Genomic DNA, 65,383 nt, shown 5'->3' with positions numbered 1-65,383 from the left:
ATCAGGTTATATGGTACAATTCCGGTAATACCATGGAAATAAACAAGGCTTCATTTTACAGTACAGTTTCACTTTACTTACTGAGTAAATTGTCATGTTTTCCTTTGTAACGTTGCAGGACATACGAGGTAAAAAATTGTGACTATATGGAAAAGGGAATGATCAGATTATATGGTACAATTCCGGAAATACCATGGAAATAAAGAAGGCTTCATTTTACAGTACAGTTACACTTTACTTACTGAGTAAATTGTAAAAACATTTGCGAGAACATACCCAGTATTTAAGATGTGCCATGACATTAGGGAAAACTGTTCCTGCGGGGTAGTTGTCAAAATTACGTCAAGAAATAGGTCAAAAATGAAAATCAAATTGACGTCAAAGTGTTGATGTCAATTTGACCTCTGCTGATGTCATTTTGCCAAACAAAAAGGTGAAACGCATGGCCGTACACTTATTACCAGCTTCACTTAAAACTAATCAGATTTACTTTATTTAATTTCCGGTTTAAATAAATATAATATTTAAATAGTTTAAAATATATTAAACATATTTTAAAGGAGAACTCCGGTCAATTTTAACATTAAGCTCATTTTTTTTGTACATTTGGAGTGCTGTCAATACAGAGAACAACGACAAAAATCGGTGTTGCCTACACCGAGTTATTCTATTTTTAAAATTTGCACCCTATTGACTTCAATGGGGCAAGTAGTAAGCCTGCTTTTTAGCCTCTTAACATCCTTTAAGTGTCATTACAAGTGCACAGAAAATGTGAGTGATTCCTTCCGAGTGAACACGGGTGGATCTGACTGCAGTAGATGTTAGAGATATTAATAAAAATGTTAACTTTGGAAAATGGAAGGCCATAGTAATCGATTGACGAGTTCACGCGCATAGGTTTAGTACCTATGATCACGCGCGTGAACTCGACAATCGACTACTATGGACTTCGACCGAAAACAGGATGTAAACAAAGGTATGAGCGCTGGCTGAATTAACTTCATTTTTATTAATATCTCTAACATCTACTGCAGTCAGATCCACTCGTGTTCACTCGGAAGGAATCACTCACATTTTCTGTGCACTTGTAATGACACTTAAAGGATGTTAAGAGGCTAAAAAGCAGGTTTACTACTTGCCCCATTGAAGTCAATAGGGTGCAAATTTTAAAAATAGAATAACTCGGTGTAGGCAACACCGATTTTTGTCGTTGTTCTCTGTATTGACAGCACTCCAAATGTACAAAAAAATGAGCTCAATGTTAAAATTGACCGGAGTTCTCCTTTAAAGTCACCATGATGGTGGTTAGCGTTTTGCTTTAGTTGTGCTCTTGACCCTTGACTCTTTAATATAATTTTTTTCTGGCTGCTATAACTGTGTGTTTATAAAGCACAATTGTTGTAGCTAAAAAAGCCATCAGAAACTGAGATCAGGAGATGTTGGCTGTTTATTGATGAAATCATCATGTAATTGCCTGAATCCCTGATCATGTTCAGTGTCTAACGCTTTGATTATATGGGATTTGTGGTTTAAAAGCGGTTTTATTCATGACAGAAGTAATTTGATTCTACAGCATATCTAGCAGTTTTGTTTATCAAATAATGTACTTGTTTTTTAAAAACTATTTAGTGCACAAAACCCTGTCATCTATGGCATTACTTAGACGCACACAGACATCAAGAAACAGCGTATGTCTCAACAATGGTGACAATCAAACAAAATATCCAGATAATCAGATCAACTCCAGCTGCATAATTTATTAAAGCCGCAATGCATGCTGGGAGATATGGGTGAGTTTTGATTGGTGGTACCCAGCATGCACTGCAGCATGAAGCATTTCATTGATTGTCACCATTGTTGAGAGTCATACACTGATTCTTGATAGCTAAGTAATAATGTTAAGTTTAATGCATTAAATGTTTTTAAAATCCTTTATTAATTAAAAAAACATTATTATCATGCTGTTAAATTAAATGGCTTATATTATAATACAACATTAAAATCACAAGTCCTATGTAACCAAAGATTAGACACTGAATAAGATCAAAGATTCAGGCAATTACATGATGATATTGTCATCATCTTCAAAAAACCGCCAACATTTCCTGATCTCATGGCTTTTTTAGCTACAACAGTTGTGCTTTATAAACACACAGTTATAGCAGCCAGAGAAAATTTTATATTAAAGAGTCAAGGGTCAAGAGCACAACTAAAGCAAACGCTAACCACCATCATGGTGTCATCAAAATATGTTTAATATATTTTAAACTATTTAAATATTATATTTATTTAAACCGGAAATTAAATAAATTAAATCTGGTTAAAGTAAGTGAAGCTGGTAATAAGTGTACGGCCATGCGTTTCACCTTTTTGTTTGGCAAAATGACATCAGCAGAGGTCAAATCTTGACATCAAATTGACATCAACACTTTGACGTCAATTTGACTTTCATTTTTGACCTATTTCTTGACCTAATTTTGACATCAAGGTGCCCGCTGGGTGCTATCTATCTGACCCTAATCAAACACACCTGAACCAGCCAATCAGTGTCTTCAGGATTACTAGAAAGCTGCAGACAGGAGTTTATCAGGGTTGGAGCTAAACTCTGCAGAGCTGTGGCCCTCAGGACTGAGTTTGGAGACCCCTGATCTAGGGTATTAATCAGTATTTATCCTTCTACATATTAAAGGATTTGAATGACTTTTTCAGGCTTATGAGATTTACTTAGTTATAGAATCACGTCTGTTTACTGGAATGCGCTCTCCATGTTTTAAAGACAGAGAGACACCCAACACGTGTTAAAACATATATTTGATCTTCTAGCTGAAGACATCCGAGGTCACTGGGGTCACTTCAATCAGTCGCCTACGAGATCACTTCTTAGTTAAAGCATTTACTTTACTTTTCATCTTCAATCACTAGAGAATAATGATGAATATTGTCTGAACCTCTCACTGAGAGAAAGAACATCAGTATCATCATCATCATCATCATCATCAAAGCTTTATTAAGGACACACATGGTCTAAAAACACAAATAATAAAACAGACAAATACAGAAAAACAAACAGAGTCCACATATCACATATTTACATGTAAAACGCCAATGGTTCCTCATACTGGAGAAGAACCTGACTGAACTTAGTGCCGTGTTCGTCAGTGTTGAAATGATCCTGTTTGCAGAGTGATAACCTACACATACATCTGTACATGATATTGCGCACAGCAGATCAGGGGGGCACGTCAACACTGACACTGACACACATTTCAGAGAGACTCTCAGAGAGAGTTCGGAGCACAGGTTCGGAGCCACTGATGCGCGTTTGAAAGTTCGGAAAGGTAAGCAGATAAAAAAATGGTGTGCCTTGTCATTATAGACGTAGCCTTGCCTAATCAGTCTGTGTGCCGAGAGTAGCCTACAGACTCCAGCTATAGTTGCAAACGTTGTCTGACATGCGTTATGTGGGCTAGCTATTTGCTCAATAAAAATAGGCTCATGGAAATTACGTTTTGGCAAATCAGGCAAGTGGCATTTTAAAATTCCCCAAATGATCAAAGGTTGCCCAGATTGTGTTGAGTCTGCCACAGTAAAATGGATGCTGAGCGAACCTTTTCAGTTATTGGCCTAAACAAGACTGACTCCAGGAACAGACTGTCACTTGATGGCACCTGACAGGGAAGTTCGGATCATTTGTTCTACCTCTTTCATTAAAATGAACAAATCTTTTTTCGAGTCATTTCGTTCATTTAAGGGGCTTTAAATGTTATACTTTTAACAGCCAAATTCCCCGAACACATCCACCCACACAGTCTTTATCATATTCTGAATTAAGAAATCATTATAATGCAGTCAAAAATAATTTACAGGGAGCATAAATAATTACTTTACCTTCTGAGTCTTTCGTTCATTTGTCACGTGACAGACGCAATGAACGTTCATGACCGGATTGAACCCTGCTTCAGATACGAGCTCCTGCAGAGGTGGTGAAGCAGGCCGACACTGCCACTGTGGCACAGGCTACAACAGGCCTAATGTGGGGAACTTGTGTTGTGGTTTTCTGGGGAGGTGGAGTAACTATTATGTGTCCCTTTTGATTTGAGATTTCTTATTGGTTTGATGTTGTTGTTTTACATGTTTGTTATTTAATCACCTCTATCTTTATTTTTTTATCGTGCAATCAATTAATTGTACATTTTGAAAACACGTTTCCATTCTATTCGTTTTTTTTTTTTTTTTTTTATAAATCAGGGTTTATAAAGTAAACAAGGACTGACATTTTTAAAAGTAGGGTTAGGGTTGGCAAAACATTTCTCTGCGCGCGCACTGAAGTTTTACCGAGTCTCACTCCAGTCAAAGTCCCAAAGTTGGCAACCCTGGAAAGGTCATCAGTTAAATAATGTCTTAAGTGTTTATCCTCATCACATACTTTAAGGACAATATCAGACAGAGAGAAATCAGGAAATTAGTTTCATGTTTTCCCTACTCCTAACAATCATAATATTATCTTCTTTGCATTATATTTAATGTCAAAGTCTGAGCCACATTGTGAGCAAACCCTCAGTAACTGAAGAAGGACGGCACTATATGGACAAAACAAGTAGTGATTTACAGGTGAGGCTCATTGAGGTTGATGTCATCTTGTTCTTCAACAAGATGGCGCCGGGGATGGCTGCCTCGGTGTGGAGCCCTCCAGTCATTGTGTTGTTTTTGTTCGTTTGTTCTGCGTTTAGTCATTCTTTTCCTATCAGTTTCACCAAAGACGAACTTCTGGACATTAGGAAACACACACCAGACAAGTTTTTTACAGATTTTGATTACTCAGACGTTTTACTGGACATTCTTGTTGGAGGTGCAGCGGTGTTGTTAAAACGCGCGGTCAGACGCAAACGCGGGAAGCGCGCCGGCGCGCTGGTTAAACTCCGCGAGCGCGGCCTCCGCACTGCACTACCCAGTATTCATCTTGCGAATCTCCGATCTCTTCCTAACAAAATGGACAAACTTCTTCTCCTCACCCGCACTAACAAGGATTTTTTAAACACCGCTGCTCTGTGCTTCACTGAATCCTGGCTGAGTGAAGCCATACCGGACAACGCACTACATCTGCCGGGCTTCCAGCTGTTCCGAGCGGATCGCATCGCGGAACTAACGGGGAAAACGAGAGGTGGTGGATTGTGTTTCTAAATTAACGAAAGTTGGTGTTCAGATGTAACAACACTGAAGAAGATGTGCTCTCCTAATTTAGAGGCGCATTTCATAAACTGTAAACCTTTCTACTCGCCGCGGGAGTTTTCCTCATTCATTCTCGCGAATGTTTACATTCCTCCAGACGCGTGTGTGAGCGCGGCGCTACAACAGCTGGCTGAACATATAGCTGAAATGGAACAAAGGTACCCAGACTCTCTTTTAATCATTCTTGGGGATTTTAACAAAGCAAATCTCTCCCGTGAACTGCCAAAATACAGACAGCATGTTACATGTCCTACCAGAGACAGTAATATATTGGACCACTGTTACACCACGATAAAGAATGCGTATCACTCCGTCCCACGGGCAGCTTTGGGGCTCTCTGATCACTGTTTGGTTAATCTTATACCGACCTACAGGCAGAAACTGAAATCAGCTAAACCTGTATTAAGGACTGTAAAAAGATGGACCAACGAAGCAGAGCAGGATCTACAGGCCTGCTTCGATTGCACTGATTGGACTGTTTTTGAAGCTGCAGCCACCGATCTGGATGAGCTCACAGATACTATAACATCATATATCAGCTTCTGTGAGGATACATGCATTCCTACCAGGACATTCTTTTCATTCACTAATGATAAACCATGGTTTACTGGGAAACTCAAACAGCTTCGTCATGCCAAAGAGGATGCTTACAGAAGTGGGGATAAAATCTTGTATAACCCGGCCAGAAACAAACTGACAAAGGAGATCAGAGTTGCTAAAAGAAGCTACTCTGAAAAGCTGAAAAACCAGTTTTCATCCAACGACCCGGCATCAGTCTGGAGAGGCCTGAGGAACATCACCAACTACAAATCACCATCCCCCCCATCTGTGGAGAATCAACAACTGGCTGACACTCTCAATGCATTCTATTGCAGGTTTGAGAAGCCCAGACTCACACCTCAGACCCGCCCTGATGTGCACTTCACACATCCACCATCACCTCCTGCAACCCCTCTCCTCCCCCCTTCTGCCATCCAACCTGAGCTTAAGGTCTGTGTGGAGGACGTGAGCAGAGTCTTCAAAAAACAGAAGACTAGGAAAGCTTCAGGCCCAGACGGCATCTCATCTGCTTGTCTAAAAGCCTGTGCTGACCAACTGGCCCCAGTCTTCACGCAGATCTTCAACAGATCATTGGAGCAGTGTGAAGTTCCCTGCTGCTTCAAACGCTCCACTATCATTCCGGTTCCCAAAACAACTAAAATCACTGGACTTAATGACTACAGACCTGTCGCTCTCACGTCTGTGGTCATGAAGTCGTTTGAAAGACTGGTGTTGGCCTATCTGAAGGACATCACCGGACCCCTGATGGATCCCCTTCAGTTTGCTTACAGAGCAAACAGGTCTGTGGATGATGCAGTCAACATGGGACTGCACTATATCCTGCAACATCTTGACAGACCTGGGACTTATGCACGTGTAACCAGGTCTTAAAACGAAGTCTTGGCATAATAATCCCTTTCTTAAAGTTAGTCAAATCTTGAGATAAATGTTTTAAGTTAATTAATCAAAGTACATTTTCTATGTATTAAAAGAAAAAAACAGTTAAGTGATGACAACGAATAAATAAGTGTTTGTTTAAAAAGGTTGGAAAAAAACGCCATCTACAATAAGTGATCAAATGCATAAAAAGATAGAAAAAGAGCGATTTCCCCCTTGAAAAGCTGTTCACACTACAATTCCCATGCTCCTTTTTGTGAGGAGTTGACCAATCACTGAGCTCCAAAACTTCAGGCAATTTGAGCTCCGCCTTCACCGCCTGTTAGCTACTTCCTGACTGAAAGACTGCATGGCTGTTTTGTTTGCCTAGCTGAATCCCGAATCAATTACCATCCATAGGAGAAGCGCGATCGGCAGACGGCTGCCGCTGATCAGACAGCCAATTTAGAGAGACCCACTCATTGACCCATAGGTCAGGTTTTTTTTGCCAGATTCATTCCAGTGACGCACATGGATCGGAAGTCACGCCCGACTTGGAGTTGAAGCCTTCCGGTTGGATTGGGATTGGATGTTCACACCCTGAAACTCCGAAAGATTCCCAGCGTACGTTGGGTGGCGAGCCACAGACCCACGAGCATAAGTCTATGCGCAGTCTCACTTTCTCTCCTTCACGGATTGTGTGGTAGGATCCACGAGCACTGGCATACTGATACTGTCACGACACTGATTCAACCAAAAAAAAAAGGGCCCCAACGAGCAATAAGACTATTTTTGGAACTGGGTTTTATTTCTTTTGTTTTAAGGGAAACTTATGCCGGCTTTATTATTTTCTTATTTCTTCAGGTACATTCTCTGAACTAAATTGTTACACTGTTTGTTATTGTTCCTGTTGTTAAACAAAGAGTGATCACAATGACGCAAATTACTGTTTTCTGTCTTTATTGAGGTCAAACCACTGGCTCTTAAGGATTTAGCATCTTCTGTTACTGGTCCAAATACTGTTAAAGATAACTAATTACCTGTTACTCTGTTATTATATCGTAAAAAGGGTTACAGCTCTGGCGAGCCAGCCAGGAGCCAGTTGGTTTGAATATCAATATTGAACACGTGTCCAATATGGACTTTGTACAGAGGTGTGGTGTTAAAATCCCAAACGCAGTTATTGTTAGTGGGCTAACACAAGTAGGAGACCAAGATGAACAGGTTGTTGACTTCCTTAAAGAATATGGGTCTATCAAAAGAACCATTCTAGTTGATGAAGATGAATCAGAATTTTACCAAAACCTGATCGTTGAGTATACGCACGGCACAGCTCTAGAAACACTAAGTGGAATATTGCCATACAAATATGCCTTGCAAGATGACCCCTCTGTTGTTTACAACATCAGAGCTTTGAGCAGTGCGTACCAAACTGAAATCAGTGGTAATATTACCAAAACTTACCTGTCAGAACTTAAGGCCTTAGCCAAACTTAGCGGTGCTGAGTACGGACATGTGCTTAAAGGAGTGATATCCCAGATTAGTAAAGATATTGAAGCAATGAGCTCTGTATCAGAGGAAGTTCCTCTTGCCCATGCTGAAACCCCCACTGAGACCCAGCTGACCATTACCTCCACTGAACAGCACCCCCCTGTCTTATCCTCAGACACCGCTCACAGAAATGATGGCCTTCCTCCCCCTGGCACCATCCCAACCAACAGTGTGGGTACAGCCCCTTCACTTTCAGCAAATGACATGAATCCACCAGAAGTTCAAAAGGTTGTGGTTGAACACATTGTAAGGAGCGAAGCAATCAGCCCTCACTTTCAGCCCCAATTAAGGCTCCGCTCCTTCTCTGGAAAGACTCCCAGGCCCAATAACGAGACCGATTATGACACCTGGCGCTCCCATATTGAACTGCTGCTAAATGATCCTAACATACTTCCCCTTCAGATCACCAGAAAGATTGTAGAGAGCTTGCTTCCACCTGCAGCTGATGTGGTCAAAGGATTACGGCCCAATTCACCCCCTTTAACTTTCCTGCAGCTACTTGATTCGGCTTTTGGCGCGGTTGAGGATGGGGAAGAACTTTTTGCGCGTTTCTTAAACACGTTCCAGAACCCAGGGGAGAGTGCTTCCGCTTACCTTCATCGGCTGCAGGTCGCATTAAACCTTGTAGTAAAAAGGGGTGGGGTTGCACCAAGAGAAGTTGACAGACACCTTCTAAAGCAGTTCTGTAGAGGGTGTTGGGACAGTGCTCTGCTCTCTACTCTGCAACTTGAACAGGCGAGAAGTCACCCGCCTTCATTTGCAGAGCTCCTGCTGATGTTGCGCACAGAGGAAGACAGGCAGCAAGCTAAAGCCAGCCGCATGAGGAAACATATAGGTGCCGCAAAACGAGTCCAAGTTCAGTCTCAGAGTGTATGTGCATGCGCAGACCCAAAGGAGAAACCACAGGTATGTCCCAGTGCCATTGAAGACCTTGTGAAGCAGGTTGCCACCCTGCAGAGCCAGCTGACCTCTTTCATGGCAGAGAAAAAGAAAGATAGAAAAGGAACCGCACAGAAACCCCAGAGCCGAACACCAGACAAAACAAATGCAAACATGCAAACCCAGATAAGAACAAAGCAGACGAACAAACCCCGGCCCTGGTACTGCTTTAAGTGTGGAGAAGATGGGCATATCTCCTCTACGTGTACCGAAGCTCCCAATCCTGCTTTGGTGGCTGAAAAACGAAAACAGTTGGAGAAGAGATTAAGTGAGTGGGAAATGAAGGCTAACCCCAGCTCACAGTTAAACGACTAACGGCTCCTGTGGTGGGACAGACAGGGGCTGAGACAAATCAATGTCCCTCGGCTTTAAACCTCATAGTCAACTCACAAGCATGCACCAGCATTGAACAATCAGACAGTAGCCCCCCATTCAAGTTTCCTAAAGGACTCATCGGTACGAAAAGTACAGCTTTTGTGAACATAAAAGATCAAGAAGTTACCTGCTTGCTCGACACGGGCTCACAAGTAACAACTATCCCACAGTCATTTTATGAACGACATCTCTCAGAACAGGAGATTAAGCCACTCCATGACCTCTTAGAGGTAGAAGGAGCAGCAGGACAGTCTGTCCCCTACTTGGGGTACATTGAACTAGCTGTAACCTTCCCGGAAGAGTTTGTTGGAGCACCAATTGAAGTAAACACACTTGCATTAGTGGTCCCAAATCTTAACACCATTACAGAGCCCCTTGTGCTTATAGGCACCAACACCCTGGATGTCCTTTACAACATCTGTTCCGAATCTGGGGTGAAACATCAGCCTATCCCACACGGCTATCGAGCAGTCCTTAAAGTACTTGAAGTTAGACACAACCAGACAACCCATCCTGAGCCCCAAGGTGTTGTGAAATTACTGGGGAAGAGCGCTCAAATTGTTCCAGCTGGCAAAACTGTCGTACTTGAGGGAGTTTCCCCTGTTAGTGGATTCCAGAATGAGAAATCTGTTCTGATCGAACACACAAACTTACCCTCCTTGCCGGGTGGCTTGCTTGTTAAGGCCAGCCTGGTTGATCTTCCCCTCCGGCAACCCTATAAGTTACCAGTCATAATTTGTAATGAGTCTGATCATGATGTTGTCATTCCCCCAAAGAGCACAATAGCCCAAATGCATACCTACCAGACCATCTTGTTAAAGCAGCACAATGCAGAGTCAGCTGAGCCATCTAAAAAGACGGCGGAAGCAGAGCCCTCCCAAAAGTCCACTCTGAGCTTTAATTTCGGTGAGTCCCCTATCCCGCCTGTGTGGAAAGAACGCATCACAGGGAAACTAAATAACATGCATGACGTGTTTGCAAAACATGATGCAGATTTCGGCCGAACAGACAAAGTGACACATCATATAAAACTCTCAGACGACACTCCTTTCAAACAGCGCGCACGACCAATCCACCCTCAGGATATTGAGGCCGTTCGAAACCACATCCAGGAGCTCCTCGATGCAGGAGTCATCAGAGATTCAGAGTCTCCATTTTCATCACCAATCGTGGTTGTGAGGAAGAAAAATGGCCAAGTCCGCCTGTGCATAGACTATAGACGGTTGAACCTCCAGACCATAAAGGATGCGTATTCTCTCCCAAAGCTAGAGGACACATTCTGTGCACTTAATGGCTCTCAGTGGTTTTCTGTCCTCGATTTAAAATCTGGTTTCTACCAGATAGAGGTTGAAGAGGCAGATAAGCCAAAAACAGCTTTCGTGTGCCCACTTGGCTTCTGGGAGTTTAATCGGATGCCTCAAGGAGTGACTAACGCACCTAGTACGTTCCAAAGGCTAATGGAGAAATGCATGGGAGACATGCACTTGAAAGAAGTACTAGTTTTTCTCGACGACCTAATCATATTCTCCAAGACCCTTGAAGAACACGAGGAGAGGTTAATGAAGGTGCTATCCCGTCTCAAAGAGTTTGGCCTCAAACTTTCCCCAGAAAAGTGTGCCTTCTTTCAGACATCAGTCCGATACCTTGGTCATGTGGTGTCTAGAAATGGAGTACAAACTGACCCAGAAAAGACTGCTGCTCTCAAGACTTGGCCCGTCCCTGAGAACCTGCGAGAATTAAGATCTTTCCTCGGGTTCGCTGGGTACTATAGGAGGTTTGTTAAAGGTTACTCCAATATTGTGAAGCCCCTCCATGAGCTAACCTCTGGCTACCCACCTTCCCAAAAGAGAGCTAAAGTGACAAAAAGATCAGAGTACAGAGACCCAAAAGAGCCCTTTGGGGAGCGATGGACCCCTGCTTGCCAACAAGCGTTTGAGACTGTAATCGAAAAACTTACCACCGCCCCTGTGCTAGGTTTTGCAGATCCTCAGAAACCTTATGTACTGCACACTGACGCCAGCACCACTGGACTTGGTGCAGTTTTGTACCAAGAACAGGAGGGCCAGTTGAGAGCGATTGGATATGCGAGCAGAGGGTTATCACGGAGTGAAAGTCGCTACCCGGCGCATAAATTGGAATTCTTAGCGTTGAAGTGGTCAGTCACCGAAAAGTTTGCAGATTATCTATATGGTAATCAGTTCACTGTTGTAACTGACAGTAATCCGCTAACTTACATATTGACCTCAGCTAAACTGGATGCGACGAGCTACAGATGGCTGGCAGCATTGTCCACATTCTCGTTCAAGCTTCTCTACCGACCTGGGAAACAGAACGGTGATGCTGATGGTCTGTCACGCAGGCCACACGGAGCCTTGGAGGATGACCCAAAGTCACAGAAAGAGAGGGAACGCATTTTCCAGTTCACCAAAGACCATCTCTCTGACCCAGATAATGCCAATGCTGTTAACGAGGAAGTCATACAAGCAATCTGTGAAAGACAACTTATTTACAGCACCCAGGTTGATGACAGTAACAGTGGAAACGTTGTTTTAGTCGAATGCCTTGCCGTCTCTGCAGATGCGGTGCCCCAATGCTATCAACAAGCAGACCAGTCTGGTGAACTTCCCGCCGTCCCTCACCTGTCTGAAGCAGAACTGGTGGATAGACAAAGGGCCGACCAGTGTATAAAACACGTCATTTCCCAAATTGAGACAGGTGACACACCACCCCCTACCTTGCGAAATGAACTTCCTGATCTCCCTTTCTTTTTAAGAGAGTTAAGCCGCCTCGAACTTGTGAATAATGTCTTATACAGACGACGCCAAGAAGGTCCCAAAACAACGTACCAGCTTGTCCTCCCAGCTGAGCTTCGTGGCGCAGTTTTGACTAGCCTTCATGACCATATGGGTCATATGGGAGTTGACCGCACATTGGACCTTATTCGGACCAGGTTCTATTGGCCAAGGATGGCTGTGGATGTGGAGAGAAAGGTGAGGACTTGTGGCAGGTGTGTGCGGAGGAAAGCACTTCCAGAGAGAGCTGCACCCCTAATAAATATCAAGACCACAAGACCCCTTGAACTTCTATGCATGGATTTCCTTTCCCTTGAACCTGACAGAAATGGAACTAAAGACATCCTTGTGATCACGGATCACTTTACGAAATTTGCAGTGGCCATTCCCACTCCCAACCAAAAGGCCCGTACAGTGGCAAAGTGTTTGTGGGAGAACTTCATGGTGCACTATGGAATGCCGGAAAAACTACACAGTGACCAGGGACCGGATTTTGAATCCCGCATGATAAAGGAACTCTGTCAAGTGGCCGGCATTCAAAAGGTGAGAACAACACCCTACCATCCCAGGGGCAACCCTGTGGAGAGGTTTAATCGCACCTTACTTAATATGCTCGGCACCCTTCAGAACCAAGAAAAGTCCCATTGGCGTGATTTTGTCAGACCCCTTGTCCACGCCTACAACTGTACTAAAAACGATGTGACGGGGTTCACACCTTATGAACTGATGTTCGGGCGCCAGCCCCGTCTACCAGTCGATTTGGCATTTGGACTACCGCTGCATGGCAAGCAACACACATCACACTCCGAATATGTGCAGAACCTTAAATCACGGCTTGAGGAGAGCTACAAGTTAGCCATGAGTAATGCTGCAAAGACCGCACACAAGAACAAAACACGGTTCGACAGACGAGTGATCGCTTCAGACTTGGAGCCTGGAGACCGAGTGCTAGTCCGGAACGTCCGCATCCGGGGGAAGCATAAGATCTCAGACAAGTGGGAGTCTACCGTCCACGTAGTAGTGAGCAGGGCAGGTACCCTACCTGTCTATACTGTCAAGCCCGAAGTCGGTGATGGTCCATTAAGAACCCTGCACAGGGACTTACTCCTCCCATGTGGATTCCTACCTATGGAGGGAAGCAGCAAGTCTGCCAAACAACCTGCAAAGCGCAGAATAGCAACTCGTGCAAATCCTGTTCTGGATGCTGACCCTTCAGAGGAAGAAGAGGATGAATCCATCCCAATCCATTGGTTCAGTGAGGTCTCAAATGTGTTCATCCCCGCAGTCCATGAAGGTCTAGCACAGCCCAAAGTATCCTTGTCTAATGAACGACATAGGCAGTATACTGTATCTCCAGGTCCCTGTTCTGTCGAGAGCCCAGTAAATGCCCATACCGTAGATTGCTCCCCTGAACTGTCTAGTCCATCGGGTATGTCTACCGATGCCCCAGTCAGTCCTCTGAGGTCTAGTAGACCTACCAACCATTGCAGTAATACAGAATACTTACTTACTGAAAACATCGCCCCAATCGACCGAGTACCTGAAAGAGACCCCATTAAAAGTAACCTGCCTGATACCCACTTACCTGAAGTGCATCCTGTGGAGAAAGAGACCATACTTGATGCTGTCAATGACATCTGTAATGAACAGCAGTCGGTGTCTTCTGACATGTCAGAGCGTGAGGAGGAAGTAGACAGGACAAAGACTGAGAAGTCTGTGGGAGGAGAGAAACCGGAAATGGATGGAACTGAATCCAGAGAGGAAGCAGAGAGAATGGCAGTCACAGATGCTCCTGTCAGGAGATCTGAAAGGGAACGTCAACCGTCAAGGCGACTGGATTATCCTGAACTCGGAAACCCATTGGTCACAGTTGTTAAATCGTTTCTCCATGGGTTGACCACTGTGTTGTCCGATGTTTTGAATGAAGATCAAGTAGTCTCTGCGCCTTTCCTCCCATACCCCCCTCAGATAAAGCACATTTGAGCTCTTCCATGTACAGGGACGTACATGAGTTCAGGAGGGGAGAGTGTAACCAGGTCTTAAAACGAAGTCTTGGCATAATAATCCCTTTCTTAAAGTTAGTCAAATCTTGAGATAAATGTTTTAAGTTAATTAATCAAAGTACATTTTCTATGTATTAAAAGAAAAAAACAGTTAAGTGATGACAACGAATAAATAAGTGTTTGTTTAAAAAGGTTGGAAAAAAACGCCATCTACAATAAGTGATCAAATGCATAAAAAGATAGAAAAAGAGCGATTTCCCCCTTGAAAAGCTGTTCACACTACAATTCCCATGCTCCTTTTTGTGAGGAGTTGACCAATCACTGAGCTCCAAAACTTCAGGCAATTTGAGCTCCGCCTTCACCGCCTGTTAGCTACTTCCTGACTGAAAGACTGCATGGCTGTTTTGTTTGCCTAGCTGAATCCCGAATCAATTACCATCCATAGGAGAAGCGCGATCGGCAGACGGCTGCCGCTGATCAGACAGCCAATTTAGAGAGACCCACTCATTGACCCATAGGTCAGGTTTTTTTTGCCAGATTCATTCCAGTGACGCACATGGATCGGAAGTCACGCCCGACTTGGAGTTGAAGCCTTCCGGTTGGATTGGGATTGGATGTTCACACCCTGAAACTCCGAAAGATTCCCAGCGTACGTTGGGTGGCGAGCCACAGACCCACGAGCATAAGTCTATGCGCAGTCTCACTTTCTCTCCTTCACGGATTGTGTGGTAGGATCCACGAGCACTGGCATACTGATACTGTCACGACACTGATTCAACCAAAAAAAAAAGGGCCCCAACGAGCAATAAGACTATTTTTGGAACTGGGTTTTATTTCTTTTGTTTTAAGGGAAACTTATGCCGGCTTTATTATTTTCTTATTTCTTCAGGTACATTCTCTGAACTAAATTGTTACACTGTTTGTTATTGTTCCTGTTGTTAAACAAAGAGTGATCACAATGACGCAAATTACTGTTTTCTGTCTTTATTGAGGTCAAACCACTGGCTCTTAAGGATTTAGCATCTTCTGTTACTGGTCCAAATACTGTTAAAGATAACTAATTACCTGTTACTCTGTTATTATATCGTAAAAAGGGTTACACACGGATCTTATTTGTGGACTTCAGTTCGGCCTTCAATACCATCATCCCTGATCTTCTCACAGCCAAACTGACTCAGCTCTCCATGCCATCCACAATCTGTCAGTGGATCTCCAGCTTCCTGACGGACCGGCAGCAGCTAGTGAGACTGGGGAAACTCACATCCAGGACCCTCACCATCAGCACTGGCGCCCCCCAAGGGTGCGTTCTCTCCCCACTGCTCTTCTCCCTGTACACTAATGACTGCACTTCTAAAGACCCCTCTGTCAAGCTCCTGAAATTTGCAGACGACACCACTGTCATCGGTCTCATCCAAAATGGTGACGAGTCTGCTTACAGACTGGGGGTTGAACAGCTGGCTGTCTGGTGCAGTTATAACAACCTTGAGCTGAACACGCTCAAAACAGTGGAGATGATCGTGGACTTCAGGAGAAACACCCCAGCACTCCCCCCTCTCACCATCATGAACAGCACTGTGGAAGCAGTGGAGTCATTCAGGTTCCTGGGCTCTACCATCTCCCAGGACCTGAAGTGGGCAAATCACATTGACTCCATTGTGAAAAAGGCCCAGCAGAGACTGTACTTCCTTCGCCAGCTGAAGAAGTTCAATCTGCCACAGGAGCTGCTGATCCAGTTCTACTCAGCCGTCATTGAGTCTGTCTTAAGCACTTCCATCACTGTCTGGTTTGGTTCAGCTACCAAATCGGACATCAGGAGACTACAACGGACAGTCCGGACTGCAGAGAGGATTATTGGTGCCCCCCTGCCAACCCTCCAGGACCTGTACTCTTCCAGAGTGAGGAAGAGAGCAGGTAAAATCATCACAGACTCCACTCACCCTGGACACCCCCTGTTTGAACTGTTACCGTCAGGACGGCGACACAGATCACTGGCCACAAGAACTTCCAGGCACAGGAACAGTTTCTTTCCACAGGCCATTTCCCTTCTGAACACTTAACATGCCCCCCAAAGCATATGCCTGTAAGTGCAATACTCCCACTGTCTAGTGCAATAAACTCAGGTGATATTTATATCTATATTATTCATACTACTCAAAATACTGTAAATATGTTTATAATCTGTAACATGCGCTAGACTCCCACTGTCTAGTGTAATATTCTCTAATTCAGGTGATATTTATATTATTCATACTACTCAAAATACTGTAAATATGTTCATAATCTGTAAATGTTTATTCAGACTAAACCCAACTGTGACCCTACTTTTTTACTTTTATACTATTTTTATTTATTTTTTATATATTTTCATTCTTAGAATTTTTATTACTATGTTCTTGTTGTATTTGTATGTGCACTGGAAGCTTCAGTACCAAGAAAAATTCCTTGTGGGTGCAAGCACACTTGGCAATAAAGCTCTTTCTGATTCTGATTCTGATTCAGACGCAGGAGATGTGAGGGATTGTTAGGGATGGACGATTTCAAACTTTTTTATTTTGATCAGATACTAATACTTATTCTTACAGTTTTAACAATGCCAATGTCAAAACCAGTTATTTCTTAAATTGGTATGTGATTTTCTAAATTATATATAAAAAAAAAAAAAGACTTAAAGGCATATCACACCAACAAACTCCAGCTAAATGTCAGGGGTGTTTTGGAGCAAACATGAAAAAAGAATTGAAAACAAATAAAAGTGATGCAGAAATCCATGTTTTGTCATTTACAATTTTAATATTGATATTTTTAATATCAATCATATTGAATCAATACCAAATAAGTAGCTTGTGAGAATCAATATATATATATATATTATATATCAATACTGCAGGATCTATGAGCCCTTAAGGTTTGTACAAGTATATATGAGATGATCACAAATACAACTTAAAAACTTAAAAACATTTAAAGGGAGAGTTACAGGAACACAAATTATTATTTTGTTATTAATTATATTGAGCACTTTGAGAGCAAAAAAAAAAAAAAAAATTTCCATTGTGAATGAATTCCATTATCAGAATAAAATGATCAATTATGATTTAAAAGCAGGAACATTTTGTAAAATGAGAAAGCATAGATTGTTTGCCACAACTGAACATCACTTTAGGTGTTCTGACTTAATTTTAACATATATTTAGACAATAACAATTCACCAGCTTTTAACTTTCATTTAATTCCACTTTTATAGTTTTATGGTGAATAAACTATACAGTAATTAAACTTTTGTGACTCATCACTGATGATCCCTGTCAATCATCCGTGGCTCCACCCACATAGCTCAGGATTGGTTCATTTGTGCTCCGCCTCTCACTGCAGAATCTTCCTGTTGATCTGAACAAACAATACGATGAAGAAAGACTGACTGAAGTTCATCAACAACATTATAAAACCTTTCACAAGATACATAAAACAATCACACTATACTGAAGAGAGTTGTATTGATTATATTGAGAAGAGCTGCAGGTTCTGACACTTACTGATGGATTCTCATGTTTAGAAAAGCTCTGAGGATCAAGAGTCTACAGGAGGTCTGCGATCAACGTTCTGTGTGAAAGAGCGAGAGATCGGTCATGTGATCATCTGTGATGGAGTATCTGACTTTGACGTCTCACTTACTGTGAGTGTGTCGTACAGGTCAGAGGTCGTGGACTTGAGCTCAAGAGCTGTACATGTGTCTTCATTTGGATCAGAGATCTACAGGAGAGACAGAAGGACACACACATTGTGAGTTCATGTTTTAAACGCAGACTGTAATGTTTAGAGGATCTTGATGGAAATCAGTTTTACTGGATCTAGAACTGAAGAATCGGGTGTTTGGTCACGAGACTCGTGTGTCTTATACTCTTAATATCTGTGTACGGCTCATAGCGGCTGTAGGAAACATCTCTGCATGCAGGAAAACACTGTGAATAACTGAGATCATCTCACCTCTTTCATAGCAGATATTCTGTTCATCCTTTTAGTAAGACTGTCAGAAGAAAGATGAATAAACAACACATTTAACGCCACAAATAACTGCAATTTCAGGATTCAAACAGAGATGGCGACAAAGAGGCAAAGCTTACACACTACCGCTTTAAATGTAACACTTAACCTAAATGTAATACAGTAATTCTTCATACATAAAGAATTCGATTTTTTTTTAAATGAACTTCTTACCAAATGTACATCACAAAAGCACCTGATGCTCCACCGAGTAAAACACCGACACCAGCAGCAACACCGACAGTTACAGACGAGAAACATCTGACTGCTGAAATACAGACAAAACACACCAATGTTTAACAGGTCTAGATCAGACAAAATATACTAACAGATCACTGAAACCTTTTATGTGATGGGAATAGATCTAAATACTTAAAAAAAACTTCTCACGATTTGTTAATCTCGATAGCTGTAATAGTAAAAACGTATAATAGCTGTAATAGTAAATGTTTTTAAGAAAGTTTCACATGTAATGCTAAATATTTCATATGCAAGCATGTCAGCCAATCACAGCAGTGGGCGTTTACACTGAAGTCTCACACAGACACGCCCCTTGAAACAGAGCGTTCAAATCAGAGGCTAAAATCAGGCTAGGAAATATGCCTTTTATTTCTAAATTATAACAACTTTTGATCTAAAAAACATACTAACATTATCTTCAACTCATTCATGTGTGCTGTTGTTAACTAACACTTATCTGCAAGAGGATTGAGTTAAATCGATGTTTTGTTAACTCATTTAAATTAATTACATTTTTTAGAAAAATATTTTTTTTAGTGGACTTGAAATAAGATCACAGTATAAATATGAAATGGCAATTGATCAATTTAAGATAGAATCAGTTAAATCAGTTTACAACATCATGACATCTTGACGTCAAATAAATGTTGAATTGACATCAAATACCAACAAACAAAGCATGACATCAAAATAACATCAAAATGACATCAGCAGAGGTCAAAATCTTGACATCAAACTGGCATCGACACTTTGACGTCAATATGACTTTCATTTTTGACCTATTTCGTGACGTAATTTTGACATCAATGTTTGATGTCACATTGATGTTAAATTGACATCAAATGCCCGCTGGGTAAGGAAGTAAGCACGAGTATGTGGTTAAAATACAGAATATGATTCATTAAACTCACACATGACACACAAAGTCACAGTATCAGAGTATTTCTCTCCATGTTCATTGATGGACTTGCACTTGTATTCTCCACTGTCATCAGAGCTGATCTTTGAGATGCTGTAGATTCTTCCAGATCCTACAAACGTTCCTCCTTTAAACCAGCTGATTTCTGCAGGAGGGTTTGAGTCACTGATGCAGTTCAGAGTCACTGAATCTCCCTCCACTATTACACCAGATGGACTGATGGACACTGAGACGCTCCTGGGAGGATCTAACACTGAGAAATATTGATATCATTAACAATCATATTAAACTTGACATCACAGATGTTTTGAGGATTTAATGTCACAGTGACTGAACCATCATTAACTCACACATGACGTTTAAAGTCACAGCATCAGAGTATTTCTCTCCATGTTCATTGATGGACTTGCACTTGTATTCTCCACTGTCATCAAAGCTGATCTTTGAGATGTTGTAGATTCTTCCAGATCCTACAATCGTTCCTCCTTTACACCAGCTGATTTCTGCAGGAGGGTTTGAGTCACTGATGCAGTTCAGAGTCACTGAATCTCCCTCCACTATTACACCAGATGGACTGATGGAGATCACAGGTTTCACTGGAGGATCTACAGATGTCAGGTAAAAGTATTTATCAGAGACGGCTGGTGGAAAATGTTCTAAGAAAGGCTGCAGTTGGTTATTATTGGACAATTTCAGCAAACATCCCAGTTTAATTTTTCACTGTTTAATGCTAAAACACATCCCCCTGTAGGATGTGAGGGAAGGTTGCAAGGAAAGAAAATGAAGACGGAGGAATCGAGGGAAAGTGTATGGGTGCTTCTCAATACTCAAATTGATGCTTCCTCTTTTCCTCGCTCCTCCGTCCTCCAGCCTGTGACCCAGAAACTGATCAAACTCAGCATCTTGAAGGACATCTCAATTCTCTCTATTCCCTTCACGTCACAATCATTTTTATTTATGCTTTACCTTTGCAGTTTAAATTAATTATATATCAAACATATATAAACAGGGCTTCTTGCTTTATCTTTATTATTAATGAATTTCTTAAATAACCAAACTTTAACAACATAAGGGCAGATCCCTTGATCGCCTTGAGGGAGATTCAGTGACTCTGAACTGCATCAGTGACTCAAACCCTCCTGCAGAAATCAGCTGGTTTAAAGGAAAAAGGAATATTTTGCTATCTGGTGAAACCTACAGCATCACTAATATTAAAGGTAGGGTAGGTAATCTTTTTTCTAAAAAAAAAACATTCCAAATTTGTTTAAACTGTCTTTATATACCAATACATAATTAAAATGTAAGTACTCTGAAAAAGAAAATATAAAAATCGAGTGACTGTAGACCTTTTAATCTGCAATAAACACAGCTCATTATTTCCATTCACTCCCACCCCCTCCCTTCTGAGCTCCTTCCAAAGCCACGCCCCCAAAACACATGAACGCGCGACGCCAAACGCTCAGGCTGGAACAAGACGCATTTATTACCTGAGACGAGTGGAGAGGAAGGAGCGCAGTACATACAGTGACATCATGTCAGAATCACATGTAATAAAATACCTAACTTTATCACTATGAATATAAACAAATAAGATTTCTTTTAGTACTCACTATCAAGCTAGCATATCGATAATGGTAAAGTTTCATTCGGTAACGAGCTATATTTATAAGGCAAAACTAAAAACAGGTTGCATTGATACACGTTTTTCCATTACCATCAGTTACACTGTGATGAAGGTGAATTTCGTGTAAGATTCATAACATATACGGTGTTTTGCATGTAAGAGTTTCCATGATGAAAACATTGTTGACTCTAATGAAGACTAACGTACACTCCGAGTCCGGAGACAAGTACCGCATCGTCGGTTCGAGGACAGGTCCGGGGTTGAGGGCGAAGCAGAGGAGGTCGTTCAAGAGTGCGGGCAGGGTCCGAGGAAGTAGTTTTTGCCTTGTTTGCCTTCGCTGACTGCATATGCAGGTGCTTTGAGCTGAATATTTCCGGGAACGGTGACATGTGATGAGTGCGCGCAGTGGGGCTCGGGCACGAGACATGAAGGCATCTGATTGGTTCTTTACATTCGCACCGAATGGCAGTGATTGGTCAGAGTTTTTACTGTCCTGCAGCTGCTACAGAGGTCTGATTTTTTTCATTCCTTTTTCTAAACACATAATGTATTGACTACTATCAGGATGGAAGGACCATTTCACCCAGTATAAAAAAAAGTGTTTCTGAACAGGATTACCTACCCTACCTTTAAGTCTGAGGCCAGACTTCGGCTTCTGCTGCTGTGAATGTGAATATCATGTGTAAGTCTGCCTTTATTTTCAAGCTGTTGACGCTTTGAAGTGACGCTCCAGTGATCAAGAATATTCCAATATACAAATAGGGCGCTTGTCATTTCTTATTTGTGTATCCTCGTTTCCTTTCATCGCTGATCGATTGCTCCTGTCTGCCTCGCTGCCTGCTGTGAGTTTGTTTGCTTCGGTGCTGTAAGCTCCGTCTTAGCCTCGTATTTCTTTCTTTTTTGAACCATCATTTACTACAATTTCTAGTTGTTTATACTACTAAATACAGCTTACCCAACATCTCAGATTAACCTGACATCGCTAGCTTCCGTTACTACTAGCACAACACGCTAGTAATTTGCTAGCCTATTAACGCGCACTTTGAGTTCATAAAATGCTCAGGTGAGTATAAGAATCAGTCAACAAACATGGTGAGTAATGTCTTGTCCTGTTATTGTCACCTGCACTTTTTGTCACATGTTTAGCATAGCCTTCTCTGTCGGCAATATAGGATTTATATGTGATAAATGCAAGGAGACAGTTAGGCTGACGGAGAAGATTTCAGAACTAGAGACACGCATCCAAACTTTAATTGAGGATAGTAAGAGTGCTTGAACTTTAGATACTGCTTTGGATGCGCCTAGTATAGTGAACTCTTTACATGATTCGGTTCGAGCTGAATTAGTGCCTGCGCAGCAAGGCAAATGGGTGACAGTGAGGGATCGCTCTAGTCGAGGATCAAAAAAACACTCCGTTCCGATTACCATAACAAATCGATTTGCCCCGCTCAGTGAAACACCCACTGAGAATTCTGTTGATTGTGCCCTAGTTATTGGTGATTCTATTACACGGAATGTGAAAATAGAGACAACAGCCACCATAGTCACATGTTTTCCGGGAGCCAGAGTGCCTGACATCAAAGAAAATTTAAAAGTGCTGGCTAATGCTAATCGTAAATTCTCTAAGATCATTATTCACGTCGGCACTAATGATGTTCGACTCCACCAGTCGGAGATCACCAAAATTAATATTAAAGAGGTGTGTGAACTCGCAAGTACGATGTCAAGCACTGTAATTTGCTCTGGCCCCCTTCCTGTTCGCAGGAGTGATGAGATAGTTAGTAGATTGTATTCACTCAATGTCTGGCTGTCGTGGTGGTGTCCGCAAAATAATATAGAATCCATAGACAATTGGAAAAGTTTTTGGGGCAAACCTGACCTGTTGTAAAGAGATGGTATTCATCCCTCCTGGGACGATGCTGCTCTTCTCTCTAGTAATTTGGCTCATAGTCTTAGAGATAAAAAAAATGACAAATTGGGCACAAGGTCAGGAAGCAGACAGACTGGCTTAACCGACCGTCTGCTAGCTGTCTGAAAGGCAAAGGGGGTGGTGTTGCTGTGATTTATAGTCATATTTTCAAAACCACTAAGAAATCACGTTTTAAATATAATTCTTTTGAAGTGTTGGTGCTTAATGTAAAAATATATAGTGTAAACGATAAATCACGTTTGAGATTTGTGCTGGCTACTGTATACAGGCCACCAGGGCACCATAAATATTTTATCAAAGAATTTGCAGACTTTCTATCAGAATTAATATTGACTGCAGATAAAGTACTAATTGTGGTGGTTTTAAAATACACATCGGTAATGAAAAAGATGCATTGGGTTTGGCATTTAAAGACATTGTAAACTCAATTGGAGTTAGACAACACGTGTCAGGACCTACTCATTGTCGTAATCATACTCTAGATCTAATATTATCACATGGAATAGATGTTGATGCCGTTGAAATTCTGCAGCAGAGAGATGACATCTCAGATCATTATCTGGTCTCATGTAAATTACATTTAGCCAAGGCTGCAAAGCCGACTCCGTGTTATAAATATGTTAGACCTATCACTTCTGCCACTAAAGATTGCTTTATCAATAATCTTCCTAATCAGTTTCATTATCTCAGCATCCCGGATAGCTTAGAAGAACTTGATATTGCAACAGAAACTTTTAACTCTCTCTTTTCCAGCACTTTAGACAGTTGCTCCGTTGCGCTTAGAGAAGATTAAAGAAAATAGTCCAACATGGTGGTACAACGAGCACACTCGGGCCCTCAAGAGAGCAGCCAGAAAAATGGAGCGAAACTGGAAGAAAACAAAACTAGAGGTATTTCGGATTTCATGGAAGGAGAGCTCGATTACTTACAGAGAGGCTTTAAAAGCTGCTAGATCTGCTTATTTTTCAAACCTATTAGAAGAAAATAAACAAAACCCTAGGTATTTATTTGAAACAGTGGCTAAACTAACGAAAAACAAAGCTTCAAGCCCAGAAGTTTCCAAGCAGCACAGCAGTAATGACTTTATGAACTTCTTTACTAACAAGATTGATAATATCAGGGACAAAATTATAACTATGCAATCGTCTACTACAGTATCGCATCAGGCAGTGCATTGTAGTCTCCCTGAGGAAAAATTTGATTCATTTATTGCTATAGGAAAGGAAGAATTTTGCAAACTCGTTAATTCATCTAAATCTACAACATGTATGTTAGACCCTATACCGACTAAGCTACTGAAAGAGATGCTTCCAGAGGTTACAGATCCTCTTCTTAATATCATTAATTCGTCTTTGTCTCTAGGATACGTACCAAAAAACTTTAAGCTGGCTATGATTAAACTGCTTGTTAAAAAACCGCAACTTGATCCTATAGAATTAGTCAATTACAGGCCGATCTCGAATCTACCTTTTCTGTCAAAGATATTAGAAAATGCAGTATTCTCACAACTGTGTTCCTTTCTTGAAAGAAATAATATCTGCGAGGATTTTCAGTCCGGATTTAGACCGTACCATAGTACCTAGACAGCTCTCGTTAGAGTCACAAATGATTTGCTCTTATCATCCGATGCTGCATTTGACACCATTGACCACAACATTATGTTAAATAGACTAGAAAACTATGTTGGCATTAGTGGAATTGCGCTATCATGGTTTAAATCATACTTATCTGACCGTTATCAGTTTGTAGCAGTAAATGAAGAGATGTCTTATCAATCACAAAATCAGTATGGCGTACCACAAGGCTCAGTACTAGGACCGCTGCTGTTCACTCTGTACATGCTACTATTAGTAGATATCATTAGGAAACATGGAATTAATTTTCACTGTTATGCCGGCGATACTCAGCTGTACATTTCTTCAAAACCTAACAAAACTTACCAATTCACAAAATTAACGGAATGCATAGCTGATATAAAAAATTGGATGACTAGTAATTTCCTACTACTAAATTCTGAAAAAACAGAGATTCTAATTATTGGACAAAAAACTTCCTCACGTAATAATCTAGAATACTGTCTAACACTTGATGGCTGCTCTGTTAAAGGTGAACTAAGTAACTTTTTTACCTTAACTGAACAGCTTCGGAGTCATTGGAATGGTTATAATACTTATTTTGGGTTGAATGGTGGTCGTTTCGCACCCCCCTGGTGCCTGTGAGCGGAAAATACGCACTTGCAACTTTGGGGCGGCGGGCCGCCGGCTATGGCCGGCCGCCGCGTCAGGAAGTCTTGCGTGATATCAGGTCTCGCGATGTAAACAACTGCTTTACGGCCAAAAGAAATCTGCTAAAATGCTGTCATTATTGCGCTCCCTCACACTGTTCGAACCCGAATGAAGAAGACGTTTTAAAGAAGGTCCCATCTGCTTTGATGTCGTTGATCTACTAGCCTCTGGTGTCTGAGAATCACCAACGAGTTTTTACAACAGTGTTGTCAAATATCTATTCCGAAGCTGTGGGGGAGCTCTAGAGAGAAACCTGCGAGCAAAAAGCGAGAATACAGCGTAGAAATCCCGAAGCTACTGAGTGCTGCTTTAAGTCTTCGTCGTCGGTTAGGAACCTGGGTGTGCTCTTTGATACCAATCTTTCATTTGAAAGTCACGTGTCTAGTATCTGTAAAACCACATTTTTCCATCTTAAAAATATATCTAAATTACGCCATATGCTCTCATTGACAAATGCGGAACAATTAGTTAATGCGTTCATGACATCAAGGCTAGATTATTGTAATGCTCTTATGGGTGGTTGCCCTGCACGCTTAAAGGAACACTCCACCGTTTTTTGAAATAGGGCTTATTCACCTTCTTTCCTACATTTAGATAGGTGGGCAAATGCATTTTTATCTCAGTGCATGCATTGTTTTAGTTTGACAGGGTCGGTGCTAGCTTAGCATAATGAATGGAATCCTTTGTTGCCAGCTAGCATGTCCTGAGTAAAAGTGATATAAATTTTTTTAAAAACACCTAATTACTTCTTGTGGCCTGCGTATTCACAACGAATACAAATAGCGATGCAGATTGACACTAGGCGATTTCCTATGCAGATACTGACTTGGGACTATATTGGGGGAAGCACAGGCGAAGCACTGCTACTTGGGCACAGAGATATCACGCCCAAGTAGCAGTGCTTCGAGTTGAAGAGCTCGAGTTCGTACTAGAACCAGGAAGTATGACCATATTAGCCCGGTTCTGTCAACACTGCATTGGCTCCCTATTAAACATCGCATCAATTTTATAATATTGCTAATTACCTTCAAAGCACTAAATGGTTTAGCTCCGCAGTACTTGAGCGAGCTCTTAACGCATTATAGTCCTTCAAGTCTATTGCAATCTCAAAATTCAGGCCAGTTAATAATAACATTGTCCGGGAAGCAGACACACTCTGTCAGTTCAAAGCTAGACTAAAAACACATCTCTTTGACCTAGCATTCATATAATGCATTATAGACTTCTATAATTCAATGTTAGGCTGCATAGATTAGGTCAGCCAGAACCGGGAACACTTCCCATAAATCCTGATGTACTCGTTACATCATAAGAAGAATGGCATCTACGCTAATTTTAGTGTCTTTGTTTATCTTGAGGTTTCCCCGCAGCCTGCCGGTTGCCGGACAACGCAGTGCTGAAGTGCCAACTAGTCTCTCCCTATGGAGGATCCCTTTCCCACTCTACAGATAAAGCGTTGTCGGGAAAATTCGTTTCGCGTACCTACCCCAAAGTGACAAAATAAAATAAAATTCTGTATAAAAATTTATAAGGAAAGACCAGTACTTTGTTTAGGCTTGGTTTGTAGGGAATTCCAAACCTGCGCACATATATTCAAACGCACATAACTATAGAACCAATTCTTAATGCACATGTGAACGCCATCAGCGTTTCTCACAGGTTCACGTTTAAAGTCTGTGTAGAGAGAATGGTGTCGTCTTGGCGGCCCCTAATTTATAAATTATACGTTTATCTCTGTAAAGCTGCTTTGAAACAATCTACATTGTTAAAAGCACTATATAAGAGAAGATGACTTGACTTTTGTCTCAGTTCCACCCCCTGCAGGATTCAAGGGAAGGTTGCAAGGATAGAATATTATTTGTTATTTAACAAATCAGTGACCACTGGATTGTGGCAACGGGACGTAACTTCTCCCAGTTGAAAAAGATGTACTGTTAAATGTATTAAAAATGCACTAAAGTATATTTGTATTGTACTAAAAACATACATTTACATTGTATGTCTTTTTCCCCTTGGCTCCCTTCCCTCCTTCAGGGAACAGGAGTTACATTAGTAATCTAGACGTTCCCATTCAGTCATCACTATGAGTTACGTCAGTGACTGATGAATTGGGATCCCTAAGAAATACGCCACAAATACTGTCTTCCAGCACCTCGTGTAAACCGCCTGATCCCCCGCACTGATTTTTAAAATATATTTTTTTAAAAATTTCATTAAAAAAAATAAAAATAAAAATCAATAAAAAATTTTGAGCGCAGTACCAAACTTTTCCACTAGATTACATCCAGACTCCTCTGATGATCAAGGCTTCATATACTGACGCTTTTGACATTTCGTCTACATCCAACGCACATGGCACCCTTTATCTTCAATATGAGATGCAGATAGATATGGGCCAGAAGGCGCCTCCTAGCGGTCTAACCCTAACTCTACCCCAGACCTAAACCTACCCATAACCGAACAAAGCTATCTGCGTCTCATATTGACATGTGTGTTGGATGTAGACGAAATGTCAAAAGCGTCAGTATATGACGCCCTAGGATGAGAATGCGTTGGATGATCATATAAGGACTCTTCAATTTCCATATAGCCTACGGATTAAGTGATCTTAACTACAGTCTCTGAACAATTTCAAATGCTATATAGTTGGTCAAGATTACTTTAGGTTTAGACTAAGATATTATTGTTATAAATGTATAACAATAGTAAATGTCCCACAGGTAGGAGCAGTCTTAGAAATAGTGGTTAAAACATTTTTATAAATAATACATTCAGATATTTATTCTTTGTAATGTTTGAAAAGTCACTCTGCACTCACACATGACATTGAGCTGAACATCAGGAGAGATGTGAGTGTATCCATCTACAGCACAGCTATATCTGCCTGAATCCTCTCTTCTGACTGACTGCAGCAGGAGTTCATTGTTTCTGTCTCTTCTCTCAGTTAATGGCTGTGAGTTTCTGTACCAGATGAATGTTGCTCTGTCAGTCAGAGCGCAGCTGCTTTTACATCTCAGATTGACTGAATCTCCCTCTGTCACTCTCTCAGGAGACTCCACCTGAAGATCTGAACACAACACACACATTATATCTAGTGCTGCTGTCATACACTGATTATTATTCAACATAATGCACAGAAGAAGAGATAAACCTCATCAAAGTCACCTGTGACAGTAAGAGTCACTCCTGGAGAACCAGTCCATTTCTCTTTATCAGTGATGAATCTGAAATAGTACATGCGTGAATCCTTCAGTGTCACATGACTCAGTCTGATGGTGCAGTTCTGCTGTTTATCTCCCAGATACTGAAGCCTCTGACTGTATTCAGGGTCCTCAGACAGATCTGGAGGCTCAACACCCCACCACCTTTGAATTGGGCCTTTTGTCCAGAACACTTTCATGATCTGATGTCCAGTAGGGTATGTATAAGTGCATCTCATTATCACTGTTGAGTCCTTTAGTGCACAGATGTGTGAAGGACTGTAACTCACACTCCAATCATCACTAGAAACCCCTGAAACACAGAATTCATCAAACTGTAAATGTTGTTTTATCTGTTATATTGGGCCATGAAAACATGGCAATACTTTATTACTATATGAAAACAGCGACTCATTACAGGAAATATAAGATAAATGTAAATAAATAATCTCAGTGTGAATTACTTTAAGACAGAGGAGTGAAGAGAGAACCAAGAAATCAGCCAAAAACAACAAGCTGCACAATTACAGTTTTTCTGAATTGCTAAAACACATTTCTTGAAACCATCACTCACTTTCTCAAAACCTTAAACACAAAAGCAAATGTTCAAAACTCATTCAGAGAATCTCTGACTCTTCTGGCAAAATCAAACAATGCTTTCAGATCTTACACACATCATCAGCTTTGGACAATGGCCTGTGTATTGATGGTTTTGGTTTTCCATTTCGCTCGGACAGGAAAATACAGAAAATCTGTACACCCGACATTGAGTTATTATCAGTATCTCTTCGTCCATTTTATTTGCCACGGGAATTTCCACAAATTTTTATAACCGTTGTGTACATTCATCCGAAAGCTAACAACGTCATTGCATCGAACATTGTATTTGATGTTGTTCAAGGACTTTAGAATATTTCACCAGAGGCGCCGAATTTTATTTTGGGAGATTTTAATCATGTGTCACTTAAAAAGACCCTGCCAAATTTCTATCAATACATCGCATGCCCAACAAGACAATATAAGATGCTGGATCTCTGTTATGGGACTATAAAGGGGGCATATAAGTCTGTACCATTGTCAGCACTGATCTGCTGACCACAACTGTGTGCAGCTCCTTCCTATATATAGACCCTTATTCTAGAGAGAAAAACCTCAGATGAATGATGTGGTCTGAAGACTCTATCGCCCGTCTGCAAGGGTGCTTCGATTGTACGGACTGGGAGGTGTTCAAAGACTCTTGTGAACATATTGACGAACTGACTGATGTTGTATGTTCATATATAACTTTTTGTGAGGATATGATTGTGCCTACACGTAAATTTAAGGTTTTCCCAAATACTAACCCATGGATGTCAAAATCAGTCAAAACAAGTTTGCAGAACAAGAAGCTAGCCTGCAAGCAGGGGGAAGGCTTAGAGAGGGTATTAGCGAGGAAGGAGGTTAGAACGGAGATCCTTCCCAGCGGGCACCTTGATGTCAATTTGACATCAAATTGATGTCAAAATTACGTCAAGAAATTGGTCAAAAATTAAAATCAAATTGACGTCAAAGTGTTGATGTCAATTTGATGTCAAGAGTTTGACCTCTGCTGATGTCATTTTGCCAAACAAAAAGGTGAAACGCATGGCCGTACACTTATTACCAGCTTCACTTAAAACTAATCAGATTTACTTTATTTAATTTCCGGTTTAAATAAATATAATATTTAAATAGTTTAAAATATATTAAACATATTTTGATGACACCATGATGGTGGTTAGCGTTTGCTTTAGTTGTGCTCTTGACCCTTGACTCTTTAATATAAATTTTTCTCTGGCTGCTATAACTGTGTGTTTATAAAGCACAACTGTTGTAGCTAAAAAAGCCATGAGAAACTGAGATCAGGAGATGTTGGCTGTTTATTGATGAAATCATCATGTAACTGCCTGAATCCCTGATCATGTTCAGTGTCTAATGCTTTGATTATATGGGATTTGTGGTTTAAAAGCGGTTTTATTCATGACAGAAGTAATTTGATTCTACAGCATGTCTAGCAGTGTTCTTTATCAAATAATGTACTTGGTTTTTAAAAACTATTTAGTGCACAAAACCCTGTCATCTATGGCATTAATTAGACGCACACAGACATCAAGAAACAGCGTATGAATCTCAACAATGGTGACAATCAAACAAAATATCCAGATAATCAGATCAACTCCAGCTGCATAATTTATTAAAGCTGCAATGCATGCTGGGAGATATGGGTGAGTTTTGATTGGTGGTACCCAGCATGCACTGCAGCATGAAGCATTTCATTGATTGTCACCATTGTTGAGAGTCATACACTGATTCTTGATAGCTAAGTAATAATGTTAAGTTCAATGCATTAAATGTTTTTAAAATCCTTTATTAATTAAAAAAAACATTATTCTCATGCTGTTAAATTAAATGGCTTATATTATAATACAACATTAAAATCACAAGTCCTATATAACCAAAGATTAGACACTGAATAAGATCAGCGATTCAGGCAATTGCATGATGATATTGTCATCATCTTCAATAAACCACTAACATCTCCTGATCTCATGGCTTTTTTAGCTACAACAGTTGTGCTTTATAAACACACAGTTACAGCAGCCAGTGAACATTTTATATTAAAGAGTCAAGGGTCAAGAGCACAACTAAAGCAAACGCTAACCACCATCATGGTGTCATCAAAATATGTTTAATATATTTTAAACTATTTAAATATTATATTTATTTAAACCGGAAATTAAATAAAGTAAATCTGGTTAGTTTTAAGTGAAGCTGGTGATAAGTGTACGGCCATGCGTTTCACCTTTTTGTTTGGCAAAATGACATCAGCAGAGGTCAAACTCTTGACATCAAATTGACATCAAATGCCCACTGCTAAGCAAGCATACAAAGTTAAGTTAGAAAATAATTTGGCAGACAATAATTTAGGCTCAGCTTGGTCTGGTGTAGGATTGAGTACGAACCAAACACAAATGAATCTTCCAGGTGATTTGTTCAAACATAATTCCACACAGAACTCAATATTCCAGACCCCAAATTACCAGTCCAGGGCCATAAAATCAGGCTCCAGCCAGTCTCCGATAACCAACAAAAAACCCCAGCTAAGAACTTTTCGGCCATGCAAGCTTCAAAGAGATGAGCCAAACTAAAGGAAGAACTTGTCAATGTGAGATAGCTTGGAAAAGAATGATTGGTTCAGAGATGGCAAAAGCTCGGCGCTCGATCAAGATAACAGCAGAGAAGCTGCTGGACTCCACACAGACACAAAACAGACCCCAGTCTCATAAGGACCTCTGAATGACCCACAGCTTCGAAATCACTTCAAACCACAGAGAACTGAGATTTTACCTAACAATACATAAAATCATCCCAGAACAATTCTCGATGGACTTATAATCAAACATCATGCAACTACATAATTCTATATTGTGTTTGCCATTTATGTGTGTGTCTAATATGCTTAGATCCCATATATAAGTCATGATTTGTTATAACTATTAGATGTTTGAATGAAAGTGTGTTGTGCTTCCTGTCAGCATGATCGTATGTTCTTAATTCAAAAGATGGCTTGATTGAAATCTGTGTAAAATGTTTCGTATTCTTATAATAGTATGATGTTTACACTGTGGCCTCTGTTCTCTCTGCTAGAGCTTAGAGAGTAAGGGGATCACAGATAACGCGTGATTCAGTGCCACCTCTCAAATAAAGACAGTGTCTAATTGGTCAGGACTGATCCAGGAGGCCGGACAAACATGTGAGTTTAAAATCTTAGACCCGAACAAAGTTTTAGAAGAGTTCTCAACAAGGTAAGAAAAGGTGCGCGAAGGGAGATGAAGATCTAAACCAGACAGACTAGTAACCATGTAAACACGCAGACGAAAGAACCCAAATCAAGATCAGAAGAACATGGGTTAAACAACTTCTTTCAAGCCATCTAACTACATCTCGTCACAATTTTCTGTCTTTTCTAAGTTTTCCTTTCTTTTCCGTTGTGAGTCTCGGTTCTAAGTTAAGTTTTGCGGCAAAGTTTCGGTCCCGATTCGACGGCAAAACCAGCTTCAGACAAAGACTTTCATCCATCCGCTAGCAGCGCCAGCACACCACGTGACTGGCCGCCCCAGACCCAGGCACAAGGAAACCCCCTTTTACCCAACGAAGGGAACCCCGAAAAGGAACGCAAAGACAAGCAAGTAACCTCCAGACTCTTAAGCTGAACTGGTGTATTTGATATATTTAATAACCCATAAGAAACGATAGAAGGGTTAAATTAATGTTTGATGGTTCGTTCAGGTCATAAGTGCATATGGAATCTTGAGATTTCATCCTCTCACTCTTAAACCCACTCTTTCCTCACTCTATCCCTTTCTGCAACGCGTATGAATGTGTGTGTGCGTGCGTGTGTTTGTGTTAGGTATTAGCTTTACTGTATGTGTTAGAATAATCAATAAAATCTTGTTTGTATTTTTAAAGAGAAGTGTTACTTGTGTTATGTGCTTACGAATTTAATGTCTTAAACTGCTGATCTAAGTTACCCTGCTAACTATAGTGTTTCACTATAGTTTGGAAATTTATATCTGCTGCATAGCGGATGGTTCAAATGAACCCTGAACGAGTCATTTGCTCGGTCGTAATAAGTGATTCTTTCGAATTCCCTATAAATTGATTAATAATTCCTTTGAGCTAAATTTACCAGTCTGAATAATAGACAAATATCTATGAAGAAAATTGTGGGATTACAGCATAATGTGAATAAGAGCACTGTGTGTATTGATGGTTTTAGATCAAATGATGACTTTACAAATGCTCTTAATAGGTTTTATTCAAGATTTTAAAGTTTTGATTTTAAAGATGAAGTAGAAGAATTACGATGCCTGTGTAAGGATGATTCCCACATAGTCTTAGAACAGGCAGCAGTGGAGAACATTTTTCTATCCACTAAGGTGAATAAGAGTCCTGGTCCAGACTACATATGTGGGAGAATATTAAAGCACTGTGCAAAGCAATTAACTTCAATATTTTCTGATATTTTTAATTGGTCACTACGGGCACAAAAGGTACCTAGCCTGTGGAAAAAGTCTATTATTACTCCTGTTCCCAAATCCAATAACCCTAAAGTGTTAAATGATCTGAGACCAGTTGCCCTCACCTCCTTACGGTACGTTCACACGGGGCGTCAGCGTCAACGCTTCCCATTGACTTTGAATGGGTGACGTCAAGCGTTGCCGAAAAGAATTGTGGATCCGTTGGCGGCGCTTCACTGGCGTTGCTCGCGGCAGAAGTTGAGAATTTTTCATACTCATTGGCAGCAGCGTCAGCCAATCAGGATCGCTCTATGCAAATACAGTAGCCAGGCGGCAGCCAATCACGTTCATCACGTTCATCCTGTTCAAGAGCAGCAATTTCATTGGCTGACGCTGCTATGACCATGGCGTCAGTGCCAAACTTCAGCCACGCCTTCCGTCAAGCGTTGACGCTGACGCCCCGTGTGAACGTACCGTTAGTAATGAAATCATTTGAGAAATTGGTGAAGTCTGAGATATTGAGTAAGACTGGACAAGCCCTCGATCCTATGCAATTTGCATATAGAGTGAATAAAAGTGTTGAGGATGCTTCACTTATGTTGTTAAACTTACTGACTAAGCATCTGGAGGGGAAAAATACCCATGCAAGACTGTTGTTCATTGACTTATCTTCTGCTTTTAATACTATACAACTCCACATCCTAGCCAGAAGATTGCTAGAGTATTACAAGTTGAACCACAATTTAGTGGGATGGTTACTGGACTTTTTAACTAACAGAATGCAGAGAGTAAAAGTGAATGGTAGCTTTTCAGATGTACACAGCAAAAACTCCAGTGTTAAATTAACACTCCTGGGAGTGTATATGAGCCCACACTCAAGAGTGTAAAGTGTTAAAATATGAGTGTTAAAGTAACACTCAAGAGTGTTAAAGTTAATTAGATAATTAAGTGATTAATTGAGTGATGATTGAGCATTATTGAAGACACCTGATGTTAACAAGCAGAATCACTGAAGGAGAAAATCTCAAATTGTAAGTCACCATTATGGTGATCATTGTTTGCTTTAGTTGGACTCTTGATCCTTATATGTTTACTTTAAATTTTGCTTGTCTGCTGTTATTGATTTATAACAGTCAGATGAACAAAGAAAAAATGTGATCTGATGGTGTTGGTTATGTTTTGACATAATCATGTTGTGATCTGAAAAGCTAATTAAACTAACTAAACTTATTGAGATAGTTTGGTTTAACTAGTTAATTGCAGCAGCTCTGTGATATTACAGCATATGATTTTCAGTATTTTTCTTATACTCAAAAATATTTAATAAAAATTGTTCTGTTCAAAAGACTTTCAAATGGATTTATTTAGAAACACATACATCAATAATCAGCCTGAGAATCTCAACAATGGTGACAATAATAAAACATGTTGCAGTGGCTCCCATCATGCATTGCGATATGAATAAATTATGATCTGCATTGTCTATGTAATTTACTTTTCCCTAATTGAATATTCTGCTCGTCACCATTGTTGAGATGCATAGACTGAATCTTGATGTCTGTGTGTGCCTTAAAGAATTGTTTGGTTTTTTTTAAAACAACTTTTAAGAAATCCTTTATATTATATCTAAAATTCTGGATATTTATGCAGAATCACAGTTATGCTGTAATCAACAACATAAATCTAAGTCAGAAATAAGGATCTTAACCTGCACCCCCACTCAGGGGCTCACAGCTGAAAATGACATACCTGAATTAAAATAAATATAGCTCCTGAGAACAGTGTACCACAGGCACAATTAAGGTCTCTTTGGAAAGAAGACAATTGGCACTCTACTAACAATCAATCAGAGTTGATAATGCTCAAACAAATAAAAAGTTATAAAAGTTGAAGTGCCTCATAAATAATGTGAACTACAAAGAATGTTTTATTATTTCATGTACAAATATATAAAAATAGACCTGGAGGAATCCAATTAGGTAAAGGATTGAAAGCCACAAGTCTCATCAGTTTATATTTCAAATTTGAAGAAGATATAATGAAAAATGGGGTTCCTGCAAGCTTTTTTCCAAGACTATGTCAGTTCCCTTTCTCCCTCCCCCTGCCTGAGGCACATCCCCAGAAATGACATCCCCAAGCTAAAATAATTGTAGTTGTTGAACAATGTGCTCTACATGCACAATTTAGACATATTTAAAAAGAAGACACTTTAGAGTTTATTACCCAAATGTAAAAGTTGAAAAAACTTACACAGATTTTTTTTTATAGAATTTAAAGTGTCTTGAAAATAATTTGTACTGCAAGTAACATTTTATTATTTTATGAAAAAATAAATGAAAACAAACCTGGAGGAATCCAGTTAGGTAATTGAATGAAAGCCACAAGTCTCATCAGTTTATATTTCACATTTGAGGAAGATATTATGAAAAATGAGATGTCCAGGTACCAAGAAGCCTCCTTGGATACCTCAAAAAGCAACCTAATGACCAAATGTTATGAAGGGTACTGCAAGCTATTTTAGTCATCATATACACTGCTCCATGCTTTTTCAATTATAAAATAATCCACACAACCATAAGTTCTTTATACAAGTGATTTATTTGCACAACAGAACAATAAAAATATAAGTCAAATATAATGAAATATTTAAAAAAATAAATATATAAAAAATAACTGAATTTCTTTGCAACAGAAAAGGCAAAGAAAAAAAATCTACAATGCTGATGTCTCCGGCAAAATGCTAAGTCCTGTTTATTCAGTGCTGGTCATGCCAAACAGCGAAGCAGTCACGCTTTGGCTGAAAGCACAATGGTGTTGAACAAGTCTTGCAAAAAACAGGAATTTTTTTGGAACAAATCCTGCACTCACGCCTTCCTTTGGTGCTGTCTGAAGCAAAGTTCCCTGGTAAATGGCGAGTCTCATCTTTGTGGGATGGAGGAGATGAAGGAACATCAGCACACACCAACACAGTAAGTTCCTCAACAAGACGTTCTCTGAATTGTTTCTGTGTCAGTGGCTTCTGGTTCTTCATACAGGCCATTTGACGTTGGAGTATAAAGGCATTGACAATGGCTATGTCCACGAAGTGGTAGAAGAAGGTACGATACCACTTTCTTGTTTTGTGTGAGACTGAGTAGTAGCCAATGAGTGCATCTGAGACATCTACTCCACCCATGCACCTGAATAGAAATAGAAACAGTCATATTTTAGAATACATTTTCAGAAATGTACTTGATATTCAATATAGATGAAATATAAACAAGTAAAATTGACACTACTGAATATATTTTACAAACCTGTTATATTCTGCAACACAGTCTGGAACAGGTACATCCAAGGTTTCCCACTGTCCATTTCCACCTTTCACTTTCCTCTTCACAACACTCCCTCCGCTGCCTCTGTGAATGGTGGAGCACATCTGTACCTCTCTCGTGTCCTTCCATTCCACAAACAGCAAGTCCCCTTCTCTCAGCCAATGATGTGTGCCACGAGGAGCTTTTTTGAGAAGCTTGTTCATGCCGGTTTTAGGGTAGCCTATCCTGTTGGACCGAATAGTTCCACAAGCCCAGATGTTTTTTTTCAGGAGATCTCTAAACAGAGCTGGACTAGTGTAGAAGTTGTCAACAAACAGTCTGTAGCCTGTTCCCAACATCTTCTCATCAACCAGTGCCATGACAGACTCATAACTCAGTCCTTTGTTCTGTGGAATGGGTGCTGCAGGTGATTTACCCTCATAAACAAAAAAGTCCCATGTGTATGCACACAGCGAGTCAGCAAGCACAAACAGTTTATATCCCCACTTTGTTGGCTTGGCCTTCATATACTGCTTTAGTCCATTCCTAGCTTTTGATGCCACCATCCTCTCGTCAATGGCAATGTTCTGGAAAGGATGGAAAAAGTTCTTACATGCATCTCTCAGCTCCTGGTACATTGGCTTGATCTTGCAGAGACGGTCATATGCAGCTGTTCCTTTTTTGTTGTTGTTTTCGGCATCCACCTTGGGATCACTGAGATGCAGTGCAGAGGAGATGGTAAAGAATTTCCTTGAAGACATGACTTGGGCAGGAAAGGCTATGTGGAAAATGTTGGATTTCCTCCAGTAATCCGTCAGCGAAGGCACTTTTACCAGACCCATGAATATAACAAGTGACAGATAAGCATATAAGTCATTCAAAGAAATATCTTGCCACTGTTTTTGTTCTTTTTGCTGAAGTGTTCCATAGGCATTTGTGTTTTGCACGATTGTCTGCAGCATTGACGTGGATATGAAGAGCTGGAACAACTGCAACACAGTGTATGATGCTGTGAGGATCAGCTGTGGGCCTGGTGTTCTAAATGGTCTGAAGACTGCAGGCGGTGGTGTAATGTCCTCGTCAGTTGAACAGTTCCACTTTTCTTTAGGGGTGCTTGGGGACACAGCGGGTAAGGACTTGGTTTTTCTGCTGCTCTTTTTGCCTCTCCCTTTTACTGGTCGATTCAGGTCTAAAACAGCAAGTGCAGATCTTGAAGAATCTGAGAGCTTGCATCTCTTTTCTGCTGGTTGGCTGGTGCTTGGACGCCACTCTTCATCTGAAGATTCAACTTGATGGCTGTTGCATGGGAAAGAATGGAAAAATAATTACACTGTAAAAAGGAATACGCTATATTTACTCAATAAAATTGTGGCAACAGATTACAAGCAATATTATTAATTAAATTGAACAATTTAGAATTGAGTAATAATTAGTCAAATTAATTCCTTAAAAGGTAACCATTTAAAATGAGTAAAATTTACATTTAAAAAAATAAAAATATCGAAATAACAGACAGAGGTCAAAGATGAATTAAGAACTCTTTATTTGTTATTGGCAACATTGAAGACACCTGATGTTAACAAGCAGAATCACTGAAGGAGAAAACCGTAAGTGTAAGTCACCGTTATGGTGATCAGTGTTTGTTTTAGTTGGGCTCTTGACCTTAGATCATTAACATTAGATTTTGTTTGGCTGCTGTACCTGAGTTATAACAGCCAGATGAACAAAGCGAAAAGGTGATCTGATGGTGTTGGTTGTGTTTTAACATAATCATTATTTCACCTGAATCGCTGAACTCATACAGAGCCCAATGTCTGAGTTGTGTTTATTTCATTAATTATAGCAGCACTGTCCTTGTACAGCATAATATGTTTAGCCTTTTCAATGAAATCCAAATGATAAAAAAAATAATAAAAAAAAAAAAAAATTATGTAGGTACACACAGGCATCAAGATTTAGCGTATGAATCTCAGCAATGGTGACAAACAGATCACCTCTGATCATAAGCTCATTATATATTCATGCAGCAATGCATGATGGGAGCCATGAATGAGTTTTGATTGGTGGAACCCAGAATGAACTGCAACATGCTTCATAAATGTCACCATTGTTGAGATTCACAGGCTGATTCTTGATGTCTGTGTATTTAAAAAACAAAATCAAAATTTGTTTTATATATATTAGATATATTATATAATTAATTATAGCAGCTCTGTCCCTGTACAGTATAATATTTTTAACTATATGAGTTCAGAGAATCAGGTCAAATGATTGTGAAATAATGATTTTGTTAAAACACAACCAACACCATCAGATCACCTTTTCTCTTTGTTCATCTGGCTGTTATAACTCATGTACAGCAGCCAAACAAAATCTAAAGATAATGATTTAAGGTCAAGAGCCCAACTAAAACAAACACTGATCACCATAACGGTGACTTACAATTACGGTTTTCTCCTTCAGTGATTCTGCTTAGAGTTCTCAACGGGCCTGAAAATAACAACCCGACCCGACCCGGCCCGTGGCTTTTAAAGCCCGGACCCGATGTAACCCGACACATCAACATGAATTATCTGGCCGAACCCGGCCCGCGGCCCGACGCCGCGTCGGAATTTTTTTTTCTCATACACGTATTATCATGACCAGCAGACGGAAATTCAAATCAACCTTTAATGTTCACGCCTTTTAACAATACAAACAACTGAAACAATAAACTTTAAATATATAAATAGGCTGTAGTAGCGACGGTGAATTCACCTGAGGCAAGTTTACTTTTCACCAACTCCATCTTCTTCTCCAGGCTAAACGCGTGCATGCAGCGGCGTCAGGTCTGCCCCCGCCCCTCTCCGTGATGCGCTTGCACGCAGCAGCCAGACTTTCTTTACGGTGAACAGCAGCGATGATTAATAAATGTTTGTTTTTTTTCACTGACTGGAAAAGATTAAGCCCGAGGTCCGACCCGACCCGAGTCATTTGATTATATTTTCGAACCGAACCCGGCCCGAACCCGCGGGTCCCGTCGGGTTTGTCGGGCCGACCCGACCCGTTGAGAACTCTAATTCTGCTTGTTAACATCAGGTGTCTTCAATGTTGGCAATAAAAAATAAAGAGTTCTTAATTCATCTTTGACCTCTGTCTGTTATTTCGATATTTTTGTTTAAAAAAAAAAAGTAAATTTTACTCATTTTAAATGGTTAACTTTTAAGGAATTAATTTGATTAATTATTGCTCAATTCTAATTTGTTCAATTTAATTAATAATATTGCTTGTAATCTGTTGCCACAATTTTATTGAGTAAATATAGCGTATTCATTTTTACAGTGTAGCACCGCATGTCAAGTAAATAATTCTGTATAGTTTTTATGTGGCTGGCCATTCAATCAACAATCAAACTTATGGGCAGCCGTTTAGACAGCATTCATACTAAAACTTGCCCATTCAATCAACAATCAAATTGATGGGCAGTCATTTAGACAGCATTCATACTAAAGGTCATCCATACAATCAAATTGATGGGCAGTCATTTAGACAGCATTCATACTGATAGTCGCCCATTCAACAATCAATGGCTGGTGATGGCCAGTGATACAGACAGCATTCATATGGATGGTCAGACATAGAACCAACAATCACACTGATGGCCGGCCATCACACAGTCCATTTGTTTTATAAGGTAAATGCATTGTGGTCTGAAAAGATGATGCTACTTTATTTCTATTTGTATATATTGGACAATTGTATAGTTGTTTAGTTATTTCTGTAATTTTTCCTAGCACAAACACACTATATATATATAATTTTTCCTAGCACAAACACACTAGGCTATATATATAGTGTGCTAGGAAAAATTACAGAAAAAATGTCGTCTATTTATATTTATACTGTATAGGACAATTGTACAGGTGTTTAGTTGTTTCTGGGTTTTATTTTTCCTAGCACATACACTAACGTTGTAGATATATAAATATATAGATATATAGTGTGTGTGTGCTAGGAAAAATGACAGAAACAACTAAACACCGGTACAATTATCCAATATATAGCCTACAAATATAAATAGATAAATAAATACATATAAAGTAGCATTATCTTTTCAGACCACAATGCATTTACCTTATAAAACAAATGGGAAAACAAACACACACTCACTCACTCACTCACTCACTCTCTCTCTCTCTCTCTCACACACACACACACACACACACACACACACACACGTATAATATGTGCATGTTACATAATGTATATAGCAACTCACCGATATAAAACTGGATCATCTTTTCCGTCCTCAAGCATATCACCCTCGTCGCTGTCTTCACTCTCCTCAATTTCGTCATCGCTGCTTCGAGTGATCTCAAATAAAACATCTTCAGCAGAAAACAACTTCTTCTGACGATCCATTTGATAAGATAATCCGTCCAGTAAGAAAGACGCGAAAACAGATGTTGACTGGGGAACCGTCTTTTTGCTATGGCGAGTTAGCTGTCAAATTACGGGGGTGTGGTCACAGCCTACGTCGCAGGTTAGCTCCTCAAGCGGAATGGAGAGTGACTGATTCAAATAAATAAATAAACATCTTGTTCGCGAGGAATTTAAACTTCCCGGGTATCGTTGGAATCGTGCACTGATTGGCTACATTTTCTATTAGTCATATAATTTCAATTCTTTCATTGGCTTTCGTTGTAAAGACAAAATAATAGGATCAGCAGATCATGACGCCAAAAAAACTGACCGCAGTGTTTGGATATTTTGACCTATATATTGCCTATCTTCGTATTTGTGTGTGTGTGTGCGGTCTTAATTTGTTCATTACACTCTAAGCAACACACCCATATAACGTTTGGCTACCGGGAGTCTGTTTTTTATGCATAATTTTATTGCATAACCGACAAGTATGATACTTCACCCTGAAGAAACTCGATGTAAACAAAGGAATAAACATCGATATTACAACGTTATTGTTTCTTTGGACTAAAAATGCTCTATGGGATGTTATTCAGTGGACCCTCGCCTTTCCATTCAATCTGGAACTTTTAGCAGTGGATGCGTGTGTGGCTCGTTATTACGACACTACTGGTATGTACTCCGTTTTTGATTACGTGTGTTTTGATCTGTACTGCTTACATAAATGCAAGAAATACATTCGTTATAAGCTTTTCATCGTAAAACAGAGCTCTATCATCGATGCTTGAGGCTTAGACCTTTAAAATGATATATAGTTTGCCAATATTAATGATGTTCTTTCACGTTAAATCCATTCATAAACATTAAACTAGTGGGAAAAAAAAACGCTTCAGTGCGCCCGCGCACTGGCAAAGGTTAACAGGTTAATGAGTTCAGTGATCAAGTTCAAATGATGATTGTCATAATATAACCAATACCATCAGATCACGTTTTTTCTTTGTTTTCAATTGACTGTTATAAAACAATAACAGCAGACAAGCAAAGTCTAAAGTAAATATATATGGGTCAAGAGCCCAACTAAAGCAAACAATGATCACCATAACGGTGGCTTACAATTTGAGATTTTCTCCTTCAGTGATTCTGCTTGTTAACATCAGGTGTCTTCAATAATGCTCAATCATCACTAAATTAATCACTTAATTATCTCATTAATTTTAACACTCTTGAGTGTTAATTTAACACTCATATTTTAACACTTTACACTCTTGAGTGTGGACTCATATACACTCCCAGGAGTGTTAATTTAACACTGGAGTTTTTGCTGTGTATTAATGTTTATCTACAGGATCCCCTCAAGGCTGTTCTTTCACCATTACTATACATTTTGTACATCAATATGTGTCAAAGCTCACATGAAAACAGGATATTTATTAAGTTTGCTGATGACACAGTGATAGTGAGTCTGCTACAGGGGGAAGAGTCTGGTCACGGTCCAGTTGTGAATGATTTTGTGACCTGGTGCGATGATTCTTATCTAAAGTTAAATATTACCAAAACGAAAGATATGATCATTGATTTTAGAACACACGCTGTTGATCACGTCACTACGACACTCAAAGGACAGGTTGTGGATCGTGTGTAGAGTAATAAATATCTTGGCACAGTCATAGATTCAAAACTGTCATTTGAGTTGAATTGTGAAATGGTCTGCAAAAAGGGTCATCAACAAGAGTTGCCTCAGGAAACTTGCTAAATTTAACATTGACAGACACAGGCTGACTTTGTTTTACTTTGCTTTTATTGAATCTATTATGTCATTTTCCATTGTGGTATGGTATGGAAGCCTGTCAGTGAAGAATAAGAACTTCTTAAACCAAATTGTTAAATGGGCGAGTAGGATTATAGGAGTAACTCAACGGAATTTAGGAAATATTTATACAAATCAGCTGTACAGGAAAGCAAGTGCTGTCTTGAATGATCGGTCGCATCCCTTAAGGAATGATTTTAAATGACTTCCTTCTGGTCGCCGGTTTGTGGCTTCGAGATGGAAGCCCAGTCAACACGTTGATCTCACAGTGATCTCTCCATATGACCACAATGTGAGTTCACAGTGAGCTAAAAGTGTAACCTCACAGCGCACTCGCTGTGTGCTCATTTTATGGCCACAATATGAGGTCACCCCAGCTATAAATGTTATTGGATTTGAACATTTTAGTTGAAAATGAAAATTAGGTTGACGTCTAAACATTTGATGTCAGGCTCCAACTTCATTAAACAACTCCACAAACAGCATTACCAGCTTCACTTATTACTAACCAGACTGACTTAATTTCTGTCAGACGTCTACAAAAGTTTTTTATTGAGAATTAACAGGTGTTGAACTCTGTGTTTCATTTAAAGTCACCATAACAGTGAATAGTGTTTCCATTAGTTGGGCTCTTAACTCGTATTATATCTTTTATCTTTTTTGGCAGCTGTGACAGTGTGTTTGTCAAACACATTTGCAGCAGCAAAGAAAGTTAAAGTGAAATGAGATCAGTTGATGATGGTTACCTGTTGATGGCTTTATAATCATCATGAAATAAACTGCTTCACAGAGGTAATTTGAATCTAACAACTGTGTTGTACCAATAATATATTCTCATCACAAACCCTGTGTTACTGCAGCGTGAGGTCCAACAATATTATAACAATCAGTTAGAAGATTTTAACAAACATGAACATGATAAATGATTCCACCGTGACACACAGAGATATCAAAAATCAGCACATGAATCTCAACAAGGGTGACAATATATATATATTTTTTAGATAAACAGATTAATTCATAACATCACTGAAAAGCTACTAAATGTCACAAAAAAAACAACAGCAAAAAATAAAAGCACATATTTAGAATTAAAATAATAGGACAATTCAGCTGCATAATTTATTCATGTTGCAATGCATGCTGGGAGTTTTGTACAATGATGGTACCCAGCATGCATTGCAGCAAGGTACTTTAGATTGTCACCATTGTTGAGATTCATACGTTGATTATTGATGTCTGTGTTTGTTATCGAACAGTAATTTTTCGTGCTCATGTTTGTTAAAATTTTCTAACTGATTGTTATAATATTGCTGGACCTCACGCTGCAGTAACACAGGGTTTGTAATGAGAATATATTATTGGTACAACACAACTGTTAGATTCAAATTACCTCAGTGAAACATGATGATTATAAAACCATCAACAGGTAACCATCATCACCTGATCTCGTTTCACTTTAACTTTCTTTGCTGCTGCAAATGTATTTAACAAACACACTGTCACAGCTGCCAAAAAAGATAAAAAATATAATACGAGTTAAGAGCCCAACTAATGGAAACACCAATCACTGTTATGGTGACTTCAAATGAAACACATTAGAGTTAAACCTCTGTTAATTCTCAATAAAAACTTCTGTAGACTTCTGACAGAAATAAAGTCAGTCTGGTTAGTAATAAGTGAAACTGGTAATGCTGTTTGTGGAGTTGTTTAATCCTCCTCTGCTGAGATCTTCACAGATTTAATGTCTTCTTTTCTCTTCAGTTGATTTCATCTGAGGCTGTGGCTGAAGTCAGTTGTAGTTCTTGTGTTTCTGCTCGTCTCTTTTTTCTGTTCTCTTCTTTCTTTCAGTGATTCTTTTTGTTAACAGGCTGAGATGACTTCATATTTAATATACACAGATTTTGTGGCTCAGATAAGGTCCAGTTCTGGTTTATTTCTTTGCTCTTGGCTGACATGTGGCAGTGGCATTGCTATGGCCTGCTTGTGGCCCAGATCTGGCAAACAGGAGTGGCCCACCCAAGTGCCGTAATTCCACGCTGCATGTGGGCCAGATCATCTTTCCACGTGTGCCAGATGTGGGCCGGATCTGGGCCGACACAATGTTGCTATGTGGGCCCAATTACGGCACTTGGGTGGGCCACTCCTGTTTGCCAGATCTGGGCCACAAGCAGGCCATAGCAATGCCACATGTCAGCCAAGAGCAAAGAAATAAACCAGAACTGGACCTTATCTGAGCCACAAAATCTAAAGACATTTAGTAGCTTTTCAGTGATGTTCTGAATTAATCTGTTTATCTAAAAAAAATATATATATTTTGTCACCCTTGTTGAGATTCATGTGCTGATTTTTGATATCTCTGTGTGTCACAGTGGATTCATTTTTCATGTTCATGTTTGTTAAAATCTTCTAACTGATTATTATAATATTGTTGGACCTCACGCTGCAGTAACACAGGGTTTGTGATGAGAATATATTATTGGTACAACACAGTTGTTAGATTCAAATTACCTCAGTGAAGCAGTCTATTTCATGATGATTATAAAACCATCAACAGGTAACCATCATCAGCAGATCTCATTTCACTTTAGCTTTCTTTGCTGCTGCAAATGTGTTTGACAAACACACTGTCACAACGGCCAAAAAAGACAAAAGATATAATAAGAGTTAAGAGCCCAGCTAATGGAAACACTAATCACTGTTATGGTGACTTCAAATGAAACACATTAGAGTTAAACCTCTGTTAATTCTCAATAAAAACTTTTGTAGACGTCTGACAGAAATAAAGTCAGTCTGGTTAGTACTCATACTCTTCCTCCTGTAACTCACTCTTCCTCCTCTTATACTCACACTCTTCCTCGTCTTATACTCACACTTTTCCTCCTCTTATACACACACTCTTCCTCCTCTTATACTCACACTCTTCCTTCTCTTATACTCACACTCTTCCTCCTCTTATACTCATACTCTTCCTCCTCTTATACACACACTCTTCCTTCTCATACTCACACTTTTCCTCCTCTTATACACACACTCTTCCTCCTCTTATACTCATACTCTTCCTCCTCTTATACTCACACTCTTCCTCCTCTTATACTCATACTCTTCCTCATCTTACACACATACTCTTCCTCCTCAAACTCACACTCTTCCTCCTCTTATACTCACACTCTTCCTCCTCTTATACTCATACTCTTCCTCCTCTTATACACACACTCTTCCTTCTCATACTCACACTCTTCCTCATCTTATACTCACACTTTTCCTCCTCTTATACACACACTCTTCCTCCTCTTATACTCACACTCTTCCTCCTCTTATACTCACACTCTTACTTCTCATACTCACACTCTTCCTCCTCTTATACTCACACTTTTCCTCCTCTTATTCACACACTCTTCCTCCTCTTATACTCACACTCTTCCTTCTCAAACTCACACTCTTCCTCCTCTTATACTCACACTCTTCCTCCTCTAAGTCACTCTCTGCGTCCAAACTACTTCCCTACTATATAGTAGTTGTACATATGTACACAGAGGAGTGTTAATTTAACACTGGGAATTTTGCTGAGTTTATTTGTTCCTGTGTAATTATTCATTAATGATGGAACAATATTCTAAAGTCTTGTGATGTACAGAGTTGATCTGTGTATATGGATATTTTGTCGATTGTCACCGTTGTTGAGATTCATACGCATATTCTTGATGTAATTGTTTGACTAAGACTTTCTGAAAACACTTTTTTAAAGACATCATTCTGCACGGCTGGATAACATGATGTAATTTCACACTAACTGCAAATTGAACATCATACATATACTCAAAAACTTACTCAGATTAATATTTGATGATTATATAATTATCAATAAACATCTGATCATATTTTCTCCTGCCATAACAAACATATTTTATACAAATACAGTTACAACAGCCAGAGAAAAGTCTACAGAAAAGTAAAGGGTTCAAGAGTAAATGTGCCACTAATTATTCAATGAAACATAAACATAAACCTCTGTTGAATGATCCGAGTTGTGTATCTACACATTAGTGAGTAGAAGGTTTCAACACACTTCTGTGTAAAGAGGAATAACACATTAGTATAATTACACGTGTAGTCCTTATATAAACACACAGATGTGTAAAGAAATTACACAGGTTGTGTGTTAAATTCTACACAACATGTGTCATTTTTAAAGCATTTCTTTTTACACGTTGTGTTGTTTTCGACACATAATTTTATAAGAGTGCGCCGACATTAATTATCAATGTGTATCGTATGCAGTGTTTGCTGTGTTCTCAAACAAACAGGCCTGTGTAAATAAAAGTTAGTTATACTAATCGGTGAACTGTTATCTCTTCATGAACTTTTGTCAAAAGCAGCATTATCAGTTAGGGGTTGAAGCGTGAATAACTGAATAATGTCCAGTACAGTGAGTCTGTCCAGTCATTGAGCTTGAGACATTGTCTTGTACTTTGTGTGCACTTGCATTCTGTACTCGACTATTGATTAAATGGTTAATATTTTTCCCTTTATTTTTAGAAATTCTGAGTATGTAATAACGTGACACAATTTGTGTGTTAAAATGACGTACACAACTATTGTGTTACATTTGACAACGTGTTGTGTCTGAGCACACACACTACGTGTGTTAAAACTGACACAACATGTGTAATTTTTAACACAATTTTAATGTGTCATTTTTAACACAACTCTTTTTAGAGTGTACTTATGAAAATATTGTTTTATCAGTTACACTGGACCAAGAAAATATGACAATACTTTATTACTATTGGAAACATCGACTCATTACAGGAAATATAAGCTCATCTTCTCAGAATCTATGGAGTGATAAATGTGAATAAATAATCTCAGTGTGAATTACTTCATCAGCTTTGATGGAAGGTGTTGCAGAAAAGCAGAAGTAAATGTACAGAGACAGAGTGAAGAGAGAACCAATAAATCAGCCACGAACAACATGACGCACTCTCAAATAATGAAATATATGACAACTAAGACTAAAATAATCAAAGTTGATTTATTAATGACCAACATATTAGTTTTGTGGCTTTTAGTTCTCACCTATCAGCTCAGAGCTCATTTATGCTAGTGAACTCCTTTGACATGATACATATTTAACATGTACACATTCACTTCCGAGAACATAAGCCAAAAATATTCATGATCTGCTGCTAAGGTGATTTTTGTCCAATCAAATGCTCTGAACAATGAGAAAGTCCCTCCCCTAAACCACGTGACACTGACTAGCAGGTAGCAAAAGACTATTGGACATTTCTAAAAGTGACGAGCGTTTGATATGTTCAACACAAACTTCCTGTTTCAGAGAGAAATATGTGAGAACAGGACAGAAGAAAGTGCAAAACAGCCGGTCATGAGGCCTTAAAGTCCGCATGAACCGGAAGTTGCTAACGACTTTTCTCCAGTGCTGTGACGTATTTCCCAGTGAAAAGGAATATTGAACAGAGGGCAGGGTTTTACTCTAGCGCTCCTCCTCTCCATCTCTCGCTCATAGCAGACTAACGGTTTGAGGGGAGTGGTTAAGCGTTTCCCAAACCAAGCCGTCAAACATACGTCATCAGAGAAGGTCCTCCAAGGCAGTGGGGAGGGGCATTTTCAGATTTTGATTAAAGATTACAAAGCCAAACAATTTTTTTGTGTGGATTGACTTGCATGGATGAATTGTTCACCACAAAACTAACAATTTAGGCAAACAAAGTAAATATGGTCAATTTTGAATTCATGTGGACTTTAAATAAAACATCAGAGTGTTTCTAATGTGAATGTAAGAGAGACTCACCGTGAATCATGAGCAGAAAGAAGATCAGAGGAAGAGGAGGAGCCATTCTGACCCACATCAGCATAACATTTATCTATAATACAGCATTAATATAATCATCACTTAAACAAGTATGTAAATCACCCTATTCTTAACATTTCTCATGTAAAGACACGTATGTTATATGAGCAATAATCATCAGTTTCATTTAAGTAAGAGTGTGTTTGTCTTACCGTGTTGAAGCTCATCAGATCAACAGCAACCAAATGACTGACTGTTTTAACACAAGCAGAGGTGGAAAGTCCAGGAGTCAGAAAGTAAAAGTCCTGCGGAGTTTATTTGGCTCCAGACTCAAGAGTGTTAAAGTTAATGAGATAATTTAGTGATTGATTGAGTGATGATTGAGCATTATTGAAGACATCTGATGTTAACAAGCAGAATCACCAAAGGAGAAAATCTCTTTTTTAAGTTACCATTATGGTGATCAGTGTTTGCTTTAGTTGGGCTATTGACCCTTAAACTATTGACGTTATATTTAGTTTGGCTGCTGTAATTGAGTTATATCAGCCAGATAAACAACAAAAAAAGCTGATCAGGTGGAGTTGGTTATGTTTTGACATAATCATCATTTGACCTGAATCACAAAACTCATTTAGAGCCGAATCTCTGACTTAAATGTATATTGGTCATTACAGCATCAGTGATTCTACAGAATAAGAGGTCGGGGGCAGGTAGGGGCAGGTAGGGGCGGGTCGGGGTCGGGGGCGGGGCGGGGCGGGGCGGGGGCGGGGGCGGGGCTTTAACATTTCAAAGCCGCGATATACAGAAAATCACACAAAGCTATAGAAGAAAATGTATAAAAACATTTTGGATCAATAAAACTAAGAAATAACATAAATAACTAAATAAATAACAGAAAGGCCACACTGCAGACAGGATTTGCATTTCACATGCAAATCAAATTAAATCGGCTAAATTACCTGTGCGAGCAGGCCAGCCTACAGCACAACATCGATGCACCGAAAAAATAAACAATTAATTTACTAAATTAAATTAGAACAGAATATACCTTTCTAATAAATAAAAATACAAAACGAAATAAATCAGAATCAAGTCACAAGATGAGCAAATGTGTGCAAAATGCCTAAAGTGCAGAGGAACATATATTCAAAACACAAGCCACAAATAGTTAGATTAGATAACCCTGACAGATTAATAAATAAAATTAAATTAAAAATAAAGAAATTATTAAAATAACGATAGTAGCCAGAATTTTCAACTTTGTCTTTTTAACTGCAGAAACAACAATAAATGCTAAACTGGAGAGGCTGTCTTTTTAGCTAAAAATGTTCACAGCATCCAAAAATCTAATTAGAACCGGCTGAAAAGTTTTGAAATCACTTGTACCCTACCTGATCGAGAGAACAAATCCAGTCTTTCACTCTGTCTGTGTCCGTTGGAGTCTTTTCAAATTGTGCGCGCGGATAAAATACATTCTAACGTGCAGTCTATGTGTGAAACGTGTTAACGTTGGCCGGCAGAAGTGCGATCATGGTTTTCCTGATGCTAAATCCAGCCTTGGAGAATATCCTTTCTGATGGTGTACATCCACACTTTAGATTTTCTTATCCCAGACTTTGTTAAAGATTTAAATCCTTGCCGCCAAGACGCTCCTCTGTCGGTCACGGATTGAAAGTGAAACTTAAATCTGTCACGGGGTGTTTGGATTTATTCACGCATGTTAAAAAATATTTATTAAAAGCTTCTTTCTTTGCACATTTTTATATATAGCATTATCATAATAGGCTGAATATTAACGTATTGACATTGAGCGCCCTCATATAGCCAAAGTGGCATGATCCTCGTTTCATAACACCTCCGCAAAGATTCGACCGTGAGATCGGTCGTCGAATCAGCCTATCGAAGCATCGAATCTTCGACTATTCGGGGTCACCCCTACAACAAGGTAAACCTAACTGTAATGGGGTAGAAGAGGGACTACAAATTGGATGGACTACAAATCCCATGAATTAAGATACTATAAAGGGAAACCAAACTGTTTAGACTTCCTCTTTGTGGTACCATGTGGCAAACAGGAAAAGCTGTTTGGTGTCTTTTAAGGCTGTGTAATAGCAGATGAAAAAAACCTTAACCATTAAAACAAACACAAATATAAAATAAAATAAAACAAAACTTAAAACCACATCTCCCTATTAAATAGTTCAATTAATATCAGTACCTGTATTCTCAAATATATCTGCTTAATTCTCTGAGGCACCAATCAACACCATTCCCATAAGAACACTAAAACAGAAAACAAATACAAACATGTTAAAACTAGACAAACTCACTATGGTCTCATAAATCAACAACCCCATGGTTTCATATAAGGTACATGGACTTCTACCCATATAGCTTCAATGTCATAGCATATTCAATTTTGTTTTAACTTACAAGGAATGTTGCTTTGCACAAAGATGGCCACACCACCACCAAATGTATTTCTATCCTCTCTAAAAACATTAAAACCTTTAACTGGTAATTCAGAGTTTTGGAGATGTGTCTCAGATAGGGTTAATATATTAATTGAATACTTGTGCACTAAATTAATAACGTCTTGTATTTTGTTCTTTATACTACAAATGTTTTAATGTGCCAAAACCAAACCTTTACTAGTTTTGGTTGTACACATTAGTATGATATAAGGAATATAATTACAAACACGTAAGAAACATAATATTTTTACCCTAAATATATCTTAGTCCTGAATCCTTTCCTCTCTAGGCAAAATTACCAATTTATCATACCTTAGTATTGCCTTTTCACCTAGAGCTCTAGCAGCTTTAAGCTTAGGCCACAGTTCCTTTCTTCTTTGAAGCACAGCCCAAGAGAAATCTTCATTTATGTAGATGTTAATCCCCTTGAGCCTTTTAGCAGAGGAAGGAATGCGTTGTTTGTCTTTGAGATGCAGGAAATTCACCATAATTCTCCTGGGCCTTCCACCCTCCTGGTACTGACCCATCCTCTGGACACGCTCAATTTCAATCTTCCCATCCAGTCCAAGATTATTGGAGAACATGTGTTGTACCTTCTGCTCCAAACCACTCCAACTCTCTTCCTTATCATCTATTATACCATCAATGACTAGATTTTTCCTTTTATGTTGATTTTCAATGTAGTCAAGCTTAGTGAACATTTCATCAATGTCATGTTTTAAATTCATTGTCATTTTCAAAAGATTTTATTTTGGCTTCAGTTTCTTTATATCCTGATTTGATCTCCTCCATCATTTGTTGTGTGAATTCCAGACTTGTCTTCAACTCCTGTACATCGCGCATAACACCATCCAGTCTCTTATTTGTTCCCTCCATAATCACTTGTATGAAACATTTAAAGTTATCTTGTTGCTGAGTTAGCATGTCTTTATAAAACTCTCTCTGCTGCTCCAGCATTTGGGAGAGTATACACTCATGGTGACAACAGACTCATCCTCACACACTGCGGCTTTAGTTTGCTTAGGAGGCATGATCTTACCAAGATGTACAAAAGGTGATTGTTGTAGTTGAATGTTGTCAAACATGCTGATGTCCAGGCCTCTCGACTTAGTTTAACACCAGAGTTATTATACTCCACTAGACACAAAAAACTGCACAGCAAAAACTCCAGTGTTAAATTAACACTCCTGGGAGTGTATATGAGTCCACACTCAAAAGTGTAAAGTGTTAAAATATGAGTGTTAAATTAACACTCAAGAGTGTTAAAGTTAATGAGATAATTAAGTGATTAAATTAGTGATGATTGAGCATTATTGAAGACACCTGATGTTAACAAGCAGAATCACTGAAGGAGGAAATCACTAATTGTAAGTTACCATTAAGGTGATGGGTGTTTGCTTTAGTTGGGCTCTTGACACTTATATGTTTACTTTAAATTTTACTTGTCTGCTGTTATTGATTTATAACAGTCAGATGAACAAAGAGACAATGTGATCTGATGGTGTTGGTTATGTTTTGACATAATCATGTTGTGATCCGTAAAACAAAACTTATTGAGATGGCTTACCTTGTTAATTACAGCAGCTCTGTGATTCTACAGCACATGATTTTCAGTATTTTTCATATAATCCAAAAATATTTCATAATCATTGTTCTGATCAAAAGACTTTCGAATGAATTTATTTAGAAACACAGACATCAATAATCAGCCTGTGAATCTCAACAATGGTGACAATAATAAAGCATGTTGCAGTGGCTGCCACCAATCACAACTCATTAATGGCTCCCATCATGCATTGCGGTATGAATAAATTATGATCTGAATTGTCTATGTAATTTACTTTTCCTAATTGAATATTCTGCTCGTCACCATTGTTGAGATGCATAGACTGAATCTTGACATCTGTGTGTGCCTAAAAGAAAGATTTTTTTTTTTTTCTCAAAACAACTTTTAAGAAATCCTTTGTATTATATCTAAAATTCTGGATATTTATGCAGATTCACAGTTATGCTGTAATCAACAACATAAATCTAAGTCAGAAATAAGGATCTTAATGAGTTCAGTGATCATTTTCAAATGATGATTGTCATAATATAACCAACACCATCAGATCACTTTTTTTCTTTGTTCAACTGGCAGTTATAAGATACAACAGCCAAACAAAATTTAAAGTAAATGTATAAGGGTCAAGAGCCCAACTAAAGCAAACACTGATCACCATAATGGTAACTTACAATTTGTGATTTTCTCCTTCAGTGATTCTGCTTGTTAACATCAGGTGTCTTCAATAATGATCAATCATCACTAAACTAATCACTTAATTAGCTCATTAACTTTAACACTCTTGAGTGTTAATTTAACACTCATATTTTAACACTTAACACTCTTGAGTGTGGACTCATATACACTCCCAGGAGTGTTAATTTAACACTGGAGTTTTTGCTGTGTGAAGCATAAGTAGAACTTGCTTCGACAAATAAGTCACTGCTAAGATTTCCAACAGGATTCCCCAGATATTTGTTGGATTGGAATGGCTGGCAGCCTGAAAAACTGAGAACTGAACCAGTGTGTGAGGCATTAGACCATGTACTCACCCTCATGTCGTTCCAAACCCTTGAGACCTTTGTTCATCTTCAAAACACAAATTAAGATATTTTTTTATGAAATCTGAGAGCTTTCTGTCCCTCCATTGACAGCTACACAACTACCACTTTTAAGCCCCAGAAAGGTAAATACATCATTGAAGTAATCCATGTGACTTCAGTGGTTCAACCTCAATTTTGAAAAAAAACAACAACAACATAATTTACCACTTTATTTACAAAAATATTGAACTGCAACCCAGTAGGGGAGCACCACTTGAGACTTGACTCGAAAGCTGACATAGTTCCGTGAATGCGCTTTGGATAATATTACTTTACAAATAAAGAGGTAAACAAAGCCCTCGCATAGCTTCATAAAATTCATAAATTGTCTTTTTAGTATAGGGTATAGTCATCATGTAGTGAGATCTGAGCAAAATCTGCATGGGGAACTTTTTAGTTCTAATGTGAAACTCCCATGATATTTCTACATCGGATTATCTATTGGGTTTATTGGATTTTGGCTATGAAATCGCATCAAGCAATTGTAAAAGTGTATTGTAAAAGAGCAAACAAACACAACTTGTGCACTTCCTGTCTCACTTCACCGGATGGGCGTACAGCATTAGAGCCACATATTCAATACTGCCAGAAAGGAAATAAGAACCCCACCTCTTCTTGTAAATCAGGGCTGTTTCTGTCAGACAGAGCTCTGTGTACAATCACTTTCACTTTTCACTGCAGAAAGACTTGATTCACTTTAGCAGATAAACAACAGCATTAAAGGGTTAGTTCACCCAAAAATGAAAATTCTGTCAGTAATTACTCGCCCTCATGTTGTTCCAACCCCGTAAGACCTTTGTTCATCTTCGGAACACAAATTAAGATATTTTTGATGAAATCTGAGAGCTGGATCACTCCTCCATAGGCTTCTAAGGGATTGGAACTTGCTGGCCCAGAAAAGTTATTAAAGAGATCGTTAATATAGTCCAAGTGACTACAGAGGCTCAATCTTAAGTTTATCAAGCGACGAGAATACTTTTTGTGTGTTTCCTTGAGTGTGGATCGTGACAAGGAGAGGGCAGAGATGTGGAGACATTTAAGTGTACCCGACTTATACTGAGAGAAAAGTCCAAGTATATTTGGCCTATACTTGTACTCAGTCTTTTGATCAAGATATACTTAAAAGTTTAATTATTCAAAGTATACTTGGCTTGTAGTTGTGTTAACTCTTTTGATTGAGTAGCCTATTAAGTGTACTTTTTTTAACATAGTTTTTCATATACAGTCTTATGAAATTTACATTGTTTTAAAATATTGATATAAAACAGATATGTTTCTAATTCTGTGTATCTGAATTGTTGTGCAAGCTAGTCCACTGTAGCCTGGCTGCGCCCTCCTACGCACTTCCGCTCAATTTCATTTTCCTTCAGTACTACGTCTGGGACTGCTGTATATTCTTAGGTTTCCAGAAATCAATTTTTTGTAGGACCAATCAGCGAACAGAGGGAGTGGCTGAGAACGATGACGTTGATGTGATCACACACATGACTAGCGTCGGCCAATAGTGAGCCAACGTGTGACGTACAACACAGACGCGCTGCTCTATCAAACTACTTGAAAAGACTCGAGGCACAGAGAGAAGGAAATGAATAGTGGAATAAAGTCGTTATTTTTGTTTGTTTTTGCGCACAAAAGGTATTCTCGTCGCTTTATAAACTTTATAAAAGACAGACATCTTATTCTAAACATAATCCTCTGATCATTCGGACTTGTTGTTTCCGGCCGGTTTCGGCGCATGACATTACGTTACGACCACACGTTAGCGATTGGCTATGGCAGATCCTGAGTGACTCTGGGCAGATCCAATAGTTTTGAACTTTAACAGAGAACCCGCCTACAAGGAAGTAAACGTTTCTCAATGGAGAGAGGCCAGACTCTCTGTACAAATGAAATGTACGAGAGTCTGGTAGAACCAGGCTAAGTTTACTGGTAGTGCACATAGGAATTTACTCTAATTCTACTTTTCCCCATTGACTGAATTTTCCAGCTATCCATGTCTTCACTGTTATACGGTAATGGGCGCTATGACACATCTTCTAGTACAGAATCAAAACACAGGAGAAGAAGAAGCTGAAACAAGTGATAGAAGATTGCTCACTCAAATGTAAAATAACGATCATCAAACACTAAACAGCTTGTAAATCAAAACTGCTTAATGTTACCAAATTAACTTAAGCGTAACCCATGAAGAGAAAACGACTGTGAAGCTTTGGGGGTGTCAGACTCAATCTACTCCATCTGAGTTTTGTGTTTAGATTTTCTCATCTTTTTTAAAATGTTTCCTTTATTTATGAAACTTAACGATATTCAAGTGCTGATAAAAAAGGATGCATGAAGCTAATAAAATGTTTTTAAAATTAAAGAACAGTTAAAAGTATTTTTCAAGTATACATTTTTTTTATTGAACGTGGTACAGACTAGGCCTACTGCAAGTGCAAAAATGATATATAAATAGTAAACTATAAGTATAATGTTAAGTTCACTTAAAGAAAACTTGTAGTATAAAACTACTAAACTAGTAGTTTACTCAGAGCACACTAAAAGAAAACTTGCAAGTATACTTGAAAATAATATATAAATATATAAATGAAGAGTTCAGATGCAAAAGCCTCTAAGTGCCATTTTAAATTTTCTTCTAGAATGATCATTTTTATCAATCTTGTATATTTAAGTTCTGTAATTTCCCTTAAAGGATTAGTTCACCCTAGTGATCGACCGATATATCGGTCGGCCGATAAATCGGGCCGATATTTGCGGGTTTGACATGTATCGGCATCGGCCGATACGCGGCTGCTGCGTTCGCCGATAGTTTTTTTCCCGGCATTAATTACAGACAGGCGTCCACAGGCAGCTCTGTGTTGCTGGAGACGCTGCAGTTCACGTGCAGCCCATGCACTGCCCCTCCCACACTAGCAGAGTGCTGGAAACCTCTTCAAGACAGCGGTTAGTTTTAAAATTTCAAAGCATCTTTTTAACTGTTTGACTTAGCTGAAATACACTTTGAAAGTGGAAACACGTTGCTCTATATGTGCGTGCAACTATAGCTAAGCAAGTTTGTGGGTCCAAATGGAAAACGCGAATGCCTCATCTATAAAACTGCTTGTCATTGTATTTAGGGAGCTGCAAATAGCTAAGTTTGAGGCTATCCATATGCATATGGCAGATGTTACAAACACTGGTCATAGGATTAAATAATGCCGACGTTGTTCGGTGATTCCGTGATATTTGTGGGAGTTTTATTCAGCGACCACCTGGCTGACGTTTGGACGTGTGCTCGTAAAAGAAGCGACGCGGTTGTGACACGCACGCGATGCAGCGCGCTCGTTTGTTCCATAGACAGTATATAAACGGTTTGTCCCATAGACAGTATAAACGGTTTGTCCAGGCGCTCCTATGCCGTGGTGAGATGAAAACATCAAAACTTTTCAGAATGCCGCAAGCGCACGCAGGTCATGTGACAAAAAACAACTGACCTTTCCATGACAACGTCGAAAGCTCGGCCGAACAGCGGATCATAGCTGGACAGGGCGGGTTTTTATTTCTCATCTCCATAAATATATGTAGTCGTAAAGGGCTGGAAATAAATTAATCCTTACTTCCTCGTCATCATGGAGAGAGCAGTTCATGTTTGCATAGCAACCGCTTGTAAGACGCAAGCGCTTGTAGAAGCGGCGCGGCCGTGCTTTCCACACGTTTTAGACGCGATCCCTAATTCATAATAAACTTAGAATCTATTTGGTTTAAAATCGTTTTTGTTTTGTTTAAAATGGAGATCACGATTACATAGATCAGGCAACTACACAGAATAACATGTTCCAGTCAAATTATTTTATTATGCTTAAATATTTATTTTCAGAATTTATTTTCAGAATTTGAATTATGCTTAAATATGTATTTTCAGTATTTTCAGCACTGAACTTTTTTTTCTGTTCTAACTCACATGTTTTTAATATTTGTCAAATATAGTTTTTTTTTTAAGTTCAATAAATGTTCCTTTCTTAATTGAGACTTGTAACAGTTGTTATCATTATATATTATATACGTGTCATTTTTATGATGTAAACTGAGTGAGCAAAAGCAGTATCGGCTCCAAATATCGGCCCAAGAAAATCGGCAACCCGTATCGGTCATCGGCTAAGGCTGATGAAAAAAAAATCGGTATCGGCATCGGCACTAAAAAATCCATATCGGTCGATCCCTAGTTCACCCCAAAATTAAAATGTCCTAATAATTTACTCACCCTAATGCCATCCAAGATATCCATGTCTTTCTTTCCTCAGTGGGAGAGAAGTTATGTTTTTTGAGGAAAACATTTCTGGATTTTTCTTCTAACAATGGACTTCATTGGTCACCATTGTTTTTAAGTCCAAATCAATGCAGTTTCAAAAGTCTTTGAAGTGTTTAAACGGGCTGTACGCGATCACAGCTGAAGAAGAGGTTGTTATCTAGCGAAACGATAGGTCATTTAAATAAATAAAAAAACGAATTTATAGACTTTTTACCTTCAATAGTTCAGATTGAGCTGATCAACAAACGGACAGCCCACTAAGCAAAATGATGTCCAAAAGACGTCTTTTCAACGTCCGATTTTTATGACAAAGATCTGTCGATTTGTTGGTCCACTGAGCCAGAATGAAAGTTTTTATGACGTCTTTTTTTGACGTGTTCTGCACGTCCAATATAGACGTTCATCGAACCTTCGTACAAGTTTAAACACTAGTTCACATGTGGGCATTGTGGACATATTTCAACATCATTTATGGTCTCATTTAGACATAATTACTTTGACTATTTCTGTCAGATGATCTTAGTGAGAATAAACAGAGGTTTAGATGTTGATATTTGTTTCATTTCATCAGTGTTTGCTTTAGTTGGGCTCTTGGTGCCCTTTCTTTTTACTTTAACTTTTCTTTGGCTGCTGTAACAGTGTGTTTGTGTAACACAATTGTTGTGGCAGAGAAAGCCTAGAAAAAGTTTGAATTGTTATCAGCTCAATGTTGATGATGACATAATCATCACAAAATGGGCATTTAATATTGTGTTTAAAGTTTTGTGCTTATATTTGGGATTAATAACCACCAACCTTGTGGACCTGCAATATTGGTGCCAAAAGCATTACAATTATCACTTATTTGAAGGTGTATAAATAGCATGTGCACATGATGTTTTGAGCAAGTGTATCTATATAAAGTGTAGCAATATATAGTCACACACAGACATCAAGATTTTGCATATGATTCACAACAACGGTGACAATAAAAAAAAAAAAAAGCTTCATCCTGCAATGCATGATTGGTAGCTTTCATAGTACAAAACTCATCCTTAATTCCCAAGCTTTTTTGTTTTGATTGTCACTGTTGTTGTGATTCATAGGCAACCTGTAACCCATGTTTTTCCAACTCGTAACTGGAAGTACATCGATCTAGAACGAGTTCACGGGTGGGAAGTCACAGGTTTGACTGCCGTTCCAGTGCACTTTCACGGGTATAAGGTTGGAAAAACACGGATTACAGGTTGCCTGGAACGCGGCATTACTGTGAGTGTGTCGTACAGGTCAGAGTTCGTGGACTTGAGCTCAAGAGCTGTAGTGTCTTCATTGGGATCAGAGATCTACAGGAGAGACAGAAGAGAGACACACACATTGTGAGTTCATGTTTTAACCCTCTGATGGTCTTCGTTTGGAGTGACACTCGTGGTCTCCAGACAATAACATGTAAGTTTGTTACAGAATAATGTATATATATTTTTTTTTTTTAACAAATGTCATTTTACTCTGTTAATTAATGTGTTTACTCCACATTTGTGGAGGATTTATGATATATTTAAAATTTATATAAATAAATAAATACATGTTTTTTTTTTAAGTAGGTTTTTATACAAAAACAGCTTTTTATGTAAAATTCACTTTATAAAAGACCCAAATTTCTAAATTTCATTTATGGAGATTTTTTTTTGTATAAAAACCTATTTATTTGTTTATTTTTTTTAAAAATTTTTACATTTATTTATATAAATGTAAAATATATCATAAATCCTCCAAAGACTGCACAGATGTGGAGTAAATACATTAATAAACAGAGTAAAATTACATTTGTAAAAAAACAAAAAACAAACTATTATTCTGTTACAAAATGACATGTTATTTCCTGGGGTCTCTGGATCTTTTTCATTTAACATAAAAACAGATATCATTACAATTTATTTATTTATATATTTTTTTAGATCTAGAAAGGGTTGAGAGCCGTACAAAGTTTCATGCCATTTGGACAAAGAACAAATTTTTTTTTTTAAATGTAATGTTTCGAGCAGTGGTTCCCAAACCTGTCCTGGAGGACCACCAACACTGCACGTTTTCTTTTTCTCCCTAGTCAAACACACCTGATTCAACTCATCAGCTCATTATCACATGGGTTAATGAGCTGATGAGTTGAATAAGGTGTGTTTGACTAGGGAGAAAAAGAAAACGTGCAGTGTTGGTGGTCCTCCAGGACAGGTTTGGGAACCACTGGTTTAGAGGATCTTGATGGAAATCAGTTTTACTGGATCTAGAACTGAAGAATCGGGTGTTTGGTCACGAGACTCGTGTGTTTTATACTCTTAATATCTGTGTACGGCTCATAGCGGCTGTAGGAAACATCTCTGCATGCAGGAAAACACTGTGAATAATTGAGATCATCTCACCTCCTTCATAGCAGATCATCTGTTCATCCTTTTAGTAAGAAGAAAGAAGAATAAACAACACATTTAACGCCACAAATAACTGCAATTTCAGGATTCAAACAGAGATGGCGACAAAGAGGCAAAGCTTACGCACTACCGCTTTAAATGCAACACTTAACCTAAATGTAATACAGTAATTCTTCATATATACAGAAGTAGATTTTTTAAATGAACGTCTTACCAAATGTACATCACAAAAGCCCCTGATGCTCCACCGAGTAAAACACCAACACAAGCAGCAACAGTTACAGACGAGAAACATCTGACTGCTGAAATACAGACAAAACACACACCAATGTTTAACAGGACTAGATCAGACAAAATATAATGACAGATAAGGAAGTATGTGGTTAAAATACAGAATATGATTCATACAACTCACACATGACGTTTAAAGTCACAGCATCAGAGTATTTCTCTCCATGTTCATTGATGGACTTGCACTTGTATTCTCCACTGTCATCAGAGCTGATCTTTGAGATGTTGTAGATTCTTCCAGATCCTACAATCGTTCCTCCTTTAAACCAGCTGAAGTTCCGAGCAGGAGGGTTTGAGTCACTGATGCAGTTCAGAGTCACTGAATCTCCCTCCACTATAACACCACATGGACTGATGGACACTGAGACGCTCCTGGGAGGATCTGTAAAGACAAAAAGTGTAAAATGACATGCAGTGAGACAAATCATTGCACAAATAATCTTCCAGAACTGGTTAAAAATAAAGGCAGACTTACACATGATATTCACATTCACAGCAGCAGAAGTCTGAGATCCATGATTGTTTCTAGCAGAGCAATGATAGTCTCCGCTGGCCTCAGACTGAATATTACTGATGCTGTAGGTTTCACCAGATTGTAAAATATTCGTTCTTCCTTTAATCCAGCTGATTTCTGCAGGAGGGTTTGAGTCACTGATGCAGTTCAGAGTCACTGAATCTCCCTCCACTATTACACCAGATGGACTGATGGACACTGAGACGTTCCTGGGTGAGTCTAACACAGACAAAAATTAAAATTGATAATACATTTTACAGATTGATGAATTTAAAGTTTTTGAACAATATGCAGTTGATCATATACACATATAAACACATCCTCCTGTAGGATGTGAGGGAAGGTTGCAAGGAAAGAAAATGAAGACGGAGGAATCGAGGGAAAGTTTGTGGGTGCTTCTCAATACTCAAATTGATGCTACTTATTTTCCTCGCTCCTCCGTCCTCCAGCCTGTGACCCAGAATCTGATCAAACTCAGCATCTTGAAGGACATCTCAATTCTCTCCATTCACTTCACGTCACAATCATTTTTATTTATGCTTTACCTTTGCAGTTTAAATTAATTATGTATCAAACATATCAACAGGGCTTATTGCTTTATCTTTATTATGTATGAATTTCGTAAATAACCAAACTTTAACAACATAAGGGCACAAACACTGTGTCTTCCTAGCCTGACTACGTCAGACTTCATACTTCCGGTCAATTTCAGTTCGCTTCTGTACTCAGTCTGAGATAGCGACCTATCTCCCAGTTTCTCCTATCTCCCGGCCTCAAAACAGCCGGCCAATCAACGAACAGAGGACGGGCTGAGAGCCGTGACGTAGACGCTAAGCACAGAGTTTAAGATTGTAGTTTAGGTTAGGGAAATCGAAAACGACCGCGGATATGGAGACACAAGATGCAATTCGCTCTGTTACTGGACCTATTTCAAACCTAGCATTGTAGTGTTTAACCCACCTCGGTGACACTGCTCCGTGATGGCAAGCCCATGGCCTTCCTCTGCTTTTTTATGGTCCTTGGAGTTTTAGAGGGTGTATCTCGGTCTCTTTTATCTGTCGAGCTTGAACTGGCACCCTTTTAACAGGTCAGTGTGTCCTTTCTTTTCCAGTCCTTAAATATTGCCATGTCATGCTGTAATCTTGCAATTAAGTTGCAGCATTTCCGACAGACTCGAGATGAACAAAGAACTGTGTTTAACAGAACTAACGTTAATCCTAACTTTGACAGTTGGCTGCAAATATTTTCTTGTTTCTCTCTACTGTCAAATATTAGTTTAGAGGCCCTGATACCGTGGATGCGTAGATTTACTTCACATAATCTACAAAAGTCATTCACAGCCATGTTCACTCCGGTATTTTGCGCGATGGTTTTGTTTTTGCATCATACAGTACATGTGTTTACAGTGGAAGTTCGATGCGGCTGAGCCAGCGCATAACATATGTCATAACCAAACGTTATGTGATTGGCTTACGGGTATCCAATGATTTTAAACTTCAGACAAGCCAAATATGAAAACTACAATCTCTGAACGCTTTCAAATGCTATATAGTTGGTCAAGATTACTTCAGTTAGACTAAGATATTATTGTTATAAATGTATAATGGCAAGTGTCCCACGGGTGTTGGGGAGAGGCATATCCAATAGTGGTTAAAACATTTTTAGAAATCATAAATGCAGATATTTAGTCTTAGCAATGTGTGAAAAGTATTGATATGAAAAGTTAATTATTTGTACCTGATTGTTAACCTGAAAACTTTTTTTTTTTTTTTAATAGTGTCATTTTTGGGGAATTGAATACAATTATGGTCAGTTTGACCTGGACCAGAAAGTGCATGAGGGTTAAAGAGAGAAAGTCAATCTGTACTCACACATGACATTGAGCTGAACATCAGGAGAGATGTGAGTGTGTCCGTCTACAGCACAGCTATATCTGCCTGAATCCTCTCTTCTGACTGGATTGAGGGAGAGTTTGTTACTGAATTTATTCTCAGTTAATATCTTCAGTGAGTTTCTGTACCAGATGAATGTTGCTCTGTCAGTCAGAGCGCAGCTGCTTTTACATGTCAGATTGACTGAATCTCCCTCTGTCACTCTCTCAGGAGACTCCACCTGAAGATCTGAACACAACACACACATTATATCTAGTGCTGCTGTCATACACTGATTATTATTCAACATAATGCACAGAACAAGAGATAAACCTCATCAAAGTCACCTGTGACAGTAAGAGTCAATCCTGGATTACCAGTCCATTTCACATCAGGTTTATCGGTGATGATTCTGAAATAGTACATGTCTGAATCCTTCAGTGTCACATGACTCAGTCTGACGGTGCAGTTCAGCTGTTCATCTCCCAGATACTGAAGCCTCTGACTGTATTCAGGGTCATTAGACAGATCTGGAGGCTCGACATCCCTTAGTATTGGGCCTTTTGTCCAGAACACTTTCATGATCTTATATCCAGTAGGGTATGTATAAGTGCAGTTCATTATCACTGTTGAGTCCTTTAGTGCACAGATGTGTGAAGGACTGTAACTCACACGCCAATTATCACTAGAAACCCCTGAAACACAGAATTTATCAAGATGAAAATGTTGTTTTATCAGTTAAATTGAGCTTGTGGAGAAGGCCCTTTGCAGCACACCTCTTGAACGTGGTAGAGTCTGTGATGGGGAATACATTTTATTTTTTTTTAAATGTAATTTAAATTTGGTGTGTGTGTGTGTGTGTGTGTGGGGGGGGGGGGTGCCCCCCTGCCCCCCTGCCCCCCTGCCCCCCTGCCCCCCTGGGGTTTAGTGGGTCACCATTGTGCTGAAGAGTAGAGTAGCGATGTGTGGTGTCCTGTTATTCAGTGCAATACTTGCTGAGATCACTAGGGGGGGAGTAGGTTAAAGAGGGAAATATCAATAGGAGAGGGGTAGAAAAAGAAGGATGAATACGAGGTATGTAGGTGTTAAGAGAATGAGCAATAAATAACCATGTAACCCGTTCACCTGCTGTGGTTTGGCTTCGTATTGATACCTAAAACACTACAAATTGGCGACGAGGCGACCCACTATTGCTGCAAAGATGGCATCGTCTGCACCATTTCCTAACTTCTTCTTTCCTGCTCCGGGCGACTCCCGCGATCCCTTTCAAGACATGGGAGCGGATGTTCCAGAATTATCTACTAGTGATCGACTTTGAAGGACAAGAATGGTCGGAAGCCAGGAAAAGAGCCCTTCTATTACATTGCCTGGGCACGGAGGGGCAGATAATATTCTACACGTTACCAGAAACGGTTGATACAATGGCCGCTGCTATTACTGCTTTACATGCTCATTTTACACCCAAGTTGAATGTGGTTATGGAGAGACACACATTCCGGAAAAGAACTCAACAAGCTGGTGAGTCTATAATCCAGTATGTTGCTGCACTGAGAGAACTTTCGTTTACGTGTGACTTTACAAATGCAGATGATATGATTTGTGACCAGCTGGTGGAAAGCGTCACTAATTTCTTTAATAATAAAGAAATGCAAAAGTACATGGACGCAGCGCTGGGGGATCTAAAAATAGAACCGCCGGCACGCGCTCCACTGCTTCATTCACATGGCCTCGGACAGTGACTTCACGCACCTGCTTTCGCTGCGGATCAGATAAACGTGCTCTAACTGTGCATTAAAGGAAATGAAATCCTGCTACAACCTCTGCATCTTGCTCTTCAGAACCAGTGTTACAGCTTTCTACTCAAGTGGACTCACCCTCAGTTGGCTGTGTTGCAGGGTTTATGCATAAAGTCAAAGTGTCAGATTCAGCCGTGCCAGTTAGACAGAAATTACGATGCCTTCCCTTTTCTGTGAGAAAAGCCGTGTCCGCTGAGTTGGA

At 39.3% G+C, this 65,383-nt stretch overlaps 3 protein-coding genes across 4 annotated transcripts in view; all 3 read right to left on the bottom strand.

Annotated features, from left to right (window-relative positions):
• Positions 1 to 17,641: 17,641 nt before the first annotated feature.
• LOC311283668 (B-cell receptor CD22-like) lies at positions 17,642 to 49,332 on the bottom strand. 2 transcript variants are annotated; one of them, XM_084398223.1, is made up of 11 exons: positions 49,115 to 49,332; positions 48,903 to 48,975; positions 28,510 to 28,857; positions 28,163 to 28,411; positions 19,856 to 20,110; positions 19,498 to 19,758; positions 18,521 to 18,614; positions 18,290 to 18,329; positions 17,978 to 18,055; positions 17,839 to 17,905; positions 17,642 to 17,692 (listed from the first exon to the last, which is right to left on the bottom strand). In XM_084398223.1, exons 1-10 carry the CDS (start codon positions 49,127 to 49,129, stop codon positions 17,873 to 17,875), a joined length of 1,446 nt encoding a protein of 481 aa, XP_084254349.1. In that variant the 5' UTR covers positions 49,130 to 49,332; the 3' UTR covers positions 17,642 to 17,692; positions 17,839 to 17,872. The 2 variants fall into 2 exon arrangements, with proteins under 2 accessions (XP_084254349.1, XP_084254350.1); XM_084398224.1 differs by lacking the exon at positions 19,856 to 20,110 and having other exon boundaries at positions 49,115 to 49,328.
• LOC311286884 (piggyBac transposable element-derived protein 4-like) lies at positions 35,878 to 41,471 on the bottom strand. Its single transcript, XM_084403330.1, has 3 exons — positions 41,135 to 41,471; positions 36,880 to 38,172; positions 35,878 to 36,762 (listed from the first exon to the last, which is right to left on the bottom strand). The coding sequence occupies exons 1-3, from the start codon at positions 41,275 to 41,277 to the stop codon at positions 36,339 to 36,341; spliced, it is 1,860 nt and encodes a 619-aa protein (XP_084259456.1). The 5' UTR covers positions 41,278 to 41,471; the 3' UTR covers positions 35,878 to 36,338.
• A 9,310-nt stretch (positions 49,333 to 58,642) lies between the features above and the next one.
• LOC311283693 (B-cell receptor CD22-like) overlaps positions 58,643 to 65,383 on the bottom strand; it is a 14,348-nt gene continuing 7,607 nt past the window's right edge. The window contains exons 3-9 of the mRNA XM_084398279.1: positions 63,733 to 64,080; positions 63,386 to 63,634; positions 61,476 to 61,733; positions 61,125 to 61,382; positions 60,924 to 61,011; positions 60,704 to 60,731; positions 58,643 to 59,632 (exon numbers count right to left, since the gene is read on the bottom strand). Of these exons, the coding sequence (XP_084254405.1) occupies positions 60,719 to 60,731; positions 60,924 to 61,011; positions 61,125 to 61,382; positions 61,476 to 61,733; positions 63,386 to 63,634; positions 63,733 to 64,080 (1,214 nt within the window). The 3' untranslated portion in view covers positions 58,643 to 59,632; positions 60,704 to 60,718. The remainder of the gene's footprint in view (positions 59,633 to 60,703; positions 60,732 to 60,923; positions 61,012 to 61,124; positions 61,383 to 61,475; positions 61,734 to 63,385; positions 63,635 to 63,732; positions 64,081 to 65,383) is intronic.

The sequence above is a fragment of the Rutilus rutilus genome (assembly GCF_951802725.1).
Source record: "Rutilus rutilus genome assembly, chromosome: 2".
Lineage (NCBI taxonomy): Eukaryota > Metazoa > Chordata > Actinopteri > Cypriniformes > Leuciscidae > Rutilus > Rutilus rutilus.
Note: the sequence above shows the minus strand (reverse complement) of the source record. Positions and strands in the feature narration are given on the sequence as shown.

Coding starts and splice junctions, on each gene's coding strand:
- LOC311286884 (XM_084403330.1), bottom strand. CDS start 41,277: ATGGATCGTCAGAAGAAGTTGTTTTCTGCTGAAGATGTTTTATTTGAG. Junction 38,173..41,134: donor GATGATCCAGTTTTATATCG/GTGAGTTGCTAT, acceptor CCCATGCAACAG/CCATCAAGTTGAATCTTCAG. Junction 36,763..36,879: donor TGTGTTGCAGAATATAACAG/GTTTGTAAAATA, acceptor ATTTCTATTCAG/GTGCATGGGTGGAGTAGATG.
- LOC311283668 (XM_084398223.1), bottom strand. Junction 20,111..28,162: donor TGTTCAGCTCAATGTCATGT/GTGAGTGCAGAG, acceptor TGACATCTGTAG/ATCCTCCAGTGAAACCTGTG. Junction 17,906..17,977: donor ACCTGTACGACACACTCACA/GTAAGTGAGACG, acceptor TCTTTCACACAG/AACGTTGATCGCAGACCTCC.